General features: G+C 31.7%; 4 protein-coding genes across 7 annotated transcripts; 3 read left to right on the forward strand and 1 right to left on the reverse strand.

Annotated features, from left to right (window-relative positions):
- Positions 1 to 5428: 5428 nt before the first annotated feature.
- LOC126721611 (probable E3 ubiquitin-protein ligase RHB1A) lies at positions 5429 to 11156 on the forward strand. Of its 4 annotated transcripts, XM_050424662.1 has the most exons (6): positions 5437 to 5595; positions 6085 to 6174; positions 6877 to 6993; positions 9116 to 9554; positions 9704 to 9813; positions 10570 to 11156. In XM_050424662.1, the coding sequence occupies exons 3-6, from the start codon at positions 6931 to 6933 to the stop codon at positions 10597 to 10599; spliced, it is 642 nt and encodes a 213-aa protein (XP_050280619.1). In that variant the 5' UTR covers positions 5437 to 5595; positions 6085 to 6174; positions 6877 to 6930; the 3' UTR covers positions 10600 to 11156. The 4 variants fall into 4 exon arrangements, with proteins under 4 accessions (XP_050280617.1, XP_050280619.1, XP_050280620.1 ...); XM_050424660.1 differs by lacking the exon at positions 6085 to 6174 and having other exon boundaries at positions 5429 to 5595; XM_050424663.1 differs by lacking the exon at positions 6085 to 6174 and having other exon boundaries at positions 5455 to 5619.
- A 15861-nt stretch (positions 11157 to 27017) lies between these two features.
- LOC126721617 (G-type lectin S-receptor-like serine/threonine-protein kinase SD2-2) lies at positions 27018 to 30036 on the forward strand. The gene has a single exon (XM_050424667.1). The coding sequence runs from the start codon at positions 27095 to 27097 to the stop codon at positions 29762 to 29764; it is 2670 nt and encodes an 889-aa protein (XP_050280624.1). The 5' UTR covers positions 27018 to 27094; the 3' UTR covers positions 29765 to 30036.
- Positions 30037 to 32330: 2294 nt separating this feature from the next.
- LOC126721847 (protein DETOXIFICATION 34) lies at positions 32331 to 38709 on the forward strand. Its single transcript, XM_050424917.1, has 8 exons — positions 32331 to 32346; positions 34802 to 35205; positions 35836 to 36461; positions 37093 to 37149; positions 37229 to 37467; positions 37545 to 37663; positions 38248 to 38334; positions 38515 to 38709. The coding sequence occupies exons 1-8, from the start codon at positions 32331 to 32333 to the stop codon at positions 38572 to 38574; spliced, it is 1608 nt and encodes a 535-aa protein (XP_050280874.1). The 3' UTR covers positions 38575 to 38709.
- Positions 38710 to 39090: 381 nt separating this feature from the next.
- Positions 39091 to 40906, reverse strand: LOC126721619 (SKP1-like protein 4). Its single transcript, XM_050424668.1, has 2 exons — positions 40406 to 40906; positions 39091 to 39373 (listed from the first exon to the last, which is right to left on the reverse strand). The coding sequence occupies exons 1-2, from the start codon at positions 40718 to 40720 to the stop codon at positions 39131 to 39133; spliced, it is 558 nt and encodes a 185-aa protein (XP_050280625.1). The 5' UTR covers positions 40721 to 40906; the 3' UTR covers positions 39091 to 39130.
- Positions 40907 to 66269: the final 25363 nt, after the last annotated feature.

The following is a 66269-nucleotide window of genomic DNA, read 5'->3' on the forward strand; positions in this document are numbered from 1 at the left end:
TGAAAAGAAAGGGGGAAAAAGGTGTTGTTTTATCTTCTCACCCTTACATGCAGTAACTTTTCCTCTTCTTTTATATATATATATATATATATATATATATATATATATATCCCCACTACACTCTATCTCTATTATTGGCTTAAGAAAGTACTGTTTAAGAGCTTCTCATCCTACAAATATTATAGACTTGTGAGGATATACAACTAGGTGTTTAGTTGTATTCACTACAAAAAACGCGCATTAGAGCTGCGTTTTGGAGCTGCGTTTTTCAAAAACGCAGCTTCAGGGTGCTGTTTGAGCTGCGTTTTACAAAAACGCAGCTCCATCACTGGACGTATAGCTGCGTTTATTAAACGCGGCTATAGACCAGCTCTAAAGCTGCGTTTTAGGACGCTGAGGCTGCGTTTAGCTGGAGTCGCGTTTTTAAAAACGCGGCTATAAGCCCATCCAGGAATTTTTTTTTTTTTTTTTTCAATATATCCCAAAGCTGCATTTAATAAACGCAGCTTAAACATGTATAGAGCTGCATTTTATTCAACGCGGCTTATACTGTAGAGTTCTGTAAAAACAGTTTGTATTATCTCAAGAGAGTGACTTAGTTCACTCTTCAACTTTGCAACCTTTAATCTTGTGGAATTAATAGTAATAATTTATTTCTCATGTTACGAGATATGTTGAAACACCAAAAAGGTATTATCTTTCAATTTATTCTTTATTTTACAGTTGTTGTGGAATATCATTATATAAATAATTATTTTATAAATTATGAGATACAATTTATTTATTAATTTACGTTTATAGGAAGAACAACAACATTTTTTAGGGAGAAATATGTCCAATATTGGAAAGAAAGAATATATTTTTGGAGTAGAGAAAGGATAAGAGTAGGATATAAGGTGTAAGGTGCGTGTATTATAAGAGTAAATAATTATAATAGAAAAAATAGGTTTTTCCATTAAAATTCGTATAAACTTTGAAAATTTGGATGTGAATGCTCTAACAGAGCAACCTATTTAATTGAAGGAAATTGTTCATTGGTGTTTCTCAAAATTTCCTTCTCTACATTAAAGAAGGAAATTTTGAGAAAGGGTAGTATAACACAGAAAAGAAAGAAGACAATGTGGGCAAGAGAAATTTCCTTCTGTCACATAAATCTTTCCGTTAGTAAATTTTAACAGATTTGGATGAAGATTAGAAAAGTTATATTGTGAAGAGCATTCACATTAGAAAATGCAAAACCCGGTTTAAAATATTACTATTACTATTTTCATATGTATTCTAATAAGTATTACTATTTACTTAATAAAAATGCAAAAAATAAAAAATAAATAAATAAATAAAGGGCTCGTCAGTGTAGTCATAGCCCCACACCACATGGTATATTGTCATTTGGGTTTTTTGGTAAGCTTGTAGATACCACAAGTGCATAGTAAGACATGCCACTACTGGACCCATTACCATGATTTTTGCATATTATAAAAGTATGAGTTAGTACTCAATACCTGAACTCATGACCTTTTAGTATTTGGTTTGAAGTGGTGGGTCTTATTGAGGGCTTCCTAGTTCTTACCACTGCACCACATTTGCTGATGGTAAAAGAAAAAAAGTATTTTGCATCACCAAAAAGTCAATTTATCTATTTTATACTATCACTTTAATAATACATCATACATCACATATTCTATTCTATTACTACTATGTTTAAATATTCTTTAAAAAAAAAATTCTATTGTATTTTATATTATCATTTTAGCAATTTACCCTAAATCATATGTTCTATTCTTTTGGTTCTTTCGGTGATATTAAAATAATTGAGGATGGAATAAAATAATACTAGTGTTTAATTAAGCTATAGCTATCGGAACAGTATACATCCGACAATGTTAGCTAACCTCAAACCAATAAAAGACAATGTTAGCTAAGAACGCATTTTAGAGCACCAGATGATAATGCTCTCATGTAATGTTTATAAAATATAGAATTCAAAATAACAAAATTAAAAAAAAAAAAAAAAAAAAAAAAAAAGTGTGTAATCTATGGCAAAGGACAAACCTTTGGATATTTTCTGGACTTTACAGTTTTCCTTAAATTTTAATATTGTAATCGTGGGCAATGAATAGGCCCTAGGCCCTATATAATCATACAAAGTTAAGGTCATTCTCAAGAAAAAAGTTACAAACTAGTTATCACTTATCAATCGTCGGCAATAACCAATGAATAACAAGTTGTCATTCTTAAACAATATCCCTCAATTATCAATTTATTTTGTTTAAATTAAAATTTTTTTTTTTGAAAGAGTGATGTCTGCTCTTGGAGATTGAATCCCAGATTTCTTATTCAACCATCAGAAACTTTACCAGTTGAGATAAGAATTTGGTTGATTTACTTAGACCTTAACGTATTTTAAAAATGAGTCATTTTTCAAAAAATATCTCATTTTTCTATGTTTAGTAGTATTGTTTGAAAAATTATTTTATTGTCTTATGTTTGATAGCATCCTTAAAAATGAGGTAGAGTTGTTTTCAACAATTTTCATTTTAGCTCTCAACTTTCTTTATTTGACGTGATATAAGATAAAATTGCTTTATGGAGAAAAAAAAACTTTCGAACAAAAAAGTCTCTTCAAAAATTTTCTATTAAACAAAAATAAATTTTTTAACTTTCTTTATTAAAAAAAAACGCAAAAAATCTATTTTGATAAGAAGCGTTTCTATATTTTTTTTATTCTACCAAACACAAAACTATCTTTATAAAAAAAATTTCTATAGAAACAAGTCTAATTAGGCTTATGATTCAAGAAATCCCTTAAATTTTTTATTATTATTTTTTTTTCGATGGTTGATCCTAGAAAAGCATCCCAGTTTTCAAAACTTTCTCACTGTAATTCTTGACTTCGCTTTAGCCTACACAAGTAGTGAAGTAGACACAGAAGAAAAAAGAAAGTACTGCCACTTTACACGTTACAGGAAATATATATAATCAACAATATTAACCGCTCTATATTATTTTATTTGCATATTAAATAAAAAAAATAAAAACGTCAAGTTCTACTCTTTAAAATATTACTATTACTATTTTTGTTTGTATTCTAATAAATATTATCGTTTACTCAATAAAAATGCAAAAAATAAAAATAATAGAAAAAATAAACGGCTCGTGGGTGTAGTCATAACCCCAAACCACATAGTATATTGTCATTTGGGTTTTTTGGTAAGTTTGTGGATACCACCAACACATAGTAAGACATGCCACTACTCAACCCCATTACCATGATTTTTGCATATTATAAAGTATGAGTTAGTACTCAATACTCGAACTCATGACCTTCTAGTATTTGGTTTGAAGTGATGGGTTTTATCGAGGGCTTCCTAGTACCTACTGTTGCACCACATTCGCTAATAGAAAAAGAAAAAAAGTATCTTGCATCACCAAAAAGTCAATTTATTTATTTTATATTATCACTTTAATAAGAGATTTATTAATATGTGCCCTTAGAACATATATTAGTAATCTATTTTATGAAACTTTTTTATAGAAAAACAAAAAAGCAATTCACTGTTTTGACAGCTTTATCAATTTCCCATAAAAACTTTCCTAAAATGGATGATTAATGATGTGTGCCTTTAGGGTACACATTAATCAGACCCCTTTAATAATACATAATGCATCACATATTCTATTCTATTACTACTATGTTTAAATATTCTTTTAAAAAAAAAAAAATCTATTGTATTTTATATTATCATTTTAACAATACATCCTAAATCATACGTTCTATACTTTTGGTTCTTTTGGTGATATTAAAATAATTGAGGATGGAATAAAATAATACTAGTGTTTAATTAAGCTATAGATATCGGAACAGTATACATTCGACAATGTTAGCTTAGCTAACCTCAACCAAAAAAAGACAATATTAGCTAAAAACGCATTTTAGAGCACCAGATAATAATGCTCTCATCTCATGTAATGTTTATAAAATATAGAATTCAAAATTAAAAAATTAAAAAAATAGTGTGTAATCTATGACAAAGGACAAAACCTTTGGATATTTTCTGGACTTTACAGTTTTTCTTAAATTTTAATATTGTAATCGTGTGCAATGAATTGGCCCTATATAATCATACAAAGTTAAGGTCATTCTCAAGAAAAAAAGTTACAAACTAGTTATCAATCGTCGGTTGTTTCTCAAAAAAAAAAGTTATCAATCGTCGGCAATAAGCCAATAAACAATATCCCTCAATTATCAATTTATTTTGTTTAAATTAAAAAAAAAAAAAAAAAAACTGATGATAGAAAACAAGAATTTGGTCGGTTTGTTTAGATTTTAACGTATTTTAAAAAAAATGAGTTATTTTTCAAAAAATAAATTTTTTGAAAAATAACTCATTTTTCTATGTTTAAAAGTATAAGTACTTGTGGGGTGTGGGGGGTAAGGGCCATGATTCAAGTTTTTAGAAAAGAACTTCATACGTATATACATTTAGATTAGGTTATAGTAAAAATTCTATTTTGTATAACAAAAAATTATTGTTTGAAAAATTATTTTATTGTCTTATGTTTGATAGCATCCTTAAAGATGAGGTAGAGTTGTTTTCAACCATTTTCATATTAGCTCTCAACTTTTTTTATTTAACGTGATATAAGATAAAATTGCGTTATGGAGAAAAAAAAAAACTTTTGAAAAAAAAAAATTCTCTTTAAAAATGATCTATTAAACAAAAATAATTTTTTTAACTTTGTTTATAGAGCTCCTCAAAAAAAAAACTTTGTTTATAGAAAAACGCAAAAACCTATTGTGATAAGAAGCGTTTCTATATTTTTTATTCTACCAAACACAAAACTATCTTTATAAAAAAAAATTCCATAGAAACAAGTAGAATCCAACAAGAGAGCTAAACGTAAAATACTCTCTACTTTAGAGAACAAACCCATAAAATAGGACACTATTTATTTTTCAATAGACTTTTTATATCCGAAAATTTTTTTGGCTCGTGAACAATAGCCCATCAGACTTGATGAATGAAGAAATAATATTTAAATGAAATAAAGAATCTATTGGAAAGTGTATTTTAAAAAATGGATAGTTAAAAGGTAAAAATTACTGTTTATTATTCAAATAGTACAAAAATTTGTCTAATTTGCTAGAGATGACTTATCTTATGATTCAAGAAATCCCTTAAATTTTTTTTATTATTATTTTATCGATGGTTGGTCCTAGAAAAGCCTCCCGGTTCTCAAAACTTTCTCACTGTAATTCTTGACTCCCCTTTAGCCTACACAAGTGGTGAAGTACACATATAAGAAAAAAGAAAGTACTACCACTTTACACGTTACAGAAATATAAAAATAATCAACAATATTAAGTTTAACCGCTCTATATTATTTTATTTGCATATTAAATAAAAAGTCAAGTTGTACACCCGTCAAGCATTTGAGATAGGTATGAGTGGAGAGTGCACAAACACAGTTGCAACAAAGCACAACAAAACAAAAACAAATGACGTAGGAAAGGTTTCAAACACCTCTCCTCTTCAATATCTCTTTCCCCTACTCCAAATTCTGCTGTCTCAATATCTCTCTTTTTTTTCAGTGGTAAGCTTTGCTGTTTTTCCCTTTGTAAGTGATGGGTTTTCATTAGTTTGTTGTTTTCAGATTGTTGTTTCAATGTAAATGTCATTTTTTTTGTCTTTCTTACCAACTTTAATATCTGGGTTTTTGTTTTCTTTTTGTGAAATTTGTTACTGAATATGAATTGGAAAGTTATGGGCTTTACAATCAATTTTGTCAAAATGTTTCAATTGTTTAGTAGTTTTTTTATTTTTTATTTTTTTATTTTTTAATAATAAATTGTGGGTGATGTTTTGTTTTGTTGTAGACTTGTAGTTGTCTCTGAATTTAATCCTATTTTGTTGTTTCAATTAGTTATTTTTCCATGTGGGTTTTTTTTTTAACCTTTGAAACTTTAGCAAATTTGATCACTTCTTGTAATAAAGTTGGCTGGATAGGTGTAGGACCTGCAAAGAAGTATGTAGGTACTCAAATTTGATTTGTCTCTGATATTAAGCTTGTATGTAAATACAGCCACACGCTTGAAGATTGAAACTTGAAAGTGTGGTGTCTTCTGGCCCATTTGAGATGAGGAAGGGTGGTGGCAATGCTAAAAATCCTATTGCGAGTTCCTATTCATGCTATTGTTTAAACTTTAGAAGTACAGAATAGTATTAAGCTTCTTTATATTGCGCCTTTAGAGTAGATGAATGTGAAGTTTGACACAGCCTTGAGTTGAATTATGCGTGCATACGAAAATTTTATATTAGGTTGTGTAATTTTAGGTACATGGATTCATGAATGATAGTAAAAATGTGTGGTTGTTAATGTATACAAACTGCAGAAGGGAGGTACAGATTTGTATGTTTAGCTATTATGACTTAATTAGGCTATGTCCACGATGAACCCAGTTCAATATTTTATTTACATATACTTGCCGAGCTTGAAGGCTGTATTTTTCAGAACAAGGAACAGTTGTGAATTTTACTGATGGTGTTTGTCATCGGCCATACTATTTTTCTTCACTTTTCAGTTCTGACTTTCGGTTATAAATTCTAATAAACTTAACTGGCATACCCTTTTGCATGCTATGATTGTAGTGATTCTAGGCATTATCCTCCATCTTCAAGTTTGTGGCTAGCTTAGTTCTAATGTTTTTTCACTTGTTTCTGATTGCGTTTCCTATCTTACACGCTTACATTTTACATCTCTACTGTCTTTTTACCTCTTTGCTCTGGGTTTTGATTTTGTTAGAAAATTGTGCTTGTGAACATTTATTTACTCTGAAAATGTGGCATTTTTCTGCCATCTGATGCCAAATAACAGAAAGAATGCACCAATGAATGGTAGTTTGGGCTGGATAAAGGAATAACTTCAGGGATGGGAGGTTGCTGCTGTTCTTCCAGAAAAGCTCATCTGCATGGAACACCTGTCTATTACTATGTCAGCAACACGTTCCCTCTAATTTTACAATACTTTGGCATTATTCTTATTATGTGCTCCTCTTTTCTCATGCTTGACTTGTTATCCATGTTGCATATACTATGCTGATCTACTTACTGCCCTAATCATCAAAATGTTTTTCATTGCTTGTTTGTGGTTCATTTGAAGTAAATCCAAGGTGGAATTTGACTCACAAAATTACAGAAATTCTCATCTAGTTTATTTGTTAGTTTTATTCCTGATCCATTTTTGTAAAGACGTGTTCATTTATCCTGAAGTGGTTTTTCAAAGTTTTTTTTTTTTTTTTTTTGATTGATAAGTTTGAGGTTATTTTTATTGATAAGTTAAACACGATAAGTTAAACACATATCCAATGGTTCTTGAACCCACAACCTCACCCTCCACATAGAACTTATAAGTGGAGGACATGCCAATTGAGCTATAGCTGATTGGCTTTTCAAGATTTTTTATTTTTGCAGAGGTAAGTTATGCACACACCCACTGGGTCTTGAACCCACCACCCACAACCTCACCCACCACTAAGCACTTGCAAGGGGAGGAGGTACCAGTCGGTGGTTTTTCAAGATACTTTAATAAGTTATTATCTATAGCTAAAGAAAAAATTCAGAAACTTTTATTGCTATTGACGTGTTTTGTAAAAATTTGGGAGACTGATACGTGGCAATGACTCCCTTTTGGGTGCTATATCTTTTGGCAGGAATTGAGGATGTCTATCATAGAATTTGTGCAATTCTTTTCTAACTACTACCGTACTTTAGATCAGAAATCCTTCCAGCCTAATATCAGGGAGCCTGTAGTATTGCAAACTCCTATTGGATGAGCCAAGTCATGATGGATTTCCAAAGAGGTGTATTATTTGTTGAGACTGACATATCCTACATATATCTTGTCAACTAAACATTCACCTTTGCAAGTCCAATACATTCCAATTGTTTAAAGGGGACTTTGACCTCCTTATTCAGCACTAACAATCAGGTCACTTATGCTAACATGAGTGTTGCTACATGGATTTTCTGTTGAGTTACCTTCTCACCTTATATAACACATTGCATAGGGGATTTGAACCTTGATTCTCTTAATAAAGGAGAGCAGGCTATTTGATATTTTTTGATAAATAGAATACAGTTGATTTGGATATTTGTGCGTTGAGCTTGTTGTACAGTGGGGTGCATGTCCATTTACAGATATTGCAGCTAATTGTCTGTACCAAGAATAAGGTGTTTAAAAACCTGTTAAAAAATTGTTTTTCAATCCCAATATCAAAAGACTAACAAAGAAGACCTTTTAACATGTTCCTACACAAGAAAAACTGGGGCAGCAAGCAGTAGTCAAGTTGAGGTTTGTAATCCTCTTGTCTGCACTTTGCAACATGCTGTCTTTTAACTCTGTATCAAATGCCCTGAAAGAATAATAGACAAATTTAAGTTTATGGTTAAATGTTGATATGAATTTTGCACCTGGAAGCAAAATCCAGTCGTGCATATTATTGGCAAATCCAGGACAACAAAAGCTGTATTAAAATATAGGCGAAGGCATCTGAAAGGTTCTTACTGACAATGTAAGTATGGAACCGTAGCTCCCTATTTCTCCTGCCATCTCATATCAACCAGAAAATTTGTAGGTTTTAACAAAATTTTATCTCAACTTGTATGATTAGTCTTTTTTATTTTTGTGATCGGAACAAGGGAAAACTAGAACATGAGTTTATTATTATTGGCTATTTCTCCTGCCATCTAAGATTTTGAAGTTTGAAGGCTAAAATTTTAAATTGAAAGTGAAGCTTTCTGAATTGCTGCTGGAAAACATACTCTGAACATTTATATTGTTGCAGCTGTAACCTTTATATTTCTTCATTGTTGGCTTCTTCTTCCTTGGCTAATGATGGACTTGAACTGAAAGTTTCCTCTCTTTTTTCGTGGAAATGACCTTGCACATTAAGATTGTAATACGTACTGTTGTCAATGCCCTTTCATGGGTCAACAAGACAATATGGAGTTTGGAGTTGAAATGTTTGCTGGCTTGTTTATGCTAAAATTGGCTCATGAGAATTTGTGTGTGTTATTAACATATCATTTTGAAAAAAATTAATTCTTTTCTGCAGTGTCCACCGATTCTGGAAGAGCATGAGTCCTTGAGATCTCATGATGGTGCAGCCTCTGCACTTACTGCTGAATTCCTGGTTGATTTTGGTCTGGATGCATCAACTCCTGACACTTACCGAGCCCCTCCTGCACCTTTGCCGTATGATTTGGTCTTGGGATATCCACAATCAACAGAATCTGAGTCTGCCAGAGAAACTGTTAGTGGCGATAGCTTTGAAACTTTGACTACATGTGAAGATCTTGAGGAATCAGATTGCAAAGCTCAAGCCAATTCTTTGTGTGTCTCACCAAGGAAGTTAGAAGCTCCAAATTTTAATGAACCTAATGTATCTGTAGCAAAAGGAGATATTTGTCCCAATGTATCTGTAGCAGAAGAAGGTGCTTGTCCCAAAGTATCTGTAGCAGAAGAAGAAGATGTCTGTCCCATTTGTCTTGAAGGTGCATTACCAGAAAACTGGTGTTTCTTTTCATTGTTTTAACTTTTTCCAGCTTGCTTGTTTTGGGAAGTAAAATCAAGAATTTTCTGAATGCTTTTTCTAAATGTGAAGCTCGTAGCTGATGGATAAACTTTTTGTTCTCCAATGCAGAGTATGATGCTGAAAATCCAAATATTATCACGAGATGTGAACACCACTTTCACCTCTCATGCATTCTTGAATGGATGGAAAGAAGTGATGCATGCCCAATATGTGATCAGGTATCAGATTTGCCTCTTACAAATATGTTCATTGTTAATCTTTTGCTATCTTATTAACTGGAATACAGCTTTCCAAGAGCCTTGTACCTTGGTGCCATTGACTGGTCTCCTTTATAAGGAGAATCGGGTTCAAATCCCCCCTCCCACATTTGTTGTAACAATTTATCAATTTTAACTGGAATACAGCTAGGTTTGTGGCTTTTCTATGCCCCCTTAAGATTTGAAAATTTTTCTCTGGACATTTATCCTTGCAATTAGAACCATTATTTTATTGATGGCCACGCTTTTTATATCATGTAGTTTTCACTGCGTTCCCAAATTCCCAATCTTTGTCTCAAGCAGCAAGAACTAGCTAGATCCTTTAATTTGTGCAGATAATTAATGTCGTCATATCATCTTACTAAAATCATACTTCTTTTACATGTTTAAAATATATATAATTTTTCATTAAAGTAAACTTGATTTTCCTTTAATGATCTAGCTTGGCTCTTTTTATAGTTTATTCTTAGCCCCACCAGAGAGAATTGCTGCGTTTATGAAGGTAGTTTCATAAAAAAAATGTTTCTATGAATATAAATTTTGGCAGCACTGATTGTTTTTGGTGAAATAATTGTTAATGATCATGACTGTGACATGGAGTGTTGGTAATTGGTTAAAAGATGAACCAGAACTGCTAATGGTTGAGTAACTAGATGTGAGTGTGTATCTTTATTAGTGCTTGTTTGTTGATGAAATGTTTTACTCTTATTGTAACAGGAAATGACTTTTGAAAATAGCTGTAATTAGTTGCTCATATTCTCTTTCAAGACACAAGTTTCTTAGCTGTTTGCAACCAAGCTTGCCAACTCAGTGCCAAAGATGCATGGCAGTTGTTTTGTTTTGTAATTGATCATTTGGTGATGCCCCCCAGATTTATTTGTAGTTTGGTGAAAGTCATATACAAAAGTGCAATGTCGTTTAATTCCATTGTTCCCATACCAAAATTTGAAGTAGAGAAATTAAGTTATCGAACGTGTAAAAATAGTGCCTTGGTCCTCCATCTCTTCTTCATTGCTTTATTCTGGGCCAGTTTTCAGATATGTCTCCAGATTAATAGGAATTTAGATTCAAAGGAAAAGGAAAATAATGGCACGGCTGGCTAGCATGTTGATTTGCTAGATTTTCTCCTCCTTGTACAGATTATAGTGCTTTTTGTTTGTTTTTGTATCAGTTGTATGCATAGATTTGTTTTGTCTATTGTATAATAGTTTCGTATATAGTCATTTTAACTTTGGATGGGTATGACATTGGTGAATTAGATTGGCTTGTGAAATGTATGGAATGAGAATGACCAGTTAGATGTATACTACTTTGTTGAAGTAGAACCACTGTTTGCAGCTTTAGCTTCCAAATATTCATGTAGCCTTTTCTGGCAATGGGATATATATTTTTAAAGTTCTTCATTCTTTTTCCTTTCAGAGGTTTATGATTCAAGGTTATAATTTTGAACATTTTATTCTTCAATACTGGATGTATAGGGCATGCTGCTTCCTCACTTTAATTATTTATTATTATTTTTTTAACAGGTTGGTTTTTCTCTCTATTAAATTGTACGCTTTAAATTTATTTAAAAATTACAATTGTACATTATTTGCTTATCTTTCACTGGACCAAGTCTCTCTCTATTAAAATTCACAACAGGATTTAAATTCAATTAGAAATTACAAATTTTCAATTATTTCCTGATCTTTCAATAAAGAAAGAAAGATCAGGAAACAAAACTTTTAACACAACCTTAGATGTGAATTTTAGTTAGCCTAACTAGTACAGTATTGAGGTTAAAAATATATGAAAATAAATTAAAAACACGACCTTAGCTGGGTGTTGCACGAAAGACCTAAATGAAAGTTGGCTACCTACCATTTATGGTATAACTAGATATAAATTCATTGAGAGATGATCACTAACTTGTTCTAGTGGCTATTATTATAATTTTATATCATATAAATGCCCTTGAACAAACTGCATGAAGTATGAAGTATGAAGCCCGTGATTGCTAGCAAAATCCTTTTAATGGGCCTTCATGTTCCTTCAGAGGAGCATTATTTGAAGTTACTTTGACCACTCCACACCACATGTACGCACTATAGTCTATATCTATATGCCCATGTGTGTCATGCATATATGGTTTATTATATGGAAATGACAAAATTTAAGTGCAATACTTTAGATGTTGTTTCTTAAGTTTTTCTCTTAAGATTCAGTTATGTAGTTATTTAACTAAAAAATATGCTTTTATCTCATAAAAAAAAATTACAAGGCATAATCTTAAGAGGAGAACTTAAAGAACAACACCGAAATACTATACTTAAGTCTTGTCTTTATGGAAAATACTTGTCCACGCAAATTGTTATACACGGTTTTACACAGCTCAAATAACTGTAACTATGACTTAACAGCTCAAAAGTCACAAATAACTGCAACTATGACTTAAAGTTGCAGTTATTTGAGCTGTGTAAAACTATATAAAATAATTTGTGATTAATAAACATAGAACTTATTAAACATTGTAGAGAACATCCATTCATTTATACGAATTAGTAATTAGCTAGCCCATATTAAAATCACTACCACCCACATATCGCGCAACAAAGAGTGCAAAGGCAAGTTTGTTTTCAAAATCCATGCCTAACCTAACTATGGTGACAAATATTTAATAACGAACCATGGTGACAAATATTCCAGCAAAGGTACAGGCTTAATATAATAATGTCTTCGGGAAAAACTGCTGAACTATTCCTACAAATCATTCTCAGATGAGTAATAAGTAATTACTATTTCTTTTCCATGGAAATGATTAAAGGAATGATAAAAAGTTCTAGAGTCAACAAAAAACAAAGAAAGATATTATGACTTTTACAACTGTGGATTTGAGCCACCAAGGTAAAATAGTTTCAGTATCTCCAATCTTTTCTTTTCTTTTCTTTCTCTTTCTCTTTCTCTTTCTCTTTCTCTTTCTTTCTTTCTTTTTTTTTTTTTTAAAAAAAAAAATTATGAAACTTCATAAATGCTTTGGATTCTTGTACGTGATGTGGTCAAGTTACACTGGGTTGCCATACGTGGGGAGACAAGTAAAAGCAATGACTTTTTAGAGTTTAGAGTCTTGTACTAAAAGTCTAAAAACGTTTTTTTTATTATTATGCTCGTGGAAAACAAAACATATTTGACTAATTGTAGACGAGACAGAGGGGGTTAGGTAATTTTCTGCCAAACAATCATCAAAATCCATAAAAAGGAAAAATCAACATAAAATAATATCAAAATGGTGATATCTAAGTCAAATTAACCCTCATTACATTCCCAAAACTACTAATTTATTTAGAAAATCACAGTTATAATAGGTTGAAAACCTATCATGCCTTGATTTATCCAAACGTGAACCACTAGAGCTTGGTTTTTATTGCAATTAAAAAAATCAAAAGGAAAGTTATTTCAAAGATACAATGAAAAATTATGATTTTTCATTTTCCGTGAAAACCAATTCTTTATATATAAACACAATTATGAAATCATATATTTCTTGAATTCTAAATCCCTTATAATAAAGAATTGGCTTTTACTTTTTACTAACAATCAAGGGTTTTGGATGAAAAAATTTACAAACAATGTCATCTACTGCTGAACGCAACGATAGATCTATGATCAATATGTCGCAGTCTTGACAAACAGAGGGAGATCAAAGATTGACAGATTAAGCTGGTTCATTCTATCATTCGGCTACTAAGTGAGAGTGTGAGACCAAAGAGGAGAAAATGAATTGTAAACTGTAGTTCTAGTGGAGGCAGATCAACTACTTAAAGAGAAAGATTAAGAAGAGTGGAGCAAAGAAATTGAGACTTGTAGAAAGAGAGAGTTTGAGACTTGATATGAGCTTTTGAAACAATATCAGACCCCATTAAAGAAAAGAGGAATTTTCCCCCTTCTCACAAAAAGGGTTGGTCCACATAATTCATTAATCAACCCAAGCCAACCCGCTACTTTAGTAAGTTAGGGTTTAATTGACTCATTTTTCACAAATCCAAAATAACTCCTACCCATACCCATGTTTATTATGTGAGTTTGAGTTAGATTCTTTAAGACCTTCTCCCCTCTCTTCATGCGTGTGTGTTAAAATAATTAATATTCTCAAAAAGAAAAAATAGTGGGTTCCCACATTGGAAAATGAGTGTGAATTAAAGAGGTTTAAAACTTGTATTATATATCCAAGAGTTAGGCCATTTTGGATATACACTACTGTTAGCTTCTTTAAGACCTTCTCCTCTCTCCCCGTGTATGTGTGTTAAAATAATTAGTATTCTCAAAAAGAAAAACGGTATCTAAGAGTTAGACCCTTTTGCATATAGTTGTATAGTTATTTAGATGAGATCTTAACTGTTCATTAATAAATAAATACTTTTGATTGTCATATAATCAACATATTAGATAAACATTCCTATTTTGGCATTTGTTTAACTCATTAATTATGTGGTGAAATCTAAAATATAATTGAATATTAAAATCTAAAAAATTCTATAAGGAGTTACCTTATCAATTCTAGAGAATTCAATCCATTATCTATATATATATATATATATATATATAACCGAAATCTCTGCTGGCACCACAATTTTCCACATCAGCACAATATTTAAAAAATAAAAAATAAAAAATAAAAATAAAAACATTATAACACCTCAAAACCCTAGCAACCTTGTTAAGAAATATAAAGTCACAGTTTCTGTAAACTCTCTCTCTCCCAACGTAAATATCAAATTCAACCCCTTTAATTTCTCTTTATATTTTTTAGGCTTCTATAGAGTTATAGTGAGTTATGCTGATTTTGGTTTTTTTTTTTTTGTGTATAGATGGTCATAATACTCCGGTATTTCAAAAGAAGTTTTTGTTTTCGTTAATTGAAGGCCTTAGAGAGATAAGTGTTGCAGTTTGGAACAGCAATACAAAAGACGATTTCATTGGCAGCGGAAAGTAATTACTTTATCAAATTCAACCCCTTTAATTTCTCTTTATATTTTTGAGGCTTCTATAGAGTTATAGTGAGTTATGCTGATTTTGTTTTGTATGTGTGTGTGTATAGATGGTCATAATACTCCGGTATTTTAAGAGAAGTTTGTGTTTTCGTTAATTGAAGGCCTTAGAAAGATAAGTGTTGCAATTTGGAACAGCAATACAAAAGACGATTTCATTGGCAGCGGAAAGTAATTACTTTGTCTCATATTTTTGTTTTTTGAATTGATTTTGTGTGCTTTTTAGGCCCTTTTGGATCAATTTTGTTAATTTGGTGTTTTTTTTTTTTTTTTTTTTTGATAGGGTCCAATTGGGGAAGGTTCTTTCAAAGGGTTACGACGACCACACTTGGTGTCTGTATACTAATGGTGGGGGGTAAGTGCTATAAATTACTAACCATTTTAAGTGTATAATCTATTTCTAAAATTATCTATAATATTTTGTCTTCCGAAAATTTTATCTCTTTAATTTTAGCATATTGTGTTTCTTAAGCTATAGACAGATTTTCTTTGTTTCTTATTTTCAATAATAAATCATTTTATTGTAATACTGGTAATTGTTTGAGAAATCCAATATGTTCATATCTCTATAGAATAGAGAATAGTAGAAGCCAATTTTATTACAACTACTTAAATTGAGTTGACTTAATTTTGTACAATTACAAAGTATAGCATGAGAGATAATGAAATTAATTGTTGTAATTTTTATTTTCTTTCCATGTTTTGAATTTCCATGTATTTATTGTTGATGAGAAATTAAGGCTCAGTTGCACAATATGTGTAAATTCTTCAGAAAACTACTTTAAATAGTAAGTCAATGTGTCTCTTACATTTGGGTATTAGTTAGAATTATTTTCAAATGATTGTACCAATAAAAGTGAATGTGTATAAATTTTGTTTAACTATCCCGTGCATCGCACGAGTTAGCGACTAGTTATTATTATAACCGAAACCTCTGAAACTCCAACAATTTTCCATGTCACCATTTTTTTCTTTTTTTTTTAGATTCTTTTTATTTTAGGTTTTGTAGAGTCCCGATTTGTGGCCCAAACCCAAAGTATATGGGATCTCGGCCCAATGAGCCTAATACAATAAATTTGTAGAGAGTGAGTTAAAAAACTAGGCCCTAATGAATTGAACAACGACTAATATGGAATTAAATGACAATCAGGCACAAACAAGATGTATTGATACCAATAGACGTTCAGTCTGAGGAGGCCATAATTATGTATATTGATCACAATTAAATACAGAGACAATTTTGATTATTATAGTGTTCTCTCTCTCTCTTTTTCAATCCCCTCTCCATGAAGAGTCTTTCACCTTATATATTCTCCTTTGGATCATCTTCACCCTTCACTTGTTGATCATCCGAACCCTTACTTGAGTACTTGTCCAATCAGACACTCTCTCTGGTTTTCTGTGAGTTGTGGTAGCTAAGGTAGTACTGTTTAAAGGTCTTCTCCACATAAATGCGGCCAGAAAAGTAGCTGTAGTGCATTTAATGTGGTGGTGACAGCTTTCCTTTAGATATTTTTAGGTTTCCTTCCTTCTCGTATATTTCTGAAGCGTGTCTCTATCATTGGAGCTTCTTGAAGGATTACGCTAACAGATGGATTACATGTTGTGAAATGTATTCATCATATCCAAGGAGGAGTTCCTCCTGGGACAACCTCTCACTTGTTTCCCATCTTTGAGACTTTAATTGGGAACGTTTAACAACTTACTTGCTTCTCCTCGGACCTATCAATGTCCTCGAACAAGGCCCAAGGCCCAATATACTATTTTGGGCCCTTGTCCCTACAGATTTTATATCTTATATATTTATTATTTCTCTTCAACGTGTAATTATCTTATCAAGTGTTATAATAGTTTAGTTTTAGTAAAACTTTATTAGATATATGTTTTAAGAGTTTGAAAATTCTACTTCAACTAAAATTCTATAACAAAAACTTTTAGTTGTTTGGTGCCATACAACCATTATACTTAAACGTGACCTAAATTATCACCTAAATTTAGTTGTTTGGGTTTCTTTCTTTTGCAAAAAACCTCACAGTAAGCACAAAGCCACCAACACAGACATTAGATTGCTTTTTTGTTTGTTTGAAATATATTTGGATTGCTGAATTGCATAACCAGCCCTCTTCACTAGATTTGCTTTTTCCTCTACATCCTCCTTTTGTAAGTTTTTTTTTTGTTTTTTTTTTTAATGACACTCCTGTAAGTTGGGTTCATTCAAGTTAAGATTACAACCTTATCATATTTTTTTAATGAATTCTAAGTGATATTCTTATTTCCCACTTTCTTTACGAAATTATAATATTGCTTGATTTTTCTGTTAGTGAAGGCTCATTCGCAAGCACTGTACGAACAATAACATTAGCTTAATCTTCGGTTTTATTAAGCTATTGAATATGAGAAAGTTTGTTATATATTAATTGTGGTAGTTCAATTCACGGAAATATTAAAAAAGTTTAGGGATAACAAGACAACCCACAACCAATCAAAAGCAGATTTCACCGATGTACATCATTTATGTATGTTGAGTAAATCTTCGGTTTTAGAATTTATATATGTTGAGTTAATCTTTGGTTTTATATTTTTCTTATATTTTATCTGATTTGTTGTTATATATTTTGGATTTGTCTCAATAAATATTGGGTTCTAATTCTATAATTGTCAAATTGTAGGAGCTTTGTGTGATTTCTAATGTTCTAGCTGTGGCCCATTTCAACCAGTTGTGGAGCTAATATGATTAATCCTCGAAAGTGCTAGATGAGTGGTAAGAGAATTTCTGTCATCATTATAAGGGGTCATGGAATATCGATATATGTAATATTCATAACTTCATAGGGGTAGTGTAAGAACTTAAGTAGAGCTTATGTTGTGAGTTTTAGTTAGTTCTACTGGTAAAGTCTCTAATGATTGAATAAGAGATTTGGAGTTCAATCCACACCTACACCAAAAATCAATTGATGTCTTGGTTTAATAATAAAGAGATATCATAAAAAACAGATGACATAAGTTAGAACTCTCTAAAAAATGGAGCATATGTACATATAAACTTATACCCCTTGATTTTAACTTGTTTTGAACTACCATATGTTCTGCCAAGTTTTTATGTGAAGCATTATTTTATGTATGTTAATTTCTCAGTTGACAGCTATAACGTAATTATGACACAATAACAAAGCATTGGATCATAGAATAATGGACTAGCAGATGGGCGAAGGTCTGTCTATATACATACATACATACATATATATATATATATATATATATGACATTAACAGACATGCCACAAAGCGTTCCTACAAGAATATAAATGTTTTTAGTGTGATTTTACTATACCTATTAATTATGTTTTAACCTATTTATACATGCCACAGATTCTTCCATACAAGTGTAGTGTATTAACTATTTGTTTTAACTTCATTACTTTTAGATGAATTATGTGAACTTTATTTTGAACAAAATTACATATTTTCTTTTTTTTTTAAGTCGTATTACCTTCCATTAAACTAAATATTTTTAATATGAGAAATATTATATCCACAAAATTTTCACAATAATTTTACAACATATCCTAAGTGACAAGTTGATATTAGAAGGTAAAAAAAAAGTAATTTCAATAATGAGCGAAGATTAGAACTAATAAAAAACTATTGCATAAAATTTATTGTGAAATTGTTATAAAAATGTTGTAGACGTACTATTCTGTGCATCGCACGGGTTAGCGACAAGTTATTATTATTATTATATTAAGGATTTAAAAAATATAAAAACATTCTTGTACCCTCGAAGAATGCATTATTTATTTATTTTTGTAGATTTATCAATCGGACCAAGAATCATTACTATTATACATAGTAAAGACTACATGAGAGATAAATAACATTATAAAAAATTATGAAAAATGGGATCATAATCATAAGAATGTTTTTAAGACTCAAGAGTAATAAGAAGGATTTTTTTAATTATTTTTTAATTAATCATTTTTTAATAGGTGAGAAATCTCTTAATAGAGAGAATGTATCTTATACGCCGAGTGCATATGAGAATTTCTCTATTTTATGAGACCTCTTTCTTACAACACGTGAACTCACATATTGTAAGAGATATGTCTTATAAGACCGTCACGTAGATAATTTAAACCAAACATTTTAGACATGAGTTGAAAAAATAACTAGTTTATTGTTTATTTAACAAAAAGAACTAAACATAAAGTTTATTGTGGGGCCGAAGAAAGTGTAGCCCCGGCCCAGGCCCAATTTATCTTAAAGTCCAAAGCCCAGGCCGAGGAGCCCTATTGTCAGGGACACACAATAAAAGCTTCTTGAAGGCCCAAGGAGATGGCCGAGGACGACTTTATGCCCGACTTCAGCACAGGAGCAGCACAGGGAAAAAGGCTGCCAGCACCTTAATTTGGAGCTAATCGCCTGACAAATCCATACTCATACCATGCTATCCAGCTCTTTCCCAACCACTCTGACGTGAGGGTTGATAAGACGAGTAACCACCCCAAATAAGGAGAGACTGACACGTATGAGAAGAACGGGAGAAAATACTAGTATAAAAGAGGGAGGAGTATCACTGTGAGAGAGGGGGGGATCCCATCTCGCCTGGGAGGAAAAACTCCAGGGAGGAGTATCACTGTGAGAGAGGGGGGATCCCATCTCGCCTGGGAGGAAAAACTCCAGGGATGAGAATGCCCGGATAATATATGTACACCATCACAAAAAAACCCCACCGCCGGGTAACCGAGAAAGGCATTAGTGCTCCTCGGACAGGATCCGAGGAGTCCAATCCTTCAGGTGACGAAGTTGAAGGGCTTGGATATCCAGACTGAAGCCCTTTCTTACCTGAGTTCCCCTAAGATCCGGCCTGGACCAACGCCCCGTGGCCAAAACGATAGCCTTTTAAGCCCACTCTCTACAAATCATATTGTGAGGGATCTTTCATGTATGAGCGCCCAACATCATTATTGGGCCGTCAAGAAATCGTGCCCCTACATTTATAATAATATATTCATAAAGCTAAATGGGCCATCTTATATTATATTTTAAAAATTGGACTCCCTTACTTTTTTTGTTAGGTTTTTTTATTTATTTATTTATTTTTTTATTTTTTTAATGAACAGATGGGTAAGGGGGCAACCAACATGACAATCTTATTTGGGCGTGACCATTGTACTATAGTAGCATCCTATCCGCTAGGGCGCAGGGGGACCATGGTAAGCCATATGTTGAAGTGATGGATTGTAAATTGTGGAAAAAAAAGTGGCAAGACCATGTTAAAAAAAAAAATGGTGAATTGCGATTTACATTAGACCACTCCAATAAATGTGAAAAAATTTGACTAAAAATACTATAATTTTTTTTTGGTAAAACTTATACTATAAATTTTACCATATAATATTTACAAAGTAACTTAATAATGAACGTAATTGATAAATTTCAAAACATAATAAATAAATATTTGAATTATCTTTTTATTATTAGTTTATAAAATATAAATAGAAAAAATTGTGGTAATTTTATGCTTTCTTTGTAGTATTTGTAAGATTTTAAGAAAACTTTATGTGGCTCACATTTAAAAGATAAATGAAAACTCATGTCTTAAGGATTTTATTTGTGAAAGACGTTATGGTAAATAATAATTTCTAAATAACTCTCAATTGGTATAACCTTTTTAGTTAATAAAAATCTTGAAATTACAAATTTTAAACTCCTTGATAGAAGGAGGGTTATGGAACAAATATTAATTTAAAAGAGTTCCTAGTCTAACTTATATATAAAGTCTGTCTCTATCAAAAGGTAATATGTGAGGTAAACTGGTAAATGCCATAGACTAGAAGACACATTTTATATATATACACTATCATATAACAAGTCTTTTTTTTTTTTTTTTTCTTTCTCTAAACACTTAAACAACTATGGCTAAAGGTATATTTATTTTGCACTGCAACTCTAAATTTTATTTTACATTTAGTATCAAAGTCATCCTTCATCCTATGTTGTTTATGATTTTAGTTAATGAAAGGCGTAAATACACTTTTAGTCTCTACATTTTGACTTTTTTCCATTTTAGTCCCTATATTTTATTTTTACCATTTTTAGTCCCTAAACCAATTAACGCGGGACATTTAAGTTCTTGAAGCACTATTTTGTCACCAAACTAACGGAAAAACTGACAGATTAATAAAATAATAATAAAATTTCTAACCTTCTTATTTTTTAAAAAAGAAAAGAAAATATTTTCAATTAATTTTGTTTCTCTTTTTTTGGGAAGAACATGTTTATGTTCTTTGTGTTCTTCTCTATAATCAATCTCCAGCAAAAAACAAACCCTAAACCCAGATCCTAACCAAACCCTAAACCCATATCCCTAGTAAAACAAACCTTAGCCTTCAAACCCATAAATTTTCTTGGCAAAAAAAAAAAAAAAAAAAAAAAAAAAAAAAAACCTAAATCACCACCACCGAATCAAAGAACATGAAAATCAAACCCAAGCAAAAGAATAGAAACAATTGAAATCTGCCACTAAAAAGAAAGATTAAGACCCATGAAAAACAACCCATCGATGACGCCACTCTTCGATCCACTCCACCAGTACCCTTCACCACTCTTTGCCTCCACTCCGTTGGCACCCTTCGCCTTCGTTCTAGTGGCACCACCATCAGATCTTGGCCCATTTTGTCGTCGGAGAAGTTGCTGTAAGGGGGCCAAGGTGAGCCTTGTCACCGTTGCTCTGTCGCTCATTGCTCGGATCTGGTTTCACTAGAAACGCCACTGCTAAGATCTTTGATCTGGAATCAGTGAGAGTGAGTGGGGGCTTTTTTTTTCTTCACGATCAGGTTTTTGGGATGGCTTGGGGGTTGCGGTTGGTGGGTGGGCTGTGGTGGCTGGCTGGCTTTTGCTAATTTTTCTCTCTGATTTGTGATTTAGGTGGCTGGAGGTGGCTATGGTGATTGGGCATGTGGTGGTTGGTAATTGTCAGTTCGTATTTGCATTTTATAGTATTGAGGTCAATCCAAACACTTGAAAACCCCAAATCACCACCATCGAATCAAACACTTCTAGTATTAGGGTTTGTTTTTTGCTTGAGATTGATTATAGGGAAGAACACAAAGAACATGAACATGTTCTTCCCAAAAAAAGAGAAACAAAATTAATTGAAAATATTTTCTTTTCTTTTTAAAAAAATAAGAAGGTTAAAAATTTTATTATTATTTTATTAATTTGTCAGTTTTTCCATTAGTTTGGTGACGGAATAGTGCTTTAAGGACTTAAATGTCCCATGTTAATTGTTTTAGGGACTAAAAGTGGTAAAAATAAAATGTATGGACTAAAATGGAAAAAAGTCAAAATGTAGGGACTAAAAGTGCATTTACGCCTTAATGAAATTTCTATTATTTACAATTGCCATATATTTGTACAGTTAAAGTTTGTATGCACTAATTTAATTTTGAGATGAAATTTAAGTTGTGTTGAATGCAAATATAGTGCATGTGTACTCTAAATCCTAGAGAACAAGTTTTGTTTTGCATCTTTATTGGTATATGTGTAACGAATTACCATTGAGCTTTGAGACTGGAAGTATTAATTTGAAATTCACAAGATTATTATTTATAAAGAACTGGATGGGTTCAAAGATAGATATGTTGTAGGACTTTGTTTTCTCTAATCTTAAATTGTCCAAAGATAGTATTTGACAATATGCTAATGTGGACTAGTGGGTAATTTGACTAAAATACATGCCAAGGCACTTAAAGTGTTCATAAATTTGATTTTGATTTTGATTTTGATTTTGATATTCATCAAGTGCTCATCCAAGTATTTATGTTTATTTCCTGGATATAAAATCTTAATTATTTGGAAAATAATTTGTGACAATATGGTGGCTCATATGACAAACATGCCTCAATAATTTGTACAATTTTCAATTGTAAATTGCTTTAGAGACTATTTTTGTTGTCCACTATATTTGGCATGATAACACAAATCATTTTTAAGTTTTGGAAACCGTAACGTTTTGCAATAAATTATGGGGATAAATGTGTTGCATGTAAGTTTACAACTATTTCATAAAGTTTATTGTTACATATGAGATTTGGATCATTGAAGTGAGGAATTCGTTTAAGCGCATTTTAGGTTTCTTTACACTTATCATATTGTGAAATATTATTTCATATCAATTTTGGGTGCATACTGTCATGATCAACATGAGGATTTGTTGATCTTTATGATGCTATTTGAAGTAGTGAAAATCAAAAGGACATGAAAGTGGCCATAGCATCCTAAACCATGATGATAATCACATCAAGAAATTTTTATAAGATCTCATTAGGAATAAAGGCATCTAAGTGGTAATTAATTAATGAAGATAATGACTTGGCCCCATAGGGAAATTATTATTTTTATTATTTAATTGGAATAAAATGGTGATGTAACATTAAGATGAGATTTTTCCTAGGCCCATAGGTATGGAAAATTTGATTCTTAGTGTTTATATATACTAGTTTTATGAATAAAGTTTTATAGCAAATCTATGCATGATGTGCCCTTGCCCATAGGAAGGTCGAATTTACTACTAAATTGACATTGGTTAATTTAGAATTAAAGTTTAAGTTTCATAGCATTAAAGTTTATTTTCTTTTGGTTTGTGGATCTATGTTTTGGTACTCATGTGGATGAATCACCCATCTCATTGAATAAAATATGTCAAATGAGAAACTAAGTACGAGGGTGAGAGTGCTCTAATTGCTCAAGAGTAAGAACTTAGGATTTTATTCCTATAAAGCTAAAGGTGTTGTGAAAGCTATTAATATTAATTTACAAGATCCATTAAGGAGGTTTGACTCCCAATAATAGTTATACTTTGCAAAAGTCAGGCATATAGGTATCTCACTAATGGTATATAAAGGTTCACCAACTTTGTTGCGTCATTTGGTTTTACTAGGCACATTATTAGTCAATGTATATACCTTAAGATCAATTGGAGTAAATGTATTATTTTTTCGCCTAAATATGAATGACATACTACTTGGAAGTAGTGATCTAATTTTGTCATGTAAGATATCCTATATGCTATGAAGCTATAAGACAAGCATTATGGATAGGTCTTAAAGTTGTTGATTTTATAACGAGACCTTTAAAGATTTTTTAAAGATAACTCTACTATAGTTTTCTTCTCTAAGGACAATGATTGTGAAAGCCGAAATAGACATATTGACATAAAGTAACTCAGTCTAATAGAGAATTTTAAGAAACTGAAAGTGTCCATTGAGTTAAAATTATTGAGCTAATATATGTTAATTTCATAACTAAAGATTTACCGGCAAAACAGTATAAAAATCTTTTGGACATATGGAACTTGTTATCTCATTTGGTGTTTAATTTCTCTCTAATTATTTTATGTTTTGGTCACATATTTGGTTAGTTTTGGAGAAGAAAATATATGAATTTTTTTTGTGCACATAAAGTATATGTATTAAGTTAGATATATCTATGGAGATATATAATGATGATATATCCTTGGAGATGTATAAAAGAGGACCTGAATGGCTAATAGGTAGTCCATTCATAAAGAATTAATGGCTCATAAAGTACTCATGTAAGGATTAACATACATTATAATACATAGAAGGAAGTAATCATTATAATTAAGGGTATTACTGCCATGATTCATGTATTGAATTCTTTATTTGAGTGGGAGCATTTCACAACTAGTTGACGTGAGTAATATCATGGCCACATTAAAGTTAATACATTTATCAAGTAATTTATATGTCAAGTGGGCCAAGTGGGAGAATGTAAGATTTTAAGAAAACTTTATGTGACCCACATTTAAATGATAAATGAAAACTCATATCTTAAAGATTTTATTTGTGATAAACGTTATGGTGAATAACAATTTCTAAGTAACTCTTAATTGGTATAACATTTTCAGTTAAAAAAAAAAAAAAAAAAAAAAAAACCTTGAAATTACAAGTTTTAAACTCCTTGACGGAAGGAGGGTTATTAAAAGGGTCCCTAGTCTATCTACATGGGTTGAGCTTGATGGGCGGCTAAGGCTTGTTGTTCCCTCTCTCCCCTTCTCTATCTTGTGGCTGGGTGTTTTTTTTTTTTTTTTTTTTTAAAGCCGTGGTTGGGTGTTTACAATTGGTAGAAAATAGTTTTTTAATCTGGTAAATAATGGTTCTCATGTGTAATTTTAGTTTGTAATTTTTTAATTAAAAATATGTCACATCATTAAAATAAAATGACAAATCATTGTTTCGTTAGCCACATAAGGAACACTGTTAATGACAGTTAGTAAAAGGACTTATATTGCTCATTTTAAAAACTTGAAGGACCAATATTATAGTTTCTTCAAACATTTTTATAACAAATTCATAATAAAATTTTGATAATAAGAGGTACGTCAATAGCATGCCTAAATAAGAACTAGCAACAACTTCTCAGATACACTTTCTCCTACTTTTGTGGCCTTCTCTGTACCTCTCTATTCTCTGGTCCAAAACACGCCGTGCGCGTGCTTTATTAGAACCCTCTTATTATTTTTGAGTATATTTAATTTATATATACTCCTATATATATATTATTAACAAATTATTTCTTTTCTTTTTCTTTTTATCAGGCAAATTATTTCTTTTCATAAAACAAAAAAAGCATTTTTCAAATTATTATTCAATTCCTTTGTTGAAACTTGAAAAGAGATGACCACGTGTGAGGTTTTGACAACATTTGTCTGCCTCCGTATCACTTTTTGTGACTTGTTCTTCTTTTACCAAAATAACCTCAACTCTAAACTTATCCCTCTCTCCCATCCTTTATTATTGACTATTGTCTACTTTTTATTTTATTTTTTTTTTATGAACATCGACTATAATCTACTGTCTTATCATCTATGAAAACAAAAGTTAAAGTGCATAACTTTGTTTCTCAAAAAAAAAAAAAAGTGCATAACTTTAAGTCTTTAATCCTAAAAATTCGAGATTATTTTTATTTTTGTCATTTATATTTTAAAATTAATATATAATATTTGATTATGTTTTCATATTAATTTTTATGTTTTTAATTTTTAATTTTGTCTTTTTATATTTGAGTTAGTTTTTGTTTTAACCCTTTATGAAAATGAAAAATTTTAAACATGAAGAGTCAAATAAGCAAATAACATTAAGAGTCAAAATGAAAATTTTAAAACTTAAAGAACTAATATAAAAATAATCTAGGCTTTAACTCTTTAAGGTCTAAAGGTACACTTTAGTCAAACAAAAATTATACTAAAAGTTGTAATAATTTTAATAATTTCTAAAAATATATCGTATTTACATTAAAATATTCATGATCATTCACAATATGTTTTATAAATCTTAAAATTTAATCATGAATCACACCTAATTTGGTAAAGATGGTTGATCAAAATTGATTAGTTTGCCTAAATGTGCTATTCCCTCCTCGAATCACAAATTCATCTTGAGTTACATGTGTTTTTAGATTATATTGAAGTAGTATTCCTTCATCTCATATGAATTATGAATTCTACCATATATGGGTAATTAATATAATTACCCATTTTATATTACTTAAGCTTTATTTATTTATTTTTTTGGCTTATTTTTTAAAAGATAGGCTCATGATAAAACATGTTTTAAATTTTAATAAGTTTTCTTTAAATATGTTGTATCTATTTTTTTTAAAATAATTATATTAATAAGTCATTGAATCAAATAAATCTACGGGAAGTTTATAGTACCCATACCATATTGTGTTTTCATAATAAAAAAAAACTATACAATATATTTCCTTTAAAAAAAACTATATAATATATTTACCTATAAATAGATTGAAAATTGATCACAAATTCACAAAGATCTTCTAGAAACTCCCGAAAAATTGGTTAGAAATAAAGATAGACAAGGTAAAGATACATTTCAACAAAATAGGCGCACTCCTTAAAGGAATCTAATTTTGTGGAGTATATTCAATTCAATTATTCAGACAATTAGTCGGTGGGCCTTTAATTATTACAATTATCCTTCCATAAATATAACATATACATGTAAAAAGTTTTCTTTGAGCCAAAGAAGTCAAATGTAACCTTACACATGAGGCTATTTTCGTAACTCAAAAAAAGAAAAAGAAAAAAAAAAGAACGCACTTCTGAGAGAACTTTGAACTTTGAAACTTTTTCGTCGTGTCTGTAAAACTGTCAGCTTTCTCTCATATCCATGTATGCTTAACGAAAATAAAAATCCACTGATTCTCTCTCACTCTCACTTTCACTCTGAACACTCTCATCTTCTCAGATTTCACGTCCTTTTCCCGGGAAAAAAAAATGCTCTCTTTTTTCTCACATACCAAACAATGAAGAAAAAACCCACTGAAAATATGTCACACCCACACACACACCCACCGCCACTTTGTGTGACTCTCATTGCTCTGCTTCTCATCTCCATAACCGCCACGTCAGCATCAAACGGCACGGTTCTGATAGTACGAGGAAACGCCACTATTACAAGCGTTAACGAAACATTCGAGCTTGGGTTCTTCAACACGAATGGCGACAGCAACTACTACCTAGGAGTCTGGTACACCTCGGTCACCCCGAAAACCTACGTCTGGGTCGCTAACCGCAACACCCCAACTAAAAACCTCGACACGTCGTCGTTCGAGCTCAACCGGTTGGGCCGGTTGGCGGTGAAAGCCTCGGAGAATGTCACGGTCTGGCAAAGCTCAAACCTCGAAGCGTCGTCGTTTTTCCAGTTTCGCGACGATGCGAACTTGGTTTTGCTCTCACCGGACCGCACGGTTGCCTGGCAAAGCTTCGACCACCCGACTGACACGTGGCTTCCGGGTATGAATCTGACCCGAGACAAAGTGTTAACTTGTTGGAAGACCGTGTCGGACCCTTCGCCGGGTTTTTATTCTCTGCGGTTGAACCCACACGACTACGGTGAGTTCGAGCTTGTTTATAATTCTACCAAGGAGTACTGGACCACCGGGAACTGGACTGGCCAGTCGTTTAGCAATGTCCCGGAGATGAATGCGCCGTACATTTACCGGTTTAAGTTCGTCGACCCGTTTAGCCCAACGGCGTCGTTTGGGTTCAAGGTGGTGCCGTTGGATCCTACTAGCTCCGTGCCGTTGAGTATGTTTAGGATTGAGTACGACGGTCGTTTGCATCAGTACACGTGGTCAAATCCGAACGAGAACTGGTACCAGTTTTGGGTTCAGCCGGTGGATTTGTGCCACGTGTACGGTCTCTGTGGGAGTTTCGGGTTTTGTGGTGGCGGTGGGTTGAGAACTTGTGAGTGTGTACCAGGGTTCAAGCCTCGAAACGACGCCGCATGGGAGTCCAGGGACTATTCCGGTGGGTGCGTCCGTGAGAACTTGTCGTGTGGTGGAAACGACGAGTCGTTTCGGGGAATTGCTACTGTGCGTTTTGATGGGGCGGTGGAGAAGTCGTTTTTGGGGGACAAGGGGAGTTGTGAGAGGGAGTGTTTGAAGAATTGTGAGTGTATTGGGTTGTACTACAATGACAGGAGTCGTTTGTGTACGAATCTATATGGGTCGCTTTTGAATTTGCAGAAATTGAATTACAGTGTTGGTGGAGAAAATATGTTGTATGTGAGGGTAGATAGTGTGAAGAAGGGGAGGAAAAGTTTGAATCTTGTGGTTTTGATTGGTAGCATTGTTGGGTCGGTTTTATTTTTGGGGTTTGTGGGAGTGATGGGGTTTGTTTTGGTTAAGAGGAAATGGAATGGGGTGATTGAGGAAGATAGGGAATTTGGGGTTCTGAATATGAGGGTGTTTTCGTATAAAGAGCTTCAAATAGCGACACGGGGTTTCTCGGAGAAACTTGGGCACGGTGGGTTTGGGACGGTTTTTCAAGGCGAGTTAAAGGATTCTAGTCTTGTCGCAGTGAAACGGCTGGATAGGCCGGGGGGTGCGGAGAGAGAGTTCCGGGCGGAGGTGTGCACAATTGGGAACATTCAGCATGTTAATCTTGTGAGACTTAGAGGCTTCTGCTCTGAAAAATCGCACAGGCTCTTAGTTTATGATTACATGCCTAATGGTTGCTTGAGCGTGTATTTGCGCCAAGAGGGGCCTCATAATTTGAGCTGGGATGTTAGATTTCGAGTGGCTGTTGGTACGGCGAGAGGTCTTGCGTATTTACATGAGGAATGTAGGGATTGTATCATACATTGTGATATTAAGCCTGAAAACATTTTGCTTGATAATGAGTTCAATGCTAAGGTGTCAGATTTTGGGTTGGCTAAGTTAATTGGTAGAGATTTTAGCAGGGTATTAGCTACAATGAGGGGTACGTGGGGCTATGTTGCGCCAGAGTGGATTTCCGGGGTGGAAATTACCACCAAGGCTGATGTTTATAGTTATGGAATGACACTGCTGGAACTGATTGGGGGGCGTAGGAATGTGCAGCCATCCTCATCAGGCAAAGAGGGTGGAGGTGGTGATGGTGGTGGAGCAGGGGAGAAATGGTTTTTTCCTCCATGGGCAGCACAGCAGATAATTGAAGGCAATATAGGGGCAGTAATTGATAGCAGGCTTGGTGGTGCATATGTCTTTGAGGAGGTCAAGCGTGTCGCGTTCGTGGCAGTGTGGTGCATACAGGACAATGAGGTAATGAGGCCTACAATGGGGATGGTGGTTAAAATGTTGGAAGGATTGGTGGAAGTGACCGTTCCCCCAGCACCAAAATTGTTACAAGCACTGGTGTCTGGTGAGTCTTTTTGTGGTGTTAGGGCTGAATCCGGCAATGGGTTATCCTCAGGTTGTGGTTTATATGGTGTTGATGGTATGGCAGTTATGTCCAGTGGTGGCTCAGAATCATCTGTTGGTAATATCTCTTCCCCTGTGAATAAGAATGTGAATGCTTAATAATTTTGGTTGCGGTGGAGTAATCAAGGCTAATTGTATTTATGCCATTAATGCTTGTTGCCCCCCCATCTTCTCAAATTTTGGTTGAGGTGGAGTAATCAAGGCTAATTGCATTGTATACCATTAATGCTTGTTGCCCCCATCTTCTCAAAGAGCTTCATTTTCATGTAAAATTAAACTGCACAAGCAAACCTTTTGTACACTGGAGCATGTTTGTAGATTTTTATCCTTTTCAAATGATACGCTTATCATCACATTTTCTTTTTCCAAAATTTATGATCCCTCTAACCGAAAATAGGTGTAATATTTAAAACGCAGCCATTAATTAATGGAAATGTATCTTTCTAAAATGCTCTTTGCTTTATATTAAGGGGTGGCAGAATTTTAATAAGAGGCTTCTTTGTTTGTTTTAATAAGATTCATAATAAAATAGAGGAAATTGCTATAGTTTTGGAAATTTTCATTTATTTTGTGACAATCCAAAAAGGAAATCATGCCACTTATTATAGGACGGAGGGAGGATTTCTATTTAGTAAGAGAAACACTTGGTTTTGTCAGGATCTGAGTTTCACTCAAAAATAAAAAAGGATCTGAGTTTCACTAGATTGAATAGTAACTATAAGACAGCAAACAATGCTGGACTTTGATGGTCTTATAAATAATTTTCCTATTCAGTAACCACTCCCTAGGGCGTACAGTTACTGAGTGTAGAGATTGAGAGTCTGATACATGATTGCATGTAGATGAATTTGGGTCTTTGGTCTATTTTTGAGTCCATAAGCATTGTATTCCTTTTAATGATAAGGTTAGGACTTGGACTAAGACTTGTGCTTGTACTTGATCTCACCTATTACGTAAATCATGACCACAACTTTGACATTTGATAATCAAAAGAAAAAAAACTTGACATTTGATCTAGGTAGTAGATGCAGAGGGATATGCCATATTATTTCGCCAATAAGTACAGTTGCATCTGGCTTATGCCTTTTGCTTTTCAATCATATGATATAATGACCTGTCCCACTTTAGCCTATTTTGGAGTGCTGTCACTGCTGTGAATGTCTTTTGTCAAAGGTTCATGGGTATTTTTTTCATTACTTCCTAGTGCCAAAAAGAAAAGGGTCATTTATTCTCTTCATCACTTAGTGTTCTCGTAGTAGTTGGATTACAGAGACATATCAAAGTATCAAACGTGCATTTTGATAGGACTGTTCCTCTGTCTTTTTGGTCTAGCATGCGCTATGATATAGTGGGATCAGACATCCCACCGACCTTTAAGATCTGGGGTTGGGCCAACCTTAATATATACAGGCCGGTTTTAAGATTTGAGCAAAAATACCAATTTGGCCTCTACATTTTATGTTTATTATCAATTTAGTCCATACATTTTGGTAGCAGTTAATTTGGCCCGTATTATTTTTACTTGAAGTAAGGTGAGTTGACAGTATGGATTAAGTATCCGTTTGGATACACAGCACGTTTACGTTTGCGTGTTTTCCTTCCTTTTTTTTTTTTTTTTTTTTTTTTTTTTTTTTTTTTTTTTTTTTTTTTTTTGCTTCAGCCGCAGTTGTTGACCAAGTTAGCAGTGAACAGTACAGTGCACACTGTTCATGGGTCCTAAAAACTTCACATTTCAGTAACTTTTTTATTAAAAATGGGTCCCACAATACTATTTCACACATTTAAAAATTATTTTATTACAGTGTTTTCAGTTTTCAGTTTTAACAAAATAAGTTCTATCCAAATGAATCCTAAATTGACTGCAAGTTGAAAATAATAGGAACTAAATTGATAGTGACCCAAAAACATAGAGATTAAAATAGTATTTTTGCATAAAAATTTTCTTAATTTTTTAAGTTCCAATTGTTACTCTTCCTCCCGTTCAATAATCTTTTCTTCTTTTATCCTCCTCTTTTCATTGGATTGGCTCTGGCCTTTTTCTTTTAATTGATAATTTGATAGTTATAATGGGGAGAGAGATTTAAATACTAGATAATTTGGTAATATTAGGATGTACTATTTAAGCTAAAAGGTTCTTAGCAGCAAGATGTGGCAAACCAGTCAGGTAAAAAATGGGTTAGGAATGTGTCCAGTCAATTGAGAAATGAGTAAGGTTTGGGTTGACTTGTATTTTTTCACATTAAAATAAATAATTTGAAAACGTTTTCATTGACACTGATTCATGAATATACCTTATTTGGATGAGTATGATCCCTAATGAAATATTAGTTTTAAAAGCATTTCATCATCATATCAATAGACACAAGCCTGAAAAAGCCGCTGAATTTCGAGAGATTAAATTAAATTATTTAGTTGAAGAAATGGCAATTCTATGCCAAATTTTTATAGTTTACATCTCATAATACATTTTTATAGTTTACATCCCATAATACATTAACACTAACTCGGAAGGAAAGCAACAACAACAATAATAGGCCTCTTTTTTTATGCCCCATTTATATAAAAAAAAATGTCCACTTTTTCATCACAAACAAGGTAATAGGTAAATGACATTTCGAGGGCTGATTCATTATGTGTGTATATGTATATATAAACTGTGTAAAAAATGGGTCGAGTCATAGGTCAGTCAAGTGGCTTGGGTTAAATTGTAAAAAACAGGTTGGGTCATGAGTTAACTTGCTTTTACTCCAAATCAAATTTTGCCAAGTCTTTTGGCAGCAAGTGGAGCAGGTTAAATTGGAAGTTTTGGGTACAATAATTCAGTCCCCTGGAGACTTCACAAGAAAACTGACTGTGCCTTCAAGAGGGCCATGCCATATAATCTCCTTTATCACAGAAGCTTTGCTCTCTCTCTCTCTCTCTCTATGCTTTATTTGCCAATTGTGGGCTAAATGCTTTGAAGTTTCGGAAGGGGAACAAAAAATCTTGCATCAGTCAAAAAGGCAACCGCTTTTCCTTATGAGTTTTTAAAAAATTTCATATAATAAAGATATCTCTAGAACATTTGTGAATTAGCATTACACACATTTTGTATCTGACCCACTACTATTAAGAATAGGCATGACTGTCTTTACCATTGCTCTCTCTAGCTTCTACCATTCGATCTGATTTTGCTCGAAGTTTGTACGGTTTCTAATTTTTCATAATGTCCATATGAATCCTGTCTTTTTTCATTTTTCTCTTGGTCCATCACAACAACTCTGTCCTCGATTAGCTCACTTGTTGACACTCAGTAAGAAAAATCCTAGTTTTTCCTCCATAACTTGGGTCCATAGCTAAGCAATAATATATATATATATATATATATATGATTTCTTTGACCATTTGTAAGTTTCAGTGTGTGGAACGCATACATTATTATTATTATTATTATTATTAGAAAGATTATGTATACATTGGATTCTAATTTAGGCCGAAGAAGTGAAGGGCTAGATATAAAAGTATTGGTGACAAATTGATAATAGTCCGTATGAAAGTCGACGACTCGACAGTACAAAAGTAGTAGTGGTTGTGAGTTTGTTGAGTTGGTAAAATCTGGTATACAATTTTGTTTATATAAAGAAGACCGCCTCTTGACTCTTCTTCTGTGGTTTATATTTTATAACAAGGGACCGTGGACCAAAGGATTTTTCTTGGTTGAAAATTGATACCCAAAAAAAAAACAAATTTTGGCCATATATTTGAAACTAATTGTTCGAGGTGCCTTAATTTCTAATGAGTAATTACACAACTTATGCGTTACCAATTAACCTAATGTCAATTGTTTAAAACTAAATGCTTACCCATCCAAAAAAAAATTATGAGAGAGAGAGTAATTACACAACATATGGGTTACCAATTAACCTAATCTCAATTGTTTAAAACTATATGCTTACCCAATGAAAAAAATTATGAGAAAGAGCACTTCATGACAAAGTAAAGGAAAATTGTCAATACTTGAGACAATTTTGAGTTCCCAAAAAAAAAAAAAAAAATTATAGAAAAATCATATTAGTGCAGAATGAAACCACATATATATTCCCATTAAAAAGTTTTAACTTAAATTTTTTTTCAAATATTACAATCCCCCACAAATCATAATTAAGTTTTTAAATTTGTGGAGTTTTCAAAAAAAAAAAAAAAAAAATTGCACCAAAAGCTAATTATAACGTCAAAAACATGTTCACATACACAATCTAACATTTTTTTTTCGAAACAATTCCATCTTAAATATTTTTGTACTTTCATCTTTATAACTATCAACTCATGTAATTTTTGTTGTCTTTTAATCTTTATTGTGGAATAAAAGAAATATAAAGGCGATAAAAAAATAAAAATAAAAGAAAGACAAGATAAAGAAATATGGAGATGATATTGTATTCTATCCTTTTAGTGGTCATCCAGCACATCATATTATGATAGATACCAAATATACAAATTATAGCTGATAACATATTTTTTTAGTTTGTCATTACAAATATTACTATTTTTGTATGTGTTCTAATAAGTATCACTGTTTACTAAAAAAAAAAGTTTGTTATTTGTAACAAAACATTAAATAAAAGGAAGGGAGAAACAAAAGACTTACAACTTGTGGAACAAAATCCCTTATTAAATTGTCTTCCCCTAATATAGTAGCATGGGTGGCTAACGAGCCATCCACGTGAAAATGAATGGGAATGTCTTCAAATTTTTTTTTTTTTTTTTTTGTGAGTACTTATCTAAATAATTTTGATTCTATGAGTTCTATCTTTCAAGTTTTTTATTTAAAAAATAATAATTAAAAAAAACCCACACACACAATTTTGATGGTTTGCTACCAATAATAATAATAAATTTAAAAATAAAAAAACCTTCTTTCCATGACATGAGAACCAGTCAACTGTCTCTCTCTCTCGCACACATATGCTTGACTTTCTTTGGCCCTCCAAAATTGTAGCTAATAACACATATTAAAACACACAAACTTCAACAATATTAATCAGGCAAGAATACAGAAAGAGATATTAAAATTCCTCACATTCATCCAATCCAACATTTGAAAAGAAAGAAAATAAAAACAAGGACAAGGGGTTCATTAAAAATCTGCAAAAATAGGGGAAAAGCAAGAAAATGAAGCACTCAAGGCAGAGGAAAGGACTGGCTCTAGTTCTTCCTCTGCAGGTTCATCACCTAGAGAACCATTGAAGTCTCAAAGTCCATCACATTTGATAGATGCCGGGTCCTTGGAAACTGCGGAGCTCCACCCTGCACCTACAACATTAATTGAGACCAATGCTGGAGATTATCCTCCTCCCAACAATCTTTATGACATAAAATGTATATGCTATGCAGAGACCACAAAGCTATGGTCAATTGCAGCCCCTATAGCATTCAACATTTTGTGCAATTATGCTGTCAATTCGTTTACCAATATTTTTGTTGGACACATTGGAAATATGGAGCTCTCTGCAGTTGCAATAAGTTTGTCTGTCATTTCAAACTTCTCTTTTGGCTTCTTGGTTAGCTTCTTTCAACATCTCTACAACTTTTCTCATTCCTAGTCATACTTACATTTACGTCTTCTATTTTGTTCTTTATGGTTTGTAGTAAAATTTTATTAGTGTTCAAATACCGTAGGTTCTTACAATTGTTAGCTCAGGTTTTACAATGTTTGAATGAATTCAATATTTTTATGGCCAAGGTTATCCAGTTTTGTTTGTATAATTTTACAAGTTAAACCACCTGCAATTTGTTTTTCTATGAAACCATTTTATAGTATCAATAGGGATTTATTTGGTGCTTCATTTGTTGCTAGGCAAGCGTAGGAAAGCAAATATGTTCTTAGAAGCCAAGAACAGATCAAAATCATGATGGATGTTATAAAATTTCTAGCTTTCTTCATTATTTTGAGGTCTTCTCAATGTCAATTGAATCATGACCTACTTTTTCCTGGATTTGCTTGATGTTATTAGTATTACTACCTTTTTGTTTGAACATTCTATTTAGTTGCATGCTTGCATTGCATGCAATGATGCAAAAAATGTTCATCTCTGTTATTACATCATCAAACCATTTATTTCACTCATAATATGCTATTATAATAGCTAAAACTATCTGACAAATCCTAATTTTATAACACAAAATCGCAGTTTGGTATGGGAAGTGCACTGGAGACATTATGTGGTCAGGCATTTGGTGCCGGGCAAGTGGAAATGCTAGGGGTATATTTGCAACGTTCATGGATTATTCTATTTGTGACTTGTTTCTGCCTATTGCCTCTTTACATATTCGCAACACCAATCCTAAAACTCCTTGGACAAGAAGATGACATTGCTGAGCTTGCTGGAAAGTTTTCAATACAGATCATCCCTCAAATGTTTTCACTTGCTTTCAACTTTCCAACCCAAAAGTTCTTGCAGGCACAGAGCAAGGTTGGATTTCTGGCGTGGCTTGGTTTTGTGGCTTTAATTCTACACATTGTAATCCTCTTTATCTTCATGAAAGTGTTTGGCTGGGGTATTAGTGGTGCTGCTGCCGCGTTTGACATCTCGGCATGGATCATCTCCTTGGGTCAGTCAGTTTATGTTGTTGGTTGGTGCAAGGATGGGTGGAAAGGATTGTCATGGTTAGCCTTCAAGGACATTTGGCCCTTTGTGAGGCTCTCCATTGCTTCAGCTATAATGATTTGCCTAGAGATTTGGTATATGATGACTATAATTGTTCTCACTGGACACCTGGAGAATCCTATCATTGCTGTTGGTTCCCTTTCAATCTGGTGAGATGACAGTGAATTGAAAGAACTTTAGGACAGTGTCCTGAGAATGTTCATTTTTGTTTTTCTAAAAAAAAAAAAAAGAGAACATTCTCATGACACTCATGATCATGTCAACATTTTTTGAATAATGTTTAAAAGTGATTAATTCACAATTCTCTATCGACCAAAGTTTTTAGGATAAGAGGTAATTTATCATGGTATTAGACCAGGGGGTTCTAAGTTTGACCCTGTCTCAACCATGCCTCTCATTTAAAAGTTAAAAATTCCATGTCCCCATTTAAGGATAAACAGTAGTGGAAAGGTAGTGTGCTTGCAAAATTATGGGAAATATGATACTATGGAACAGTTTGATGGATGCTAACTCAGAATCATTGGAAAGTAGGAGCAAGAAATTGGGAGTGAAGCTATTTGAGTGTCATGAAATTAAGAAATTTGTTTTTCCAAAGTTACAAAACATTTTTTACAAGAAAATATTATGTAACATGTTTGAAAAATACGCCAATCACTCTTAATAAAACCAGATGTAAGATTTATGTTAGTTTCACTTCAACTTCCATATGAATAGTATTTGATTTTCTGAATCTATGCATAATCTCAAATTTTAATTTGTGCTTTATTTTTCTTGTTTCAGCATGAACTTAAATGGGTGGGAAGGCATGTTGTTCATTGGCATCAATGCAGCAATAAGGTTATAATAAAAAAAAATTCTTTAACATCGTATGTTATTCTTCTTAGCTCACAAATTATATATTTTGATTTGTTTCCAGTGTTCGAGTTTCCAATGAGCTAGGATCTGGACACCCTAGAGCAGCCAAATACTCAGTCATTGTCACTGTCATTGAATCTCTCTTCATTGGGATTTTGTGTGGAACCATTATCTTGGTTGCAAAAGACCATTTTGCTATCATCTTTACTGGAGATAAAGAGATGCAACGGGCTGTTTCTCGTTTAGCTTTCCTTCTTTCTATAACCATGATACTTAATAGTGTTCAGCCAGTTATCTCAGGTGAAGGAAATAGTTATAGTATGATATCTGTACCCAAATGTTGTCTAAAACATGTAATGAAAATGCTATTATTGCAGGTGTTGCTGTTGGAGGAGGTTGGCAAGCCATAGTGGCTTATATAAACTTGTTTTGTTATTACGTTGTAGGACTCCCTCTTGGCTTTCTTCTCGGCTACAAAACTAGACTAGGAGTGGAGGTAAAGTATTACTTTTTGTTGTCTTTAATCCCGTGACTTGGGGTAAGTCACGGGATTTGAAATTATTCATATTGATAAGAAATCCAAATTCATGCATGTATCATGTATGTATTGATTGAGTACAACGACCAAGTCTTAGTTCCAAAATTTTGGGATCGACTATGGATTCTCAACAAATTAGTTAAGGTCAGCCACATGTATATGTATTGAATTAGTAGTTGACCTATATTAAAATTTTGTAAAACTTGTTATAAATATGTGTTTTATTATAATGTGTTGGTATTTATCAAAGTGAATGAGAAAGATGTAACATTAATTTTGAGTTTTGAATTGTAGATAGAGGTCATTAGAGTTGAACCATGCTGTTAAACTCTTCCATTCTTTCTTTCTTATCTTCTCTTTATTTTTCATAATATTTTCAAAATTTGACATCCATGGTATATCATGTTAAGAAACGGTCTGATATTGTGCTCTAGTATCATATACTTCTATTGTTTTTATCTATTCTTTAATGGCTAAGTAGAGATATTTCATTTGGTTCTCTCCATCTCTGAAAGTTTTGCAATTGGTCATTGTTGCTGTAGGGAATCTGGATTGGCATGATTTTGGGGACAGTTTTGCAGACATTGATCCTCTTGCATATCATTTATAAAACCAACTGGAACAAGGAGGTGAGAAATGATATTGTTTCACTTGCTGTAAGATTGTTAGGTAATAACTGGACATATAATACATGGCATGGACTAGAAAAGTTTCCTGTGGAATTTAGAATGCTTAAAATAAATAATGACTAAATCTTACTATGAGGATCAAGAAATGACTGTCTTTAATCATTTTAATTGGAATTACAGGTAGAGGTAGCATTAGAACGAATGCAGAAGTGGACTGGACAAGATGAAACATTTGATTAAATATAAACCTCTTGGTTTCTCCTCTTCTTGTACACAAAAAATTTTCATGATGTCGTACCTTTGAGTATTTATATGTCAAATTTTCATTTTGAACCTGTAGCGAAGTTCAATCTAATCTCAGGTAAAATTTTACTAGCCCTGCCTCAAATGTATAGGCATGGTCAACATTCAAAATTAGATGTGAAAGAGCTTCTCTCTTTGTGTGTATAGAATGTGTGATGTGAAAGAGTTTTATTTAGGTTTTTTTGTTCTTTGGATGAAGACATTGATGGTCAAACCTGGATATATCTCCACCATAAGGGGGGGGAGTTGCCATTTGGCTAAAGAGCCATTGGCCATGGGTGAGAGCAATGGTGAAGCTGCATTGGGGCAAGGGGAGCTAAACCACCCTCCCTCCAAAAAAATATATATATATAAATTAATGTATGCTTATAAATATGAACGGGCAAATCAGTAATCAGAATTATCAAAATTATCACTCTAAATCTTAATTAAAATAGTACTTGAGACAAAACAAAAGTTTAACCCTCGCATTGCATCAGCATTCATGTAATTTTTATGCAAATGGAAAGTTCAAGTCTATTCTCAATTCCTCACTAGTTCTCATTGCTAACACCCTCACTAGTTCTTCTTCTATATTAAAATATTGAATGTCTTGAGAATCCTTCAGTGCCCTCATTACGTCCTTAATATTCTTCCACCGTAAATCCGACAACGTATTGGACTGTTCTAAAGTCATTCCCCTCATGTTCTTCAAGGTTAATCTAACCAAACCCTTAATGTCCAGATAGGTGGCTGCCTGAAAATAACAACAATAGGAACACCCAAATGAGAGAAGATAATGATTAAGCCTGATAAAAGAGTGAAAGTAAATGAAACTAGTCAAATACAACTTCCCACAATTTTAATTGACTGTTGGACCGACCAAAATTAAACCATAGTCACATGACAAATTGATAGCACTGATGAACTCAATTGGCAGAGGCATACCTCAAGATAATCAACATATCATCAAACAAAAGGTTCGCCTTTTTAAAATTTTAAAAACAATAAACAAAACTCCATCTTTTTCCTTCTCGCTTCTTATTTTCTCAGCCTCAAAACACAAACTCAAGGAATTTTTTTAAAAAAAAAAAAAAAGAATTTTCTTGTCTAAAATTCTCACCTTTTATGTATCTACAACCCCGCAAAAAGAAAAGAAAAGACACATACTAGTCAAAGAAAATAGTAAACTAAAATAAAGGAACAGGTAACAGAATGAATGAACCATGAAGGGCAAAAGAAACATTCAGCCCATTAAATAATCCCTTCTCATTAGAAAAGTTAGAACATAACAGGATTCGAATTCCCCATATATTTTTCCCAGCGACTCTCTTATTTTCTCAGCATCCAAACAAAAACCCAAAAAAGAAATCTTTCTTATTTTTTCAATAAAAAGGAACAACAAGAAGAACAAAAATTGCATAAAAACACAACACAATCAATAAAAATAGTAAAACAAAAGGCCAAAGCAGAATGGAATTGCAAAAGGTTTTTTTTTTTTTTTTTTTTTTTTTTTTTTTTTTTTTTTTTTTAAGAAAGAAAAGTAAATCATAACAGGACGCAATTTCCCCATGTTTTTTCCATGTCAGGTTGTCACCCTCTTGTTTTCTCAGCATCCAAACAAAAACCCAATAAAGAATTTATGTTTACTTTCATAAAAAAGAACACCATCAAGAAGGACAAAAATTGCATAACAACCCAAAAAACACAACACAGTCAATGAAAATAGCAAAAACAAAAGGCAAAACCAGAATGGAATGCGAGAAAGAGAAGGGTATGGAGTACGAACCACACAGAGCTCGTAGAGCGTGTTGTTGTCGAGGTTGACGAACTCGGCGTCCCAGGCGGTGAGTGACTCACCATGGGACTCGGAGGCATGTTTCTTGCAGTACTCGATGACTCGTGCGAGAATGTTGCTTGGTATGATCGGCAATGGGATTACAGTCTCGCCGGCGCAGTTGAATTCTTGGATCATCATGTTTTTCTTTATTTTCCAAGACTCCATGGCCACGTTCTCTTCCACCTCGAACGTGTCGCCGTCTGAGCTCCTCAGCTTTATCATCTTCTTCACCTTCTTCTCAACTTCCATGCTTGTCGACGCCATTGTCGTTTTCAAACAAACACACAAACAGACACAAGGAAAACAGAGAGAGAGAGAGAGAGAGTTGCAAGTTGAGAGAGTGTGTGACTGTGTGTGGAAGTGGTGAGGTATTTATGAGGGTTGGGTAAGGGACTAAGGCGGTGCTGATTCAAAAAACTGAATTCCGAGACTGACTCGGAAACCTTTCCAAACCGAGTAATACATAAAGAGGCTAATACAATTTTATATATATATATATATATATATTAATAGAGGTCCACCACAAATTATCTAGATAATTTCCTTCTCAACCAAAATATATATATATATATATATATCTAGATAATTGAGCTTACACGTTGATATGTCATCAATTACCCAAAAAAAAACTTATCAAAAAAAAAATTACCCCAAAAAAATAATTCTTTCTCAAAAAAAATTACAAAAAAAAAAAAATTCATTTAGAACTTTCCATACATAAAATTGTATAGAATATTGTTTATCATTAGGTTGCTAAATTGCAAATTAAATTACGCCCTTAATATTTGTAGTATTTAGATTTTACACCATAAAGTTCTATTTTATTTGTATAAGTAGTCTCCATCTATATTTTTCCATCAAGTGTCACATAAGTTTGTCATACGTGTTTAGTTCATCCAATAAAGGGATGCCACATCATTTTTATTATACATGTCATTTTTTTTTTGTTTTTTTAGGCTACATAAGTAACGTGACATCATTTTATTGGATAAACTAAACACGCGTAAAAAGTTTGTGTCATACACTTAACGGAAAATATGGGTAGATGGACTACTAATACAAACGGAATAGAACTTCAGGGGTAAAATCTAAATTCTAAAACTTTAGGGTATAAAATCCAAACATCCAAAAATTTTAAGAGTGTAGTTTACAATTTAGCCTTATTATTATCACCTAAAAGCCCTAAATATCTATAATTAAATGGTAAAGTAAAAAAAAAAAATTAACTTATTTATTTTATAGTTTTTATATTTCCCACAATTAAAAATAATATCAAAATTTTCTTTAGATGGTCTATTAACAAATGCGTGCCCAAGATCGCAATATGCAATCTCTATGATGCATACACACACTAACACAAAAACCTAAATTCTACATTTTTTTATATATTGAATTAAGAAAAATATGAAGAAAATACTAAAAGCTCATTTGAATAGATCAATCCATTATGGCGCTGGCTAACAGGGGTTATGTTTTAGCCTTTAAGGTGTGTTTGGTAAAGTGGATTTTAAGGAGAAAAAAAAACCTTTGGGAAAGTGTTTGGTTGGGAGGAGGAGTGAGGAAAATAATGGTAGAATCCGGATGTTTTCTCTCCAATTCCACTAAAAAGTTCTCTCTAAAATAGAAAGAAAAGAAAGTTTGATAGGTAAATGACGAAAATACCCATATGCACTGGGCGGACTTGTCCAATACGTTGTTGTTGGTTTTTTTTTTTTTTTGGGCCCGGTTTGTACATTGCCTCTTTTTTTTTTTTTTTTTTTTTTTTTTTTTCGGACGCTTGCCTCTTACTTCTTCTTCTTTTCTATTTTCATTTTTCTTTTCTTCTTTTTTCTTTTGATTTCCTGGGTAGACTTCATCCAGTACTTTTTTTTAAAAAAAAATTTTAGACATGATTTTTTTTCTAGACATATATATATATATATATATTTTTTAATAAATTTAGGTGATTTTTTTTGTCACTTTTTTGTTTTAATTGGCATTATTTTTTAACAATGGTATATGAATAAATTTATACAAACATACACTTTTCATCCTTCACTTTTCCACTTTCAACCAAACAAAAAGGAGGGAAATTAAAGAGAGAGAATAACTAAGATGAGATCTGTGTGTAGGAAGTGGAAATAACTTCTTGTAGAGTAAAGAGACTGAACAAGACACTTGGGAATACATGGAAAAAATTGAAAAACATGTGGGGCCATTTGACGGTGGTGTTTAAGTGAGCGTTTGGATTGCGTTTATTTACCCCATGTCTGCGTTTGGCGTTTTAAACTGAGGGACCCACGGCTACAGTGCTCTCCAAGATAAACGCCCATGACTTCAGAACAAACGCAGAAATTTTTGGCTGAATGCATTGTTCCAATAAAATTGGGCATACGTGTACTATTCCTTTTCTTTTCATTAATTTTTTTGGAAGAACTTGTTCTTTGTGTTCTTCCCAGAACATGATTATTCATGTTCTTGAAACCCAGCAAACCCATCAAAATAGTGAAATCAAAACCAAGACAGAAGCCACCAATATGAGAGTAAACCAATCAAACCCATATGAAAAAAAATCAAAACCGATCAACCCATCAAACCCATATGAAACCAAAACCAGATCAAACTCATCAAATCCATATGAAACCAAAACCAAATCAAACCCATAACCATCGAGTTCCCATATCAAACCCATCAAACCCACCGTCGATCAACCCATCAAACCCACTGCCGATCAACCCATCCACCACCACCGAGTTCCCAAATCTAGAAACTAAAACATTAGATCTTCATAAGACCAAACTCCATGAGAGAAAGAGAGAGGAAGCTCCACCTCGTGCATATCAGAGAGAGAGAGAGAGAGAGAGAGAATGGTTTAGGTCAAGAGACCATGCTCCCTATCTCTTCTTTCAATTAGTGTTGGGAACTCTTTCACACTGGGCCTCCAAGACCTAGATGACATTTCACTTCTCAATGCCGAAAAAGCTAAAGAATTTTTTTTTTTTTTTAAATGTTCAAATTCTTATGTGGCTACTGGGAAAGGAGTGAAATTATTAGAAAAAAAAAAAAAAAAAACAAATAAACAAACAAAAACAAAAACGCTATAGTAGTTTCAACCCCAAAGAATCAACTGGCGTTTAAAATTATTTGCTACAGTATTTTCAGTTTTTAGCAAAATAAGTACTATCCAAACAGATTCTAAGTATTGGTGTTCAAAATAATATGAAATTCATGAATTAAAAAATGTTGTAAAAATACATATTTAAAATATTTAGGCCCCGTTTCGTACGGTGTTTAAACAACAAAAACTGTTATTTAAACACCATAATACATTTTATTTTTTAATCCACATGTATTTCCATAAAACTTAAACAACGTTATTAGAAATCTTTTACTGAATGGCCTCTTATAATGCAAAAAATGTGTTTAGTACCATATTTCAAATAATGTATTTAAAGATGTAAAAAAATATAATTGTGTGTTTAACATGTATATGTACGTATATTTTTTTTAAAGGATGACTGTATTGTAAAAGAATACTATTTTATTTAAGGAAAAAGAAAATTAAAAAATAAAGGACAAAAAAGTAAGCTCGTGGGAAAAATAAATAAATAAATAAAGAAGAAGAAAGTTGAACCGTGTGAGAGAAAGTTTGGTTTCCACGTTTTTCAATTTATTTACAAAAAGATCATTCATCAATATTACTTAGAAACTAAAAACTGGTATAAGTTTTTAAAATACATGCTTTAAACACCTTAATTTGTTAATGGTAACTCAAACACCCATAATAAAACATTACTACCAAACACTTTCTCTTTTTTCTTTTTTTTGCCTACAATTTTTGTTGTTTAAGCATTGAAAAATTGTTGTTTCAACGTCATTACCAAACTGGCCGCCCTTAAACTCTGACTCTTCAGATTTATCACCTACCACCAATATTTTAATGTTTTGTTTATTTTATCGACCACTTTCCCTATACCAACGTGTCATTTACTGCATCTTTTTTTTGTCTAATCTTGTCAATTGTCATGCCTTTTTTTTTCCCTTTCACTTAATAAACCTAACTGAAATATTTTATAAACATGTTAATGTTATTGAGCTGAAATTGTGTTGAGACTTATTGGGCTAGTTTAGGAATATAATTTGCTTCAGTAAAGTTTAATAATAAACTATATACATGGGTTGTTTATCCCCAAAAAAAAAAAAAAAAAGACTATATAGCCTTTTAGCCTTTTACCAAAAATTAAATTTATAACTATGTACGTAAAAAAATTTAATTTTTTATTAATATATATGTGTGTAAATAAATAAATAATTATATATATTAATAGCGATAATCTCGAAATAGTACATCAATATCAACCGGTACCGAAATATTTTGTAATTCTAGATTAGTTCAAGATAAATTATAAATGATTTTAGTACTATGAAAGAACATACATCACAACTTTATTGAATTAAAACTTAAAGTTAATTTATGTAATAAAGTTTTTTTTTACTTAATAATATTTAATATTAAGTTTGGCCCCCCCTGAAAAAAAAAAAAAAAAAATTATGGCTTCGTCATTGTACATGATTTTAATTGTAAACTTTTAATTAAAGGATTATGTTGGATTTTCTATTGTGGAAATCACTCTTCATTTCTCGAGGATCACCTTAAGGGGGCATTCAGTTCACTTGATGTTATATCAAGGTGTAATGTAACACTCTTGTAATCTTAGATTCATGTAATCACATTGCCTTAATGTGACATTAAGGTGTTTGGTTCATTAAATTACATTCCAATCATAATTCAGGAAATTTATATAATTGATTCATAAACATTCTTAGAAATAATTAAAATTATTATAATAATATATTGATTGAAAATAGCCTCAATACCAAAAAATGCCAAAATTACCCTTGAACAAAAAAAAAACCCTTGAAAGACCCAAAAATGATAAAATTATCCCTAAAACCTTTAATTAAAAAAAAAACACTTGAAATCTAGAAAATGGCCAAAATACCACCTGAAATCTCAAAATGACCAAAATAGTCCTGAAATATCTAAAATGACCAAAATAACCTTGAAATCACTAGAATGACCAAAATACCTCCGAAATCACTTAAATACCTCTAAAACCTCAAAACAACCAAAAATACCCCAAAACCTCTTTAAAATGACCAAAATAGCCCCGAAATTTATAAAATGACCAAAATACTATGAAACCTCTAAAATGACAAAAATACTCTTAATATCACTAGAACGAGCAAACCCCCCCCCCCCCCCCCAGCGCCCGCCCCCGAAAACCTCAAAAACAACCAAAATATCCCAAAACATCTAAAATACATCCTGAAATCGCTAAAATGACCAACATGCCCTCAAATCCTCTAGAATAAGTTGGGGAGGGGGGGGGGGGGGGAAACACTCTAAAATGACCCAAATACCCTCAAAATTCTAAAAAATGACCATAATACCCCTATAACCTCAAAATGAACAAAATACCCCTAAAATCTAAAAAATGACCAAAAATGCCCACGAAGCCTCTAAACTAACCAAAATACCCAAAAACTTATAAAATGACCAAAAATATCCAGAAACCTCTAAAATGACCAAAATACCCTTGAAACCACTAAATGACATAAAATAACCCGAACCTTTTGGTTATTTTGAAGGTTTTGGGTATTTTAGGCCAGTTTAAAATTTTCAAGGTAGTTTAGTCATTCTAATGGTTTTGGGGCATTTTGGTCATTTTACTGGTTTCAGGTTTTTTTGCTCATTCTAGAGGATTTTAGGGCATTTTGTGCATTTTGCAATTTTGGTGTATTATAATCATTTTACATGTTTTGGGGTATTTTGGTCACTTTAGGGGTTTTTTTTTTTTTTTTGGCTCATTCTAGAGGATTTAAGGGCATTTTGGTCATTTTTACAATTTTGGAGCTATTTTTAATCATTTTATAATTTTGGGGGTATTTTGGTAATTTTAGAGGTTTTGTGGTATTTTTGATAATTTTACAAGTTTTTGGGTTATTTTGGTCATTCAAGAAGTTTCAGGGTTATTTTGGTCATTGAAGAGATTTCGGTGTAAATTTTGTTATTTTGAAGTTTTGGAGGTATTTTGGATTTTAGTTATTTTAATGGTTTCGAGGGGGTATTTTGGCCATTTTAGTGATTTCAAGGGTATTTTTGGGATTATCTTTGTTATCTTAGAGGTTTTAGAGGTATTTTGGTTATTTTAGAGGTTTTGAAGGTATTTTGGTCATTTTAATGTTTTCGAGGTATTTTTACTCATTTTAGAGGTTTTGGGGTATTTTGGTCATTCTATTGGTTTCAAGAGTATTTTGGTCATTTCAGTGGTTTCGGGATATTTTTCGTCATTTTAGAGTTTTCAAGGTATTTTCGCTCATTTTAAAGGTGTTAGGGGTATTTTGGTCATTTTTTAGGTTTAGGGATATTTTGATCATTTTTAGAGGCTTCAAGGGTATTTTGGTAATTTTATAAGTTTCAAGGGTATTTTGGTCATTTAAAAGTTTTAGGGGGTTTTGTGCCCATTTTGGAGATTTTGGGGGCCTTTTGGTTATTTTGAGGTGTTTGGGATATTTTGGACATTTGTGGTGCATTTTAGTCATTTTGGCGGTTCCTATAGTATTTTGGTCATTTTTGAGGTTTTGGGGTATTTTATAGGGTTTTTTTTTTTTATTATATATATTTTAGTAATTCTCATTAGTAAAATAAAATATTTTAGTATGGGCAATTTTGTCAATTCAATAAATTGTTACATCCCCACCAATAAGTAATGTAAGATCATCACCATTTAAAAATGTGATTTGATATATTTTGTAATCTTAGATTATGATAATGTTAAAAAAAATAAATGAACCAAACACCTTAATGTGACATTAAGGTATTGTGCATCATATCAAGGACATATCACGGTGAATTAAATGCCCCCTACGTGATTATGTTTTTTGAGATTTTTAGATATTGAGGTTGACAGTGTTTGGTTCACCATAATGTGAAGCACATTACTATAACGTGACATTTGATGTTTTCTAAGATTACAAAACATATCACACTACCCTAATCTCATTGCCTTATTAAATGAAGTTAATTTTACATTACTTATTGGTAGGGATATAATAATTTACACAATTGGCAAAATTACTTGTACTAATAAATTTTATTTTACTCTTAAGAATGACTAAAATACCAAGAAACTGCTAAAATACCCCAAAAGTTCTAAAAAGACCAAAATACCCTTGGAACCACCAAATGACTAAAATACACTCTAAATGTCCAAAATATCCCTAAAAACTCCAAAATGCCCTCAAAACCTCCAAAATGACCACAATACCCTCAAAACCTCTAGAATGACCAAAAACAAAACATGTCATCATCTCTGTCTAACGCTTGAGCCACTAGGCTAGGAAGACCAGAGAGAAGAATAAGCCCTGTCCAATTGAATAGAGTTTCCCATTGGGCCAAAAGATGAGTAGGGAATTACCGTCCCTATACACAAAAGAAAAATAACAAGATTTGAAAAGTATCAATATGCCCATTTGTATAATTGACTCGTGTATTTTGTGCTAAAAATAGGGGAGTCAAAGAGAGAAAAAGACTATTAGGTTGGCATGGTACTGAAGCACCTTAAGCATATATGCGGTACAAAAAGAGAGGGGCTAATCCAAAAGAGAAGCGTATACATCAAAAAACAAAACCTCTGAGGTAGGAGGAGGAGGTTCTTCCATCCAAATTACATCATCAAAGATAGATTTAGCAAACTTAGCTAAATAGTGCGCCACTGAATTGCCAAATCACCTAACACGTGAGAAAAAGCCTTTGCAAAGACCAACCACCCAGCATTTTTATTTCTTGCAAAATAAGTCTAAGTAGTCATGAGTCGTCCATATCCGGTAGAGAGAGTTTTCTCATATCATTAATACAATATATATCATTAAAATCACCCATTAGGAGTCATAGGTAATTATGTTAGGTTGAAAAGTTTTCATGGAGCCCTATAAGCGTTGTTCAAATTGAAAAAATATTTTTTTTAGAGAGTTTCAACCTATTGCGTCCGTTCCTGATGATAGTTTTTTATCATTAGACAAAGACACCAATCAATTTTTGGTGTAAGTGGAGATTGAATCTCAAATTTTTTATTCAATCATCAGAGACTTTATCAGTTGAATTAACTGAAATCCACTTCAAATTGAAAACTATGTTGAGCGTAAATAGATGACTTTTTTTTTTTGGGACAGGAAAATATTTTGTTTAGTCAATAATACGAGGGTGCGATGCACAAATTAATTAAAATTTTTATTTTTATAAATATTATAGCGAGTTTAAATTAATTATCGTAATATATATATATATATATATATTTTAGCTACTTGACACATAGACTACGTGTAGCATACAGGTTTTATTATATTAAAATATATATAATAAAAAAATTGAGAAGAATTAAAATATAAAATTCCATAGATTATAAACACAACTAAATACATAAATTAAATTTATTTTAATAGATGGAGAAGATAGTCAATTGGTACAACCATGACCTCTAGGATCCAACTTTTAATTCCTTGAAATTTTTGGTAATAGAATTTTAGTTGAAGTAGACTTTTAAATTTTTAAAAAATTATATTATAGATTTTTACTTACCTTAAACTATTCTAACAACTAATAGGATATTTAGAGTTTTAGTTGGAGTAGAATTTTTATTTTCTTGGAATTCACGTAATTGTGCTTTAGCTAAGTTAAACTATCCTAAAAAGATAAACTAATTTAATGTTTAATAAGAATGTAGCCATTTTTGGTGGAGAGAAGATAGCAACTTGGGGCGACCATAATTTTTAGGACCCAAGTTTTACTTTTATTACTAGTTGAAGACCCATTTTTCTTTCTGTTTTTGATAACTAATAGATGGATATATTAAGTGATCTTTCATACTATGAAGCATCAATAGAAAAAGATGATAAAAAAAAAGGAAATAAATTTTTTTTTTAGAATACTAAGTATTTTAACACACACACACAAAGGGAGAGGAGAGAAGATCTAAAAGAAACTGATAATAATGTATATCCAAAATGGCCTAACTCTTAGATACACAGCACAAACTTAGGAAATATTGTAAAAGAACTAATCGTTGAAAAATAATCACATGAACCGAATTAAAAACTTATTAATGGAAGGGTCAAAATAATTAAAATAAAAGTAGGGGAATTAAAAATAACTCATAACTGGTTGTTATTATTTAAAATTTAAATTCTATCAAGAGTTATTGTGAAACATCATACCTATAGTATCCAACTATTTCACATTAGGTTAAACACATTTCCAAACTAATCTTGTACCTATTAATTAAGGTTAAGTTAGGTCTAGGTTCAGTATCTTACATTATAATTTTGAAGAAAAAAAAGTTGTGGCAATAGGTAATTTTTTTACCGAAACCGTTACTTACATGGTATAAACATAAGAAATTAAATTCTATAGGGGCTTGGTGTAAACTCTTTGGCACCCTCCAATAAGGACATGCCACATCATCATATTATCAAAACATAAATGCATCTAATTACACTAAATAATATTTCAATAAACACCATATTTTAAGTTTTAAGTAAAAAACTGATGTGATGTTATTAGGTGTGCTATGATGTATTCAATATTAAGTAAAATGTTGTGTTGTTTTGCTCTAGCACTTGTAGCCTATTTTGCTTTTCCTCAATCTTTTTGCCTAAGGAACATAGTGAATTTTTACTCCAAGCTAACAACTGCTTCCTACATTCTTTTATTTTGTTACACACCTGGAATATAGGACTCCCATTGAAGGAAACAGACCAAGCATTTGCAATTGTATCCTCATAGCCTTCATCCTTCACCCATGCTTCCTCAAAACGAAATCTTTTTTTATGCATCCCAATTTGAAATTGAGATTGCCTTCTTAATCGCACCCCAATGGCCATGTGATCGGAATTTGAAAACTTAAATGAAGAACTTCAAAGTTAGGAAAAAGGTCATACCATTCTTGGCTACCCCACGGTCGAGTCTAACATATACTCGATCTTGTTCATCTCTCCGATTGCACCATGTGAAGCGAGCACCTTTAAAATCAGGGGCGGAACTACCCTTGGACTAGGGTGGGGCAATGGCCCCCCCCCTAAATTTTTTTTTAAAAAATATTATTATATGTATGTGTATTAATTTTAGCAATTTTGTTCTATAAAATTACATTTTATTTCCCTTTAACAATATTATTGATTCTTTTAAGAGTAATGCTATATTCACAAACTTTTTTATAACATTTTTGTAAACCTTTTTGGTAGCAAATTCTTATTGGTTCGCATATGGGCACACCACTCACATCATTTTTGTACTTACCAGTAACCACTTATTACATAAGTAATTTATAAAAAAAACTTACAGCTCTAGCATTTTCCTCATTTTAGTGACCATAAAAATATTTATAGATCTAATATCTAAAACAAAATATACAAGCCCAAAAAAAGAAAAAAAAAAAGCACAGCAACAAAAATTAACTTAAAACAAAATTAAGCTCAATTAACTAATTTTATCCAAAATAAATAACCTTGCCCTTTAGAAAATTCTAAACAAAAATAATTTTGTTCTTACCTACAAAAGTAGCAGAATCAAAGGTTGAAATCACTGCAAACAACTAACAGTAAAACCGCCCCTCCTAACTCAAAGTTTTGGCTCCGTCCCTGTTTAAGACCCATGTCTCTTAATCTGCAATCATCTAGCACTTCTCAAAAATTCTCCATTTGCCACTCACTTCTCGGTTCTCCTCCGTGTTTTTTATTCGCTGAAAGTATCTCATTGAGGTCTCTAATGCATATCCATGGCAATGTGACTTGTTGATGAAATAGGCGCATCAAATTCCATGTCTCAATGCACTTCAGTTTTTTAGGGTACCCATAGATGCTTGTCAATCTCCATTAAACCCCATCCTTCTCTGTCACAATAACATCTATATGGCTCTTTGACAAGGTTTTCAACCTCACATACCATTCTAAATCCCATAATAGAGCCAAACCCGCACCCATTCCAATTCTATCTACAAATAGATTATCTATTTTTAATTCATCTCTTACTCCTTTTGGGCGGGTTGAGCAATATTTTTTTTTTCCTTTTTTCCTCTCAATGCACGATTGTCTCTTGTTTGCTATCGTGCGCTCGAGCTTTCTCTAGCCGCTTCGCGAGCTTTGCTCCGACTTCAGCCTTCATTGTCCCTTCGTGGGTCTTCTTGTCTCCTTAGTGAGACCTTCAGCTACCTAGTTTGTGGGCTCCGCGCCTTCGAAGGAGGTCATCGCCTAAAAATCTAAAGGTGCTGATCAACTTCGTTGTAGCTCCGAAGGCTTGTCAATTGTTGTGTGAGTTCTTAGCTTCGTGGACCAACCCATATCTTGGAGTGAAGGGGTTGATTGTTCTTGTTAGTGAAAGGCACTATTATTGGGTCCCAAATGATATTATCACAATATTAGCAATCTAAAATAGCAATTACACACAAAACACAAAATATTTAAGTGGAAAATCCTTTCTCTTTGAAGGAAAAAACTACAGGATAAACTTCAAATAATTTCACTATTATCAAATCAATTACAATAATTCTTGTGTATATCTTACGGCTAAAAAAAAAAATCTCTCTTATTTTCTTTACTCTCACACACACTGATTATCTTTCTCAAATGTGGCAACACTTTACTCTCTCCTTTTTATTTTCTTCTCCACGCACAACTCTTTTTCTTGGCTGTCTTCTTTCGTTAAGCGACTCCCTCTTGATTGCTCTCTTCTTCTTCTTCTTCTTCTTCCTCCTTTTTTTTTTTTTTTTTTAATTTTTTTTTTCACCATGCGGCACTCCACTCCTTACTTTGTATAATAAGTCTGCTGCCTCCGAAAAAAAAAAGAAAAAAAGTCTGCTGCGTCACATCTTTTCCTAGGAATATTTGAATTCCTAACTCAACTTTAATTATAATTCTTGAAGAGCACTACTATTTCATAATTCTAATTGAACTAGGAGAGTTTAACTTCTTCTTCTTTTTTTGGGTTAAAAGGAAAGTTTAACTTCACATGGCTTGAAAGTCACACAAACATAAGCTCATTAATTGAGCACTACTTCGGTGTGGGCTGGACATTGGTGTCCACGTGCACCCAACAACTATGTGGCTGGGTCTTTGCAAAGTGGAATGCTTCTATATTATCTCAACAGTACTTAACTTAGTTACAGGTAAATTTGTCTTTCAAAAAGTCACAGATTTAGGTGTTATTGTGTTCATTATTGAATCTCTGTAGTAAGGTGATTAAGGAAGCGGAATTATGAGTATCTTGAGCCTTAATTGCCGTGGACTTGGGGACAAAAGTGCTGTTGGAGAGCTTTCTAAGCTCATTAAAGTTCAACTTATGAATTCTGTCATGCCTTTGATTGAAAAAAAAAAAAAAATGCTATATCTACAATATTTCTACAACATTTTTACAACAAATCCTAAGTGGCAAGTTGTTACTGGTTGTTTTTGTTGGGGCAAAAAAGTAATCTTCATGTTAGTTTTAAATTTGAACCAATAACAACTAACCACCCATGATTTGTTGTAAAAATATTGTAAAAATGTTGTAGACATAACATCTCTAAAAAAAAAAAAAAAAACTACTTTTAGCTTATGATAATTCTACTTGTCATTATGACTATTTAGGTGAGCATCTCAAGGTATTTCTCTCTGTTTCCTGTAAGTACTCCAAATCTATGAGTTTTATTTTCTTACAATGAGACTAAAAGAATTATTGTACTGGAATCATTTAAATATGTTTTTTAAATGCGATCCTTAATTACTTGTACTTGACTCAATCTTGTGCGTTCTGTTTATTTCTACTTATTGTGTTGTTAAGCTCACCCCTTTATATCTTTTTCTGATTGAGTTTTAATACATTACAGGTTTAGCATGCGGTGGGTGAATGCTTGTGAAGTTAGAGGCAAACATTTATAATTGCTCTCAACTTTTGAACTTGTTCTGAAAAGCCCAAAAAGAAATTGAACTCTTTCGAAAAGAACCAAAAAAAAAAAAATGTAACGTGTTATAAATAAAACCAAAAAATTAAATTGGCCCAAAGATAAAATTACCCAGCCCATTCCCTGCCCAGAAACACCATCGATCAACAGTTGTTCTCCTCAAAATGGACTTTCTTGGCCTCACACAGCAACGACGAAGCTGACTGAATATCTGAGAAATGAGTAGAACCATAGAAGCATGAAAGTCTTTAAAAGTGTGTTTTTGAGAGACAAAGAGAGATAGAGAGAAGATAACTGAGATGAGATCTTTTTTTTTTTTTTTAGATGAGATCTGTGTGTGGGAAGTGAAATAACTTGATGTAGAGTATAGAGACTGAACAAGACACCTGAGAATACATGCAAAAGATATATGCTTTTAAACTTTAAAGTTTAGTGCCATTTGGCGGTGTTATTTAAGTATTAGTCCTATTGGTGGTCAAAATAATACGAAAGTTGTGATTTAAAAAAATATTGGAAAACACGTGTTTAAAATATTTAAAATGCAAAGATAATTATGTGTTTTTTTTAAGTGACGTACAGTAAAAGAATGGTATTTTATTTAAGAAGAAAAAAAAAAAAAAAAAAAAAAGTGGGGCAATGGAAGAAAAAGTAAAGAAAAAAAAAAAGTTGAAGTGAGTAAGAGAAAGTTTGGTCTCCATAATTTTCAACTTATTTATAAAAAACTATTTAACAACATTATTTGAAAATAAAAAACTAGTATGATAAGTTTTCAAAATACACGCTTTAAACACCATAATTTGATAATTGAAACTCAGACATCCATAATAAAATATCACTACCAAATACTTTTTTTCCCATAACTTTTAATGTTTAAACATTGAAAAATATTTTCTGAACCAGTCGCCCTTCAACTCTAGTCTTTGGATTTATCACTTACCCACCGATATTTTAATGTTTTGTTTACTTTATCAACTACTTTACCTTCACCAATGTGTCATTTACTGCTTCTTTTTTTGTCTGATCTTGCCAATTGTCATGCCTTTTTTTCCCCTTCACTTAATAAACCTAACTAAAATATTTTATAAACATGTTAATGCTATTGAGCTGAAATTGAGTTGAGACATATTGGGTTAGTTTAGGAATATAATTTGCTACAGTAAAGAATAATAATAAACTATATACATGGGTTGTTTATCAAAAAAAAAAAAAAAATATATATATATATATATGGGCTTTTGTCAAAAATTAAATTTATAACTATGTGCGTAAAAAAATTTTGTATATAAAAATTTAATTTTTTGTTATTATATATGTGTGTATATATATTAATAGCAATAATCTCAAAACAATACATCGGTATCAACTGATACCGAAATATTTTGAGATTCTAGATTAGTTCAGAATAAATTATAAATGATTTTAGTACTATGAAAGAACATACATCACAACTTATTGAGTTAAAACTTAAAGTTAATTTATGAAATAAAGCTTTTTTTTTTTTTACTTAAGAATATTTAATATTAAGCTTGGCCCACGTAAAAAAAATTATGGCTTCGCCATTGTACATGGTTTTAATTGTAAGCTTTTAATTAAAGGATTATGTTAGATTTTTTCTTGTGGACATCAATCTTCATTTCTTTACGATCACCTTAAGGGGGCGTTTGGTTCACTTGATGTTACATCAAGGTGTAATGTTATATTCTTGTAATCTTAGATTCATGTAATCACATTGCCTTAATGTGACATTAAGGTGTTTGGTTCATTAAATTACATTCCAATCATAATTCAAGAAATTTATATAATTGATACATAAACATTCTTAGAATAATTAAAATTATTATAATAACAAATTGATTGAAAATAGCCTTAATACCAAAAAAATGCCAAAATTACCCTTGAACCAACAAAATACCCTTGAAAGACACAAAAAAATCAAATTACCCCTAAAACCTTTAAAAAAACACTTGAAATCTAGAAAATGATCAAAATACCCCCTGAAACCTCAAAATGACCAAAATATACCTAAAATCAATAGAATGACCAAAATACCCCCGAAATCACTAAAATGACCAAAATACATTTAAAACCTCAAAACGACCAAAAATACTCCAAAACCTCTTTAAAATGACCAAAATTGCCCCGAAATTTATAAAATTACCAAAATACTTTGAAACCTCTAAAATGACAAAAATACTCTTGAAATCGCTAGAATGAGCAACCCCCCCCCCCCCCCCCACCCTTCCTGAAAATCTCAAAAATAACCAAAATATCCCAAAGCATCTAAAATGATTTAAAATACACTCCGAAATTACTAAAATGACCAATGTGGTTGCACGATTTTCCTGGCCCAACTTCTGTTGATCAGGCCTTGGCCCAAAGCACAACCCACAATAAATACTTGTAGAGAATGGGTTAAAGAACTTGGCCTCAGTGAAACTAACAGGTCTAATGCATGTAGTGTACTGTTTGCATAAAGAAATAAGAACGTAAAGAAGGATTCCTCAAGTCTGATTTTATTTCTTTTGTTCCTCTTACAATTCTGCCGTCCTTTTCTTTGAGGGACTTCACTACATTATATATTTTTCTTCTTTTCATCCCAGCCTTACACCTGTTAATCATCCAAGCATCCACTCGAGCACCTGTCCCATCAGACGCCCTCATCAGACCCTTTGTGAGTTGCAGAGGCCAAGGCGGTACTGTTCAGGAGTCTTTTCCTCATTAATGCGGCCAAGAGGGTGGTTGGGGCGCAATTAATGTGGTGGTAGCCTTCCGTGAGATATTTTGAATTTAATTCGTTTTATATGTTGGGAAGGTGAGCTGAAATGGCTGAGCAGAGTTTCTCATCTGGGCTTCGTGATGTCCGAGGAGGAATTACTCCTCGGACAGGTCTCCTTGACGCTATTGGGGTTGAATAGCGCTTCATATGAGGCTTTTCGTTGGCCAGGACTCTACTCGGACGGGCCTGAGCTTGGAATAGCCCATTATTTTTGGGCCGGGCCCCACAACCAACATGCCCTCAAATCCTCTAGAATGAGCAAGAAAACTTGAAACCTCTAAAATGGCCCAAATACTCCCAAAATTCTAAAAACAAATGACCATAATACCCCTATAACCTCAAAATTAACAAAATACCCCTAAAATCTAATAAATGACCAAAAATGCCCACGAAACCTCTAAACTAACCAAAATACCCAAAAACCTCTAAAATGACCAAAAATATCTTGAAACCTCTAAAATGATCAAAATTCCCTTGAAATATTTAAATGACCTAAATATCCTAAAATATTTAAAATGTCCAAACACTCTTTAACCTCTATAATGGCAAAAAAAAAAAAAATCTTGAAACCTCAAAAATGACCAAAATACCCTTGAAACCACTAAATGACATAAAATAACCTGAAACTTTTGGTTATTTCGAAGGTTTTGGGTATTTTAGGCTAGTTTAAAATTTTCAAGGTAGTTTAGTCATTTAGATGGTTTTGGGGTATTTTGGTCATTTTAGAGGTTTCAGGTTTTTTTGCTCATTCTAAAGGATTTTAGGACATATTGGCCATTTTTGCGATTTTGGGTTATTATAATCATTTTACATGTTTTGGGGTATTTTGATCATTTTAGAGTGTTTTTTTTTGGGTGCTCATTCTAGAGGATTTAAGGGCATTTTGGTCATTTTTACGATTTTTGGGCTATTTTTTAATCATTTTATAGTTTTGGGGTTATTTTGGTAATTTTAGAGGTTTCGAGGTATTTTTGGTCATTTTACAAGTTTTAGGGTTATTTTGGTCATTCAAGAAGTTTCAAGGTTATTTTGGTCATTCAAGAGGTTTTGATGTAAATTTTGTTATTTTGAAGTTTTGGAGGTATTTTGGATTTTAGTTATTTTAATGGTTTTGGGGGGTATTTTGGCCATTTTAGTGATTCAAGGAGTATTTTTGGTTATTATAGTATTTTTGTGATTATTTTTGTTATTTTAGAGGTTTCAGAAGTATTTTGGTTATTTTAGAGCTTTTGAAGGTATTTTGGTCATTCTAATGCTTTTGAGTCATTTTAGAGGTTTTGGGGTATTTTGGTCATTCTACTGGTTTCAAGAGTATTTTGGTCATTTTAGGGGTTTTGAGATTTTTTTTTTTTTTTTTTTTTTTCATTTTTGAGGTTTCAGGGTATTTTTCATCATTTTAGAGTTTTCAAGGTATTTTTACTCATTTTAGAGTTATTGGAGGTATTTTGGTCATTTAAGAGGTTTTGAGGTTATTTATGTCATTTTTTAGGTTTAGGGGTATTTTGATCATTTTTAGAGGTTTTGAGGGTATTTTGGTAATTTTAAAAGTTTCAAGGGTATTTTGGTCATTTAAAAGTTTAGGGGGTATTGTGGCCATTTTGGAGATTTTGGGGGCATTTTTGTCATTTTGAGGTTTTTGGGATATTTTGGACATTTGTGATGCATTTTAGTCATTTTGGCAGTTCCAATAGTATTTTGGTCATTTTTAAGGTTTTGGGGTATTTTAGTGAGTTTATTATTATTATTATTATTATTATTATTATTATATATTTTAGTAATTCTCATTAGTAAAATAAAATTTTTTAGTATGGGCAATTTTGTCAATTAAATAAATTATTACATCCCCACTAATAAGTAATGTATGATCATCCCCATGTAAGAAAGTGATTTGATATATTTTGTAATCTTAGATTACAATAACGTTAGAAAAAAAAAAAAAAATGAACCAAACACCTTAATGTGACATTAAGGTATTGTGCATCATATCAAGGGCACATCACAGTGAACCAAACGCCCCCTAAGTGATTATGTTTTTTGAGACTTTTAGATATTGGACCAAAATGGGAAATTAACATTAAATTTCAAACATTATAATTAGTTGGTTAAGTTTTCAAACTATATTTTTTACTAGCATCTCGATTTTCAGGTGGTCGTCACGTGGAAAAAATTGCCACATCAGATGTGATCAACCCATGAAAATCGAGTCTCAAAGACTTGATTTATAGGCCCTAAATCAAGCATCTTAGACTCGAAATGCTAGTAAAAAATATAGTTTGAAAACTATTACTACTAATTATATTGTTTTAAAATTAATGTTAATTTCCCATTTTGGCCTAGATATTGAGGTTGACAGCATTTGGTTCGCCGTAATATAACCTTAATGTGAAGCAAATTACTATAATGTGACATTTGATGTTTTTTAAGATTACAGTAATCTAAGATTACAAAACATATCACATTACCCTAATCTCATTACTTTCTTAAATGAACTTAATTTTACATTACTTATTGGTGGGGGATATAATAATTTACACAATTAACAACATTACTTATACTAATAAATTTTATTTTACTCATAAGAATGAATAAAATACCCCAGAAGTTCTAAAAAGACCAAAATACCCTTGGAACCACCAAATGACTAAAATACAATGTCCAAAATATCCCTAAAAACTCCAAAATGCCCTTAAAACCTCCAAAATAACCACAACACTCTCAAAACCTCTAAAATGACCAAAAACAAAACAACATGTCATCATCTCTGTCTAGCGCTTGAGCCACTAGGCTAGGAAGGCCATAGAGAAGAATAAGCCCTGTCCAATTGAACAAAGTTACCCATTGGGCCAAAAGATGAGTAGGGAATTACCCTCCCTATACACAAAAGAAAAATAACAAGATTTCAAAAGCATTAATCTGCCCATTTGTATAATTGACGCGTGTATTTTGTGCTAAAAATAGGGGGAGTCAAAGAGAGAAAAAGACTATTGGCATATATGCTTAAGGTGCTTGAGTACCATGCCAACCTAAGGCTGGCCCTCAGGCAAGGCCGCTTAAGCCATTGCCCTAGACCCTAATATTAAAATTAAAAGGTGCCAAAAAGTTTGAGTGAATAATTAGTTTTTTATTTGAAAAAGAAAAAAAAAATACATAGGTGCGTTCTCTCACTCCAATAAAGCCTCTAAAAAATATGGGACAACAGAAATCTCACTCAATTGAAATGTTAAATGGTTTCACCAAAAAAACAAAGGACCATACTGAATTATTATTCATGAGTAAGTCAATCTCCTATCCACATGGTTTATTGTCATTATTAACTATTCAATTTCTCACCACATGGTCGCACACGAAACAATCTCTCCATCTCTCTCAACACCAAAATCATATTTAGAAATTACATTTCAACTATCTTCACCATGCATCTCTTTACTTAAGGTAAACTAAAACTCATATTTGTAAACTCATATTTGTAAAAATTTATGCATAAACCATGATATTTGATTGTTTATACAGAATAAATATGCCTATGAGAGTCCGCGCCCTCAACAAAATAGAAAGTATCGGCACCTCTCTTTAGGCGTTTTGATTATTGTGGAGTCGCTACTTATTTTTTATATATTACAAAAAATTAAGAAAAAAACTATAAAAAAAAAAATACAAAGTACATGAATAAAATCGAGTTCTTATTGATTTGAACATTTACAATTGATAGAAGGAAACTATACATGGCTTTGGTTGTAATTACAGTCTAAGTAAAGAATTACAAAGCTCTTTGTCCTAGTTACAATCTACCAACAATAAAGACTACTCTATGAACTTAAGATCTAGACTCGTGGGCTAGGTTATAGGATGGGAAGGTGTTAGGCCCCTATCCTGCCTAGACAAAATCCGGTCTTCTAAACTCTAATGACCATTTAAGTACCCATGACCAATGATAGGTGACAAATTATGAAATGCAACATGTTATGTTAGTTTCTTAGATCTATGGCCAAATGTTATTTAGAGACCTCAGATCTACATTCTACTCTTTATGTAAAGAATCAAATTTGATGTTTAATGTGGAAACAATGTTTTGAATAAAAATATGTAGATTTGATGTCAATTTTATAAAAAAATGAGTTTCGGTGACAAAGTGAAAATCTGGATTTTAATAAAGAAATCTATGGTGAGAAAAATTCATATCTACTTTTAGATGTGAAAAAGAATGAGTTTATAATGAGAAAATTGCTTATATGATTTTAGGTGTGAAAAAGAATAAGTTTTAATGAGAAATTTTCAGATCTGATTTTTGGAAATGAAAAAGGATGAATATTTAATGAGAAAATTTCAGATTTGTTTTTAGATGTGAAAAATAATGAATTTTTAATAAGAAAATTTCAAATATGATTTTAGATGTGAAAAATGATGAATTTTTAACAAGAAAATTGCAGATCTGTTTTTAGATGTGAAAAAGAATGAGTTTTTAATGAGAAAATTTCAGATCTGATTTTAGATGTGAAAAAGAATGAGTTTTTAATAAGAAAATTATAGATCAAAAGCATTTAAGAACAAATAGCCATAGATCTAAGATTATGCCATGAACAACCCTAAATCTACAAGGTCAAGCATGTGCATCAAATAATCATTATATTCTAATTATGGAATCAAAATTTAAAAGAAAAATCATGCTAGAGATTGATTGCTAATAAAGAAATAAACTTAATACTTGCATCAATGCATGGATGAATTCTACAGGGGGAATTACTTTAGAAGTCAGAGAGAATGGATCTCTTTGAGTTCTAAAGAATTATCGCTTAACAAAATAGAAAATCTTAAAGTCAAACTTCCAGAGTTTCTTTAACGTTAAGGGAAGAGGGGTTCTGAATTTTGGGTTTTCTCCTCTATTTATAGAGGTGTATCTGCTTAAAAAATAAGCTAGGGTTGCTTTAGAAGTTAGCAGACACGAGTTGGGCCAGATTTTATCCCAAAAAAATTGAATCTAATGAGTTTTGACCTGAACAAAACGTATCTGGACCAATCCTGCAATTTGTGCCAATCAGCACTGTTGAAGTGCTAATCGACACTCTTAGCAATTTTGCCCAATTTTGTCTTCTTGCAAGTTTTGGACTCTTTTTGGGTGTTTTCCTGAGGTGGGAATTGTACTTGGATGTGTCTTGGACTTATATTCCTGATAAAATTCATCTTAACTTGATAATTAAATCTCTAAAATAATTATCTCAAAGATAATTTCCCTAAAAACTTAATTATCAGTTCAATTTTAACATTGTCAAATTATTTATTTTATTCCCATGCAACCAAACTTTTTTTAACAAAATAAACCACCAATCACAGAAACTCATTTAATTAATTTTAGTTGTCGACCAATCAAAATTAATTTCAATTAATCACATGTGAACAGTTCCACCTAGATGAATGCATGCAGACCGTTGAAACTTGTTCTTGTGATATCTTTCGATTCGACCATCCGATTTGGAAACCGAACATATCATCATGATTGTTAAAATCTCAAGATTATTTTTATGATATGTGATGAATGACTTAAAGCATGAAATGCAATCATGATTTTTGGGTACTTAGAATAATTATCTTAGTCATCTCCCAAGGTTAAATTATGGGTGTGAAATTGAGTGTCTACAATGCCAAAATAAATCTTGCTTTGATTGTTTATATAAAATAAATCTTGCTTTGGTTATTCATCAATGCATTGAATTCGTATTTGTTTTGGCAAGTTGAGATTGTTAGGTGATATATTATTAAGTGAAATTGTAATAGTGTATTTGATAAAATTAGATTACTAACAATACTAGTTGCAATTGTTTTTACAAGAAGTTTTTTAAAATTGATAAAATCCTAATTAACATCACAAGGAGATTAAGTGGATCAACCATGTTATCAATTGATTTTTGATTTTTTTTTTTTTTTTTTTTTTTTTTACAAACCTAATATAAGAAGAATGAACTTGAAATAAAAAAATTTATAATATGGAAAAATTAAATAAATATTAAACCAAAAAAACCCTACTTATAATTGTTGCTTTAGGCCTCAAATTATATCAGGCAGACTGTGCCAATCGTTTCCTAAAGTTATCCCTCAACCTTTTAGACCACTACCCTACATGTGCAATTTGTGGGCTTGGCCCATGAAAGGAAAAGTTGTTGAAAGCAAATAGTGCTTTTAGGACACGTTTAGTAGACTGTAATAGTGATTACATAAGAATAAGAATATGTATTACAATGAATACAAGATGTTGTAATGTAATATTTATTAATATTCATTTATTTGGTGACAACACAATAATAGAACCCTGAAGATAATGGAATATTTTAAATCAAATTGTCTAAATTGTAACATTAGAATAACACTTAAGATATATTTTAGGAAGTATCTTACTCATATAATTATATTTCCTAAAAAAATAATATTTTTTAAATTTGAAAGAAAGATTAGTTATTTTTAATGACTTTTTATTTTCATAATTGTTATGTGTATATGAGAAGTTTTTATTTATTTAGAAATATATTAATTTTAGAAATTAATACACCTACTAGAATAACTATTACAACCATTTTAGAGAAGAATAGTTATTTCTCATTTTAAAGAATAGCTATTCATAAGGAATGATTATTCTCTGTAACAAAAACATAACCAAACCACTAAATAGCTAATCATAGAAATAATTATTACATTATAGTGTCTATTATAATCTACCAAACATACCCGTAATGTGTGAATTTTAAGATCACGATTCATATTTCCTTATTTGATATTAAAAATGAGCTCCTTGAGGATCCAACGAGCTTCAAGGAGTCTCTTTGTGAATCCAACAAGCCTTTGTAGGCTTTCTACGTGTTGTTATGGTGTTTTGTTCTATGCTCAAGCAACTTAGTGCGAAAGATGGGGCAGGACTATTTCACAAAGTAATGAAATCTCAAATTTTTGTACTAGAAAGAAAAAAGTGCTTATTACACTATACTCACAAATGTTAAATAACATTAAAGTTGTGAGTTTAACTAATGTTTACAATTTCAAAATTGTGAGTTAAACTCACAACTTTTTGTTATTAGTTATTACACGCTTATGTAGATACACAAGTGTGTAATAAACATTGCCTGAATGAATGAAAAAGATGACGATTATACATTATTTTACAAATTGTAGCGTACAGGTTTTATTATATTAAAATATATTAAAAAATTTAAGATTATAAACACAACTAAATATGTAAATTAAATTTATTTTAATAGATGGAGAAGATAGTCAATTGGTACAACCACAACCTCTAGGATCCAACTTTTAATTCCTTGAAATTTTTGGTAATAGAATTTTAGTTGAAGTATACTTTAAATTTTTTTTTAAAATCATATTATAGATTTTTACTTACCTTAAAATATTCTAACAATTAATAGGATATTTAGAGTTTTAGTTGGAGTAGAATTTTTATTTTCTTGGAATTTAGGTAATTTTGTTTTAGCTAAGTTAAACTATCCTAATTAATAAGATAAACTAATTTAATGATTAATGAGAATGTAGCCATTTTTGGTGGAGAGAAGATAGCAACTCGGGGCAAACATAATTTATAGAATATACTATAATTTAGTTGAGAAACAATGATTAGACGTTAAAAAAGGTTTTTCATTGAAACTCTCTTAATAAAAATTTGATAGCAAACCTAATTTTTACAATACACATGACAATTAGGTATAATATTTACTTGAGACAACCATTGCTTCTAGAACCCAAATTTTATTATATAGCATATAAAAAAATAGCTTATAAAATATATATTCATAGAAAGATATCTTTTTTCTCTTTCTATTTTTGATAACTGATAGATGGATATGTAAGTGATCTTCCATCCTATGAAGCACCAATAGAAAAAGATGATCAACAAAAAGGAAATATTGTTTTTTTTTAGAATACTAAAGTATTTTAACATACATATATACGGGGAGAGGGGAGAAGATCTTAAAGAAACTAATAGTGGTGTATATCTAAAAGAGCCTAACTCTTGGATACATAGCACGAGTGTAGGAAATATTGTAAAAGAACTAATCGTTGAAAAATAATCACATGAACCGAATTAAAAACTTATTAATGGAAGGGTTAAAATAATTAAAATAAAAGTGGGGGAATTACAAATAACTCATAACTGGTTGTTATTATTTAAAATTTAAATTCTATCAGGAGTTATTGTTAAACACCATACACGGGCAGCTCTAGGTACAATTCAGGGGGTTCATTTGAACCCCCTGAGTTGAACTCCCTGAGCTGGGCCAAAAAGAAAATTTATATATCATTTTTTTATTTTTTTTATTTGAGGCTCCTAAAATAAATTTTGAACCCCTTAGACCTAAATTTTTTTTTAAGCCTAGTTGAAATGAACTTGAATATGATCATGTTGACAACATCTTGGGTCTTTTTAAACCAACAAAAAAAAAAAAAAAAAACAAACAAACAAACCAATTTGATCTAAAATAAGAGGGAAAAATAGTAAACCTAATAACAAAAATATAAATTTGTTTATCTTAAATCTTAAAAAAATCATTTAGATCTTAACAAATTTAAAATAAACTAATACATAAAATTTTATTATATTTAGATCTCGCTTAGACTTCACTTAACAACAATAATTCATATGTTGATTGTATTTACAAACAATAGATGATTTCCAAGATTTAATGTTAACAATAATAATTAGTATCTTCACTATATTAATAAACAATATGCAATGAACTTATAGTTTATCTTATATGAGAAACGCTATGTTCATAATACGCTCACAACAAAGTTTAAGTGGCCGATTGTTACTAACTATTATTGATAGGGAAAAAAATAGTTTTAGTAGTAAGTTTAAATTAGAACTAACAAAAATGTATAACTTAAAATTTGTTAGAAAAGTGTTATGAAAATGTTGTAGATGTAACACTTCTTATCTTTTATTCTCTTACTAGTATGTACTATGAAAAATTTTGTAATAAAGAAATCACATAGATTGCAAGACTCACTTTTTTTTTACCCAAAATGTATCTTTCTAATTGACCCCCCTAAATATATGTCCTGAAGCCGCCACTGACACCATACCTATACTATCCAACTATTTCACATTAGGTTAAACACATTTCCAAACTAATCTTGTACCTATTAATTAAGGTTAAGTTAGGTCTAGGTTAAGTATAAATCTACTTAACATTATAATTTTGAAGAAAAAAAAAGTTGTGGTAATAGGTAATTTTTTTACTGAAACCGATACTTACATGATATAAACATAAGAAATTAAATTCTATAGGGGCTTGGTGTAAACCCTTTGGCACCCTCCAATAAGGACATGCCACATCATCATATTATCAAAACATAAATGCATCTGATTACACTAGATAATATTTCAATAAACACCATATCTTGTTTTAAGTAAAAAACTAATGTGGTGTTATTAGTGTGCTAGAATGTATTCAGTTTTAATTGAAAGGCTGATGTAACAATCTTTTATTGGATGGAAACTTATTGAATACTCCAGGAGTATCATAAATGCGTACTCCTCCTCTCACATGAATTATGGGTCTCACCATAAATTTAATTAGTGAGACTCATAGTTATGTGAGAGGGAGGAATATGCATTTATGGTACTCCAAGAGTACCTAATAATTACCCTTATTGGATGATGTAAAACATGAGTTTTACATCCTATCCTTCCCAAATTCGAACTTTAAACATAAAAGCTTTATAGGAAGACTTTATATAATTGAACTCCTAATATTATTATGATAATTCTCTCAAAAAAATATTATTATGATAAGTACAGATTATTACATATCTCTATTATTAATAACAGGATTCACTATTTGGGTTTCAACTTTTTGCGTACTAAAATACCCTCACACAAATTCTTTAATTCTTTAAAATACCCTTAGCTTTTAGTTAAATAAAATTATATTAAAAAAGACAAACTGGTTAAAAGAGTAATTTTTTGTTCCTAAGTTTTAAGTTTTTTCCTTTATCTTCTCAATTTTGCCTAAAATTTAAGACACTATCTTTATCTCATTTTTAAACATTATTCCATATTAGTTAT

Source organism: Quercus robur, chromosome 4 (assembly GCF_932294415.1).
Source record: "Quercus robur chromosome 4, dhQueRobu3.1, whole genome shotgun sequence".
NCBI lineage: Eukaryota > Viridiplantae > Streptophyta > Magnoliopsida > Fagales > Fagaceae > Quercus > Quercus robur.

What these genes read in the sequence shown, in the direction of transcription:
- LOC126721611 (XM_050424660.1), top strand. Translation starts at nt 6,931, where the DNA reads ATGGGAGGTTGCTGCTGTTCTTCCAGAAAAGCTCATCTGCATGGAACA. An exon ending in CTGTCCCATTTGTCTTGAAG is followed by an intron (nt 9,555 to 9,703) that starts GTGCATTACCAG and finishes TCTCCAATGCAG; the next exon opens with AGTATGATGCTGAAAATCCA. An exon ending in CATGCCCAATATGTGATCAG is followed by an intron (nt 9,814 to 10,569) that starts GTATCAGATTTG and finishes TTATTGTAACAG; the next exon opens with GAAATGACTTTTGAAAATAG.
- LOC126721617 (XM_050424667.1), top strand. Translation starts at nt 27,095, where the DNA reads ATGCTTAACGAAAATAAAAATCCACTGATTCTCTCTCACTCTCACTTT.
- LOC126721847 (XM_050424917.1), top strand. An exon ending in AAACTAGACTAGGAGTGGAG is followed by an intron (nt 37,664 to 38,247) that starts GTAAAGTATTAC and finishes TTGTTGCTGTAG; the next exon opens with GGAATCTGGATTGGCATGAT. An exon ending in AAACCAACTGGAACAAGGAG is followed by an intron (nt 38,335 to 38,514) that starts GTGAGAAATGAT and finishes TTGGAATTACAG; the next exon opens with GTAGAGGTAGCATTAGAACG.
- LOC126721619 (XM_050424668.1), bottom strand. Translation starts at nt 40,720, where the DNA reads ATGGCGTCGACAAGCATGGAAGTTGAGAAGAAGGTGAAGAAGATGATA. An exon ending in CGCTCTACGAGCTCTGTGTG is followed by an intron (nt 39,374 to 40,405) that starts GTTCGTACTCCA and finishes TGTTATTTTCAG; the next exon opens with GCAGCCACCTATCTGGACAT.